The sequence below is a fragment of the Nansenia antarctica genome (assembly GCF_963989245.1).
Source record: "Nansenia antarctica genome assembly, chromosome: 11".
In the NCBI taxonomy this organism is placed as follows: domain Eukaryota; kingdom Metazoa; phylum Chordata; class Actinopteri; order Argentiniformes; family Microstomatidae; genus Nansenia; species Nansenia antarctica.
Genome location: NC_137681.1, coordinates 23540639 through 23611752, shown reverse-complemented (window position 1 = coordinate 23611752; position 71114 = coordinate 23540639). Strand labels below are relative to the sequence as shown.

Below are 71114 nucleotides of genomic sequence, written 5' to 3'. Positions count from 1 at the left end.
TACAACAATTCTGTCTTCTCCACAAACCTCGATCGACTATGTGTTTAATAACTCAGGCTTCTTTGATACATTCTCCTGTTCTTTCATTCACTTCCTGTCTTTGATTGACAGGACTCGCTGGGCGGGAACAGCCGCACTGTGATGATCGCCCACATTAGCCCCGCCTCCCTGGCGTTTGAGGAGTCTCGGAACACGTTGTCCTACGCAGACCGTGCCAAAAGCATTCGCACACGGGTGAGGACGCAAGTTACCTCAGGTTCTACGATAGAGAACATGATTCAATACAGAGTGTTCCTGGATGCTTCATGACCAATGTTATTAGAATCATGCATTGCAATACGACATTATCTGGAGAGAACAAGAACTGATAGATAAATAAATAGACTGACTGGCTCTCTTTCTTCTCTCTCTCTCTCTTCTCTCTCTCTCTCTCTCTCTCTCTCTCTTTTTTCTCTCTCTCTTCTCTCTCTCTCTTCCTTCTCTCTCTCTCTTCTCTCTCTCTCTCTCTCCCTCTCTCTCTTCTCTCTCTCTCTCTTTCTCTCTCTCTCTCTTTCTCTCTCTCTTCTCTCTCTCTCTCTCTCTTCTCCCTCCAGGTGAAGAGGAACCTCCTGAACGTGTCCTACCACATCGCCCAGTACACCAACATCATCTCTGACCTGCGCAGCGAGATCCAGCGACTCAAGAAGAAGATCGCCGACCAGGCCAGCCGGCAGCTCAACTCTGACCGGGCGGACATACGCCACGTTCAGGGTAATGCCCTCTGACCTCTGATCACCTGACCTCTGGTCTCTGACCACCTCACGTTGTTTATTGTTAGAGTCTAATACAGTACAGAACAAGTTTCACGTTTCAAGTTTATTGTTACGTCACATTACACAAGTGTAAGAGAGTGAAATTCTTAGGCTTCGGTTCCTGACAATGCAGCACAACACATTAAGGCAATAGGCAAAATACAAGATTAAAAAAGTGACAAATAAGACAGGATACAATTAGCAGTATCCAGGCAATGTGTAGACAGTAAGGCACTAGGCATAATTCAATCAAAAAGTGTCAATAGTACAGGACATAAGTGACAGTAGTAAAGTGACTGTGAGCTTACGGTTTAGGTAATCGTACAGTAGTGTCTGTATGTGTCGTAGAATGCATCTGTGTCCATCCAGTATTTGACCTTTGACCCCTCCCCCTCCACAGCGGAGGTCCAGGCCCACTCCAGCCGGGCTGAGATGGACCTCCTGAGGGAGCAGCTCCTGGACGCCTTCCGCCAGCAGATGGAGATCAGGAAGAGCCTGATGGAGCTGGACAACAACAACATGGAGATCCAGATGGACACGTCCAAACACCAGCTCACCATCGCAGAGTCAGTATCCTCCAGGGAGCCTCTGTGTCTCACAACACCCCTCCAACACCCTCCTACACCCCTCCTACACCCCTCCAACACCCCTCCTACACCCCTCCAACACCCCTCCTATACCCCTCCTACACCCCTCCAACACCCCTCCTACACCCTCCTACACCCCTCCTACACCCCTCCTACACCCCTCCTACACCCCTCCTACACCCCTCCTACACCCCTCCAACACCCTCCTACACCCCTCCTACACCCCTCCAACACCCCTCCTACACCCCTCCTACACCCCTCCTACACCCCTCCAACACCCCTCCTACACCCCTCCAACACCCCTCCTACACCCCTCCTACACCCCTCCTACACACCTCCAACACCCCTCCAACACCCCTCCAACACCCCTCCTACACCCCTCCAACACCCCTCCTACACCCCTCCTACACCCCTCCTACACCCCTCCTACACCCCTCCTACACCCTCCTACACCCCTCCTACACCCCTCCTACACCCCTCCTACACCCCTCCTACACCCCTCCTACACCCCTCCTACACCCTCCAACACCCCTCCTACACCCCTCCTACACCCCTCCTACACCCCTCCTACACCCCTCTAACACCCTCCAACACCCTCCTACACCCTCCTACACCCCTCCAACACCCCTCCAACACCCTCCTACACCCCTCCTACACCCCTCCTACACCCCTCCTACACACCTCCTACACCCTCCTACACCCCTCCAACACCCCTCCAACACCCTCCTACACCCTCCTACACCCCTCCTACACCCTCCAACACCCCTCCTACACCCCTCCTACACCCCTCCAACACCCCTCCTACACCCTCCTACACCCCTCCTACACCCCTCCTACACCCTCCTACACCCTCCTACACCCCTCCTACACCCCTCCTACACCCCTCCTACACCCCTCCAACACCCCTCCTACACACCTCCTACACCCTCCTACACACCTCCTACACCCCTCCAACACCCCTCCTACACCCCTCCAACACCCCTCCTACACCCCTCCTACACCCCTCCAACACCCCTCCTACACACCTCCTACACACCTCCAACACCCCTCCTACACCCCTCCTACACCCTCCTACACCCTCCTACACCCCTCCTACACACCTCCAACACCCCTCCTACACACCTCCTACACCCCTCCTACACCCCTCCTACACCCTCCTACACCCCTCCTACACCCCTCCTACAGCCCTCCTACACCCTCCTACACCCCTCCTACACCCCTCCTACACCCCTCCTACACCCCTCCTACACCCCTCCTACACCCTCCTACACCCCTCCTACACACCTCCTACACACCTCCAACACCCTCCTACACCCCTCCTACACCCTCCTACACCCTCCTACACCCCTCCTACACCCCTCCTACACCCCTCCAACACCCCTCCAACACCCCTCCTACACCCCTCCTACACACCTCCAACACCCCTCCTACACACCTCCAACACCCCTCCTACACCCCTCCTACACCCTCCTACACCCTCCTACACCCTCCTACACCCCTCCTACACACCTCCTACACACCTCCAACACCCCTCCTACACCCCTCCTACACCCTCCTACACCCCTCCTACACCCCTCCTACACCCCTCCTACACCCTCTAACACCCCTCCTACACCCCTCCTACACCCCTCCTACACCCCTCCTACACCCCTCCTACACCCCTCCAACACCCCTCCTACACCCCTCCTACACCCCTCCTACACCCCTCCTACACCCCTCCTACACCCCTCCTACACCCCTCCAACACACCTCCTACACCCCTCCAACACCCTCCTACACCCTCCTACACCCCTCCTACACCCCTCCTACACCCCTCCTACACCCCTCCAACACCCCTCCTACACACCTCCTACACACCTCCAACACCCCTCCTACACCCCTCCTACACCCTCCTACACCCTCCTACACCCCTCCTACACACCTCCAACACCCCTCCTACACACCTCCTACACCCCTCCTACACCCCTCCTACACCCTCCTACACCCTCCTACACCCCTCCTACACCCCTCCTACAGCCCTCCTACACCCTCCTACACCTCCTACACCCTCCTACACCCCTCCTACAGCCCTCCTACACCCTCCTACACCCTCCAACACCCCTCCAACACCCCTCCTACACCCTCCTACACCCCTCCTACACCCCTCCTACACCCCTCCAACACCCCTCCTACACCCCTCCAACACCCTCCAACACCCCTCCAACACCCTCCTACACCCCTACACCCTCCTACACCCCTCCTACACCCTCCTACACCCTACCCCTCTACACCCCTCCTACACCCCTCCTACACCCCTCCTACACCCCTCCTACACCCCTCCTACACCCCTCCTACACACCTCCTACACCCCTCCTACACCCCTCCTACACCCCTCCTACACACCTCCTACACCCCTCCTACACCCCTCCTACACCCCTCCTACACCCCTCCCACACCCCTCCTACACCCCTCCACACCCCTCCTACACCCTCCCACACCCCTCCTACACCCCTCCCACACCCCTCCTACACCCCTCCTACACCCCTCCTACACCCTCACCCTCCTACACCCCTCCTACACCCCTCTACACCCTCCAACACCCCTCCTACACCCCTCCTACACCCCTCCTACACCCCTCCTACACCCCTCCTACACCCCTCCTACACCCCTCCTACACCCCTCCAACACCCCTCCTACACCCCTCCTACACCCCTCCTACACCCCTCCACACCCCTCCTACACCCTCCTACACCCTCCTACACCCCTCCTACACCCCTCCAACACCCTCCTACACCCTCCTACACACCTCCAACACCCCTCCTACACCCCTCCTACACCCTCCAACACCCCTCCAACACCCCTCCTACACACCTCCTACACCCTCCTACACCCCTCCTACACCCCTCCAACACCCTCCAACACCCCTCCTACACACCTCCTACACCCTCCTACACCCCTCCAACACCCCTCCTACACCCCTCCAACACCCCTCCTACACCCTCCAACACCCCTCCTACACCCCTCCTACACCCCTCCTACACCCTCCAACACCCTCCTACACCCCTCCTACACCCCTCCTACACCCCTCCTACACCCCTCCTACACCCCTCCACACCCCTCCTACACCCCTCCAACACCCCTCCTACACCCCTCCTACACCCCTCCTACACCCCTCCTACACCCCTCCTACACCCCTCCTACACCCCTCCTACACCCTCCAACACCCTCCTACACCCCTCCTACACCCCTCCTACACCCCTCCTACACCCCTCCTACACCCCTCCTACACCCTCCTACACACCTCCTACACCCCCTCCTACACCCCTCCTACACCCCTCCTACACCCCTCCAACACCCCTCCTACACCCCTCCTACACCCCTCCTACACCCCTCCAACACCCCTCCTACACCCCTCCTACACACCTCCACCCCTCCTACACCCTCCTACACACCTCCTACACCCCTCCTACACCCCTCCAACACCCCTCCAACACCCCTCCTACACACCTCCTACACCCCTCCTACACCCCTCCTACACCCCTCCAACACCCCTCCTACACCCCTCCAACACCCCTCCTACACCCTCCTACACACCTCCTACACCCCTCCTACACCCCTCCTACACCCCTCCTACACCCCTCCAACACCCCTCCTACACCCCTCCTACACCCCTCCTACACCCCTCCTACACCCCTCCTACACCCCTCCTACACCCCTCCAACACCCCTCCTACACCCCTCCTACACCCCTCCTACACCCTCCAACACCCCTCCTACACCCCTCCTACACCCTCCTACACCCTCCAACACCCTCCTACACCCCTCCAACACCCTCCAACACCCCTCCTACACCCCTCCTACACCCCTCCTACACCCCTCCTACACCCTCCTACACCCCTCCAACACCCCTCCTACACCCCTCCTACACACCTCCTACACCCCTCCAACACCCCTCCTTCACCCCTCCTACACCCCTCCTACACTGGACTGTGTTAGTGGGGTTGAGCTGAAACTACTCCATGGAATATGTGGATGTCTGATAATGTCTAGAAAATTAAATAATAAATAATAATGATAATAATGATCTGTTAAAAATAACTCCAAAACAGGCAGCAAAACCAGCATAATGAGCACAGTCCTCCACACTAGCTAATATGCTATTACGTGTAATGTATGTACAACATATTAGTCATAGGGGCAGTCGTAAACATCCCAGTTAAGCTTCCATATCATTGTCATCATTCAGATGACTGACAGAAAGACTCACTGTTGATTCGTTTGTGTCATTCTTTTACGCGGACACATATACCAGCTCAGTGGATTTGCGGTTAGAGTGTCCGCCCTGAGATTGTGAGTTCGATCCCTGGCCGAGTCGTACCAAAGACTATAAAAATGGTACCCGATGCCTCCCTGCTTGGCACTCAGCATTAAGGGGTTGGATTGGGGGTAAGACCCTGGGACATACCAGCGTCATGTCCAGGGGGTGTACTTGTACATCAAGCCGCCTCACGCTACGGAAACAGGAGATAGGCTCCTGCCGCCTAAGGGCCATTCAAGGCTACTTACTTTTATGCGGACACAATGACCACGATGTCATGTGACGATGTCACGTGATGATGTCATGATGATGTCGTTGTGTTTCCTGTAGCTGGGAGCAGGAGCGTAGCCGGCGGAGGAGGAAGTGGCGTGCGGAGCGCAGGAAGGAGAGCTTCAACAAGGAGGAGAGCGAGAAGGACTCTGACTCCCCGGAGTCGCCGCCGGACGGCACGGAGACCCAGGAGGTGGCGCTGGCCCGGGGGAACCTGCTCACCCTCATGGCCGAGCAGAAGAAGATCCGCAAACAGAAGGTAGGGTACCTCTGTGGCCTGTAGGGGGAGCTGTAGAGACACACACACGCGCGCACACACACGTGCGCGCACGCACAGTACATACATACACACAAACACACACACAAACACACACACACACACGCACACACACACACACACACATACAGTACATACAGTCAGAAATAAATTTTACTGTTCGCACTCACTCATTACGCCACTACTTTGTCATTTGAAGTATTTTTTTTTCATAAAAAATAGTATTTTCACTCCAAAAATTACAAGCATCATAGAGAGAATTCACACATTCACGCTGCTGCTGCTGTTCCTCCTCCTGGCCGCCAGGGGTCGCTGGAGCGCCGGTTCCTGGAGCTGCGGGAGCGGGCGCGGCGCCTGGAGGAGCTGCTCCCCCGGCGGGTGAGCTCCGAGGAGCAGCGGGAGGTGCTGGGCCTCCTCTGCAAGGTCCACGAGCTGGAGATCGAGAACGCCGAGATGCAGTCGCACGCGCTGCTCAAGGACAACGTGATCCGGCAGAAGAACTTTGTGGTGCAGCGCTTCGAGCAGCACCGGCACCTGTGCGACGAGATCATCCAGCAGCAGAGGCAGTTCATCGACGGTGCGTCCTCCGCTCACGGTCAACGACCTGCGCTACTTTCACTCTCTTAATACACACAAATGCTGCATCCGGTCTTAACGGGTTAACGAGAAGAGGAGGTTGTCTCGTGTGTCTGTTTTGGTTTCTGTTGTTTTGTCAGGGTTAGGGTTAGGGTTAGACACTTACACACACACACACACACACACACACACACACACACACACATACCCCCCCTCCTCCCCTTTCAATGTCAGGCCACAACATCAAATCTGAGACAGATTAGCATCAAAACAATCATTATCCGTATCCAACCACAGTGAGATGACTTCAGCGTGTCATGATTTGAGTGTGAGGAAACTCCTTGTGTGTGTGTGGTGTGGTGATGGAGGCCTGTTCTAACCAGGGTTTAGGAGTCTCTGTGTGTGTGTGTGGTGTGTGTGTGTGTGTGTGTGTGTGTGTGTGTGTGTGTGTGTGTGTGTGTGTGCGTGTGCGTGTGTGTGTGTGTGTGTGTGTACGTGTGTACGTGCGTCTGTGTCTGTGTCTGTGTCTGTGTGTGTGTGTGTGTGTGTGTGTGTGTGTGTATGCGTCTGTGTGAGTGTGTGCGTCTGTCTGTGTGTGTGCATGTGTGAGGCTCTAACCAGGGTGGTGTAGAGGTGCAGGCTCTAACCAGGGTGGTGTAGAGATGTAGAGGCTCTAACCAGGGTGGTGTAGAGGTGCAGTCTCTAACCAGGGTGGTGTAAAGGTAGAGGTGCAGGCTTTAACCAGGGTGGTGTTGTCCCCTGCAGACCACAGCCTCCTGGTGCCGCCCCACCTGCAGGAGCTGTACGAGGCGTACGTGAGGGAGCAGGACCAGAGGAACCTGGACCGGGCCGTGGCGCTGGACAAGGTCACCGGACGCACGCTCAAGGTCACTAGCACACACACATACATACACTATATGCTCACACATACACACAAACATACATACATTATATACACACATACATACATACACTATATACGCACACGCACACACACACATACATACACTATATGCTCACAGACACACACACACACACACACACACACGTTGTACAACACACACGCCAGCTCCTCCCCCTCCCTGTGTCCCGTCCCTCAGGAGGGTTCTCTGCCCAAGATCACCCTGCCCAGCCGGGGTCGTGACCCCCTGCACGATGTGGACTCAGACCAGGAGAGCGTGCGTACCCTGGGCTCGGAGACCAGGCACGGCCAGGCCAAGGCCCGCAGGCACACCCTGCCCCCCATCCTGCCTGAGCCTGAGGGGTGAGAGAGGGGGCTGGGTCCTGGGGGTGTCGAGAGTTAGTCATAATATAATAATATACACGCCATTTAGCTGACGCTTTTATCCAAAGCGACTTACATTGCAGTGAGTGCATACATTTTTCAGTATACAGTGGGGGAATTACGTATTGTATTTTTCCTGTTTTATTCCACTTTATTCCACATAACTTTATTTACATACACTTTAATGTCTGGATTGTTTGAGTTAATACCAAAGTCTGGTGCAAATTTCACTTGAATAGGCTCATTGGAAATACATTTACTAGACAACATGTTGATGTGTTCAATACTTATTTCCCCCTGCTGTATATGGTTCCAGTGGGAATCGAACCCACAACCTAAGCATTGTTAGCACCTTTCTCTACCTCGTACGTCATGGGAGACCTGGGGGTTTGAGAAACAGGAGATGGAGATTGTTTTTGGATCAGTGTCGTGTTTAGAGATTTAGGATTGTAATAAAGTTGTCATCCAAAGAACGGTGGTAGGTAGACAGTCGTAGGCCATCTTCTCTGTGGTGAGCGACATCAGTTTGAATGTCCCTCTCTCTCCCTCTCTCTCTCCCTCTCCCTCTCTCTCTCCCTCTCCTTCTCCCTCTCTCTCTCCCTCTCTCTCTATCTCTCTCTCTCCCTCTCTCTCTTTCACTCTCTCTCTCCCTCTCTCTCTCCCTCTCCTTCTCCCTCTCTCTCTCTCTCTCTCTCTCTCTCTCTCTCTCTCTCACTCTCTCTCTCTCTCCCTCTCTCTCTCTCTCAGAGACAACAACCGTGTGTTTAAGAACACTCCTCACGGCAGGCAGATGAAACACTCTGTGGTGATGACTCCGCCTCCCATCCACATCAACGGACAGGGCAACAGAGAGGTGGGGCCTGTTGTTGTTGTTGTTGTCATGATAAATCCATCCAAAATGTGTATCGGATCCCAGATATAGCACATAGAAACGTCACCAAAAAACACTTGTATTTGCAAACCGGCTGACGGTAATGATTGTAATAACAGCCAACAGAGAGGTGAGGGCTGTTGTTGTTGTTGTTGTTGTTGTTGTGGTGGTCATGTGACCATGTCATGTGACCCTGTCCCTCCCCAGCTGCAGCCGTCCGCCCCAGACAGCACCCTGAGCTTCCACCAGCTCAGCCACAGCGTCAGCAGCCACCTGGACTCCTCCCCCGAGAGCAGCGAGACCGGCGCCGACGTCCCCCTCACACGCAAGGGTACGAGCTGTCCCTCCCCCCCCCTCTCTCCATCCATCCCTCTGTCCCTCCATCCCTCTGTTCCTCCCTCCTTCCCTCCCTCCCTACGTCCATCCATCCCTCTCTCTGTTCCTCCCTCCTTCCCTCCCTCCCACCATCCCACCATCCCCAGGAGAGTAGCACTAGCGAGGGAGAGTGAAGGAAACTGTTGGGAAATGTGTGAGACGTGACGGGATAACGTTTCTTACGGTCGATTCATACGTCTGCGTTTATATCAGTTTAACTGACGTGAACGTACACAAAGACGAGCTCTTAGTCGAGTCTCTTCATCTCCTGGAGATCTAACGCCCCCCCCCCCCGACTCCACAGAGAGGCAGCAGATCCTGAGGGGGGTCCAGAGCATCGCTGTGAAGGCCGCCCGCCGCCGCTCCAAAGCCCTGGAGGTGGACGCCCTGCGGCTGCCCCCCCCCCCCTCCCCCCTGGACCCCAAGAAGCACAAGAGCAGCCTGTCGCTCAGCGAGGCGCCCCCCCGGGGCCCGGGGGCCCTGCGACGCGCCAGACAGCCCAGCCCCGAGCTGAGGCACGCCACCTCCGACGACAACCTGTCCAGCAGCACGGGGGAGGGGCCCGGCGGCCCCCAGGGCACCTGGACACGCCCCCGCCACCGCCAGCCCGCCCCCAAGAACCCCACGCCACGGGAGCCGGACTTCGAGGCCCGTCGACGGAAGAGGCGCTCCCGTTCGTTTGAGGTCACCGGTCAAGCGGTGAGTATTAAGTGTGTGTGGGTGTGGGTGTGTGTGTGTGTTTGTGTGTGTGTGTGTCACTGGGTGTATGTGTGTGTGTGTGTGTGTGTGTGTGTGTGTGTGTGTGTGCGTGCGCGTGTGTCACTGTGTGTGGGTGTGTGTGTTTGTGTGTGTGTGTGTGTGTCACTGTGTGTGTGTGTGTGTGTGTGTGTGTCACTGTGTGTATGTGTTCAGTCATGTAACAAGCTGTAACATGTATCCCCCCCCTCAGCTGTCTCAGTCCAAGACCACCGCCGCCCAGCGCTTCCGCCCTCTGGACAGCACCTCAGACCCCCACCTCCACATCAACGGCCAGCCCCAGGCCCCCCTGCTCCGCCCCCATCACAGGGGGGTCCCCCCCCTCACCAAAGTGGTCCGGCTACCCCACAACAACCACACAACAGGTCCGACCCCCCCCCCCCCCCCTCCCCCTCTGCCTTCATCTCCACCTGAACTGTTCAGGGCCGGGGGTCACAGACAAAGCTTAAGCCTAAATCAAAAGCTAAAGCTAAATCACACTTTCAATGTAAAACCTCCATTGATAAGTTAATCTCATTAACATTTGAATGTATGGATGACCAGTTGTTTGTTCCACTATGTATTGTTGTATTTTTCTTTTTCTTTTTACGTGACTATAATAGTATACCAACGTATAAAAGTATACCAAACTAAAATAATCTCCATTGAAGATTTAGTCTAGGATTGGGCTTCTTTGTCATTTTTGCTTGCTTATATTTCAATAGTTCAAACGTGTTATCCATTAAAACAGCATCCCCAGTGGTTCGTACAACGTGCAGTGCTGTTCCTCTTTACTATCAAACGTGTCTCTACTCTTCTCTCCACAGGAGCCACCACAGATTCGTCCACAGCCAACCTGAGCAGCCTGAAGCAGCGTGGGTCCCAGCTGAGGCAGCCCCAGCCACTGCTCTACGCCGCCCCCGGGGCGCAGCGCACGACGCGCAGGCACTGAGGGCTTCTCCTCTTCCCCCATGGTCACTCCCCACCTCCCCTCCTCCAACACCAGCACTATACCCTGACCAGCCGACCCTGAGCCTGGAGCCTCACCCCCCCCCCCCCCCCCCCCCCTCCCCCTCCACCCTCGTAACCCAGCCCCAGAGCCAGGAGGCTCATTGTGGGGAGAGAGACCAGATGTCCTCAGCATCTGGTCAGAGTCCTCAGCTAGGAGGCAGAACTGTTGGCTGTACCGAAATAAACACTTCCACTGACACTATGCTGGCTTTGCCTTTGAGCTGATCACATAGAGATACACCAATGTCATGATCACGGAGAGACACCAATGTCATGATCACAGAGACACACACACCAATGTCATGATCACAGAGACACACACACCAATGTCATGATCACAGAGAGACACACACCAATGTCATGATCACAGAGACACACACACCAATGTCATGATCACAAAGAGACACACACCAATGTCATGATCACAGAGAGACACACACCAATGTCATGATCACAAAGACACACCAATGTCATGACCACAGAGACTCTAGAACCACATCATAAGACCCCCAAAGATCATTCTGCCTGTTTGTCTAACTGTACCCTTCTACTGTTGCTTGTACTGTATCCCGACTCAAGTGCTTATGGGACGGGACCGATCGGTGGTGGCTGCCACGCTAAGCTTCTGCGACTGTGTACCGCAGTACTGACTGTGTACCGCAGTACTGATTAGGACTAGGTAGATCCTGCTGTTTGATAACATTCAACGCTTGTCATGAAGTGTGACGCATCATTGCTACGTCATTAAGCTACTGAGTGGATTTGTAGACATGTTTAACTAACGTAGTTTGATTTATATAGACGCTACCGCTTTTGAGTCAATCCTACTAACCAGGACAGAGGCCCTAACCTACCCTTAGTTTTAAACTTGGGGGGGTAAATATTGGCCAGGCCTTGTTTTTAATGAATCAGTCAATTGATCAATTAATCAATCACGTTATTGATTCCCCACCTTGGAAATTTCTGCATCCAAAAAGTACAAAAATATAAATACAAAATATACAAATGTCCATACATTTATACATACGCCAACACAATACAAATCACAGACACATTGACAAAAAGTTGAACTGTACATCTTTACAAGACGTACCCATCTACTGTACAGCACTGTGCAAATGAAGCATATTTTGTATTATTATTATTATTTTATTATTATTAAGGATCAAGAAACGCCTAGGACAGTTAAATCTCCTAAAGACAACAGGGGAACTAGATCCTCTGAGTGATTAGATGCTCTAGATGCTTCTATACGCAGCTTGACGTCGACACACAGTCACATTGAAACAGCCCCGGTTCGATGCCTTTCTCTCACCCAAACATCCATTTATGTGTCACGTGTCCCACTTCTGCATTTCCCTTACGACTGAGCATATAGCACTTCAAAAGACGCTTTCCGAACTGTGGATGTTTTTTGTTGTTTTTTACTTTGTACTGCTGCCTTCTCTTTGATGTTATCACATTTACTGTCTTTGACATTGTTTTCATAATTACATACACTTTTTTCTATGCTTTGTTTTGTACATGTTTTTTTTTTTTATCTGTACCCAAATAGATTCCAATGAAACCTAAAGATAAATGTGATGTTCTTCATGGTTGAAGTCTCTCTGGCTTAGGGTCTTTCTCTCTCTCACACACACACACACACACTACTGTAGGCCTATGGTAAACATATCTAGATAAAACCCAAACTGCATGAATACATAGGTTGGTGAATACAACAAGGCCTCTAGGCCTTAATGGGTTAATAATACGGGGGTATTCCATCAACGTCGATAAAGGAAAATCCAGGCTTACTCTGATGAGTCTCGCAAAATTAATTTTTAAGATCCAGGCTTATTTTGGTCAATCTTGCGAGTTATCAAAAATAAGCCTGGATTTTCCTTTAGCAACGTTGATGGAATACCCCCCAGGACACTTCCGGGGAGACAAGGGACGACAACAGAGATTAAAGATTACACCGTAGAACTTTATATTCCTTATGACAGCCATGTTTGTATGGTGCTCAAAAACACATGACGTGTAATACAAAACAATGTGTCGTTAACATCAAATGTATTCTCCTTGTTTTTCACAGGTACTCTATACAACTAGGATCTTGATATGTGATTTGTTTTTAAACACTTACTGCGATGGCCATTATGATGTTGTCAACGTTTGACCAAATTAATATTACATTACTAGATCCTGCCTCACTCATATCCTATGAGAATACATGTGTTCTTACATTCAAAAAGTAAATTAGTTTTCCTTAAGTGAATACACATCAGGGGAGGACTTCAACGTGACATCTATAGTTATTTTTATGACAAAGACTGCAGGAATAGGTATGAAATAATACATTTGTTAAAAATTGTATCAAAAAGGATAAAGTAAGGACAGTCAATGCTTGGTAGAAGTACACATGCTCAATAAAATGTTTAATTAAACTCAAACATTTTAAGATGTTTCAAAATTAAACAATGAAAAGAGTAATGTATGTTATGCAGAGTAATACTTTACAAACAAAGATAAACAACATACTCTTTCTCTACAAAATAACAAGGTGTTGTCTTTTGGCTAAATCTGCCCTTTTTAGCAGGACAGCATAAACTGTTTTTTAAACTGACTGTTTTTGAACTGACAGCAGAAATGTTTACAGCATAAACTCGTGGATTTGTGAGGAAGTAATAATGAAGAAATATTTTTTACACAACAATAAAAGTGCAATGTTTTCTTCAGCCTTCATAAGTGCAGACTTCTCTCCCACATCTCAAAAGAAAATGTTTAGACCACTGGAATAAATAAGACAAGATCCACAATAGACTTCCCACAGACATCGGTGCTTGTCCCTGCATTGCTAGACGTCCCAGTGCACATGGTCCAACTGAAACAGGTCCTTCACTTCACCGAGGAACACCTGGAGTCCAAAAGACAATGTTGATTAGATAACACTTATCTATGAAGAGATGACATCATCATGCATTGCATTCTACAAAGAGGCAATAGCCGTATAAGTCATAACATAATCATGCTGGGGAACAATCATATTGCATTAACACATTAGAGTCTGGAGGTGAGACAGATACAGAGACAGACAGGTGGGTCTGCAGGTAATAATAATAATAATAGTTTTATTGCCATGCAATCAGCTTGTCAGTCAATTGTCGGCCTAGATCTGAAGGTTGATGAAGGGTGCGAACCGAGCACCAGTTCCCCAGGAGCACCAGTGCCCTCTCTAACGGTGGGTCCACGTCAATCTCGACGTTCCGTTTCCGCAGAGGATCCAGGCTGGACTCGGTCACGTTGCGACAGTGGTTGATCTTCAGCGACTGCAGCTTGGGGCAGTACTCTCCAACGGTCCTGCCAACACACAGCAGGTGTGTTACACTGTACCCTTTACTACAGGTGTGTTACACTGTACCCTTTACTACCCACCCTGGGAACGAACACCCCTCGGGCAGGCGGTTCAGGACCATGTCCGCAAGGACAAATAGACTGAAGCTCAGCTTCTACCCCAGGGCCATTCAGGCCCTGAACACAGCAAAGACCTAGGTTCTAGGCCCTGGTCAATCTAGACAATTTGATGGCAGCTACTAGATTGTAATCAAGTGCAATACTGAAACACAACTGTGAACATTTCAAACCCGCAAACTGCGACACTTTAAATGAATGTGCAATATGACAACCCTCGGGTACATAAGGTTCAGAGATAGGAAATGTTAGGATATGTATAGCATAGCATAGAGTACAGCACAGTGTTTTATTTGTATAGTATAGTATAGTGGATAGTGTACATAGCCTTTATTTATGTAAACCAGCTCTTTTCCCTTCTTGTTTTTAGTTTTTTTTTCCTAGCACCAGGGGAGCCCCCCCTCCTAAATTTCGTTGTATGGTACCTGTACTGTATTAATGACAATAAAGACCATTCATTCATACAGGTGTACCATAAAACCAGCATAAAATCAAATGTGTAGGATGCTAGAAATGAGATCTGGAACTTGTGTTGATCTCAGGTCTCTCCTGAACCCCCCACACACACACACACTGTTTTCTCACCTTTAGACAGTATGCTGCTCTTGCTGTATTTTTTTATGCTATATGTAAAGCACTTTGAATTGCCCCTGTTGTATGAAATGTGCTATACAAATAAACATGCCTTGCCTAATATCTAGTTGTTGTTGTTTTCTTTTGGTTTTTTTATGATGTTTAGACTTATGTAGGCCTACCTAATGGACTGGTTATGTAGGCCTACCTAATGGACTGGTTATGGAGGCCTACCTAATGGACTGGTTATAGAGGCCTACCTAATGGACTGGTTATGTAGGCCTACCTAATGGACTGGTTATGTAGGCCTACCTAATGGACTGGTTATGTAGGCCTACCTAATGGACTGGTTATGGAGGCCTACCTAATGGACTGGTTATGGAGGCCTACCTAATGGACTGGTTATGGAGGCCTACCTAATGGACTGGTTATAGAGGCCTACCTAATGGACTGGTTATGTAGGCCTACCTAATGGACTGGTTATGTAGGCCTACCTAATGGACTGGTTATGTAGGCCTACCTAATGGACTGGTTATGGAGGCCTACCTAATGGACTGGTTATGGAGGCCTACCTAATGGACTGGTTATGTAGGCCTACCTAATGGACTGGTTATAGAGGCCTACCTAATGGACTGGTTATGTAGGCCTACCTAATGGGCTGGTTATGGAGGCCTACCTAATGGACTGGTTATGTAGGCCTACCTAATGGACTGGTTATAGAGACCTACCTAATGGACTGGTTATAGAGACCTACCTAATGGACTGGTTATGTAGGCCTACCTAATGGACTGGTTATGTAGGCCTACCTAATGGACTGGTTATGTAGGCCTACCTAATGGACTGGTTATGGAGGCCTACCTAATGGACTGGTTATGGAGGCCTACCTAATGGACTGGTTATGTAGGCCTACCTAATGGACTGGTTATGTAGGCCTACCTAATGGACTGGTTATGTAGGCCTACCTAATGGACTGGTTATAGAGGCCTACCTAATGGACTGGTTATGTAGGCCTACCTAATGGACTGGTTATGTAGGCCTACCTAATGGACTGGTTATGTAGGCCTACCTAATGGACTGGTTATGGAGGCCTACCTAATGGACTGGTTATAGAGGCCTACCTAATGGACTGGTTATAGAGGCCTACCTAATGGACTGGTTATGTAGGCCTACCTAATGGACTGGTTATGTAGACCTACCTAATGGACTGGTTATGGAGGCCTACCTAATGGACTGGTTATGTAGGCCTACCTAATGGACTGGTTATGTAGGCCTACCTAATGGACTGGTTCCTAACCCACAGGCAGCCCGTCAGGTCCAGCTGCTCCAGCTCCCTGCAGTGCTTGGCTACCTCCTCCACAGACTCGTCTGTGATGTTATTGTTGACCGCCACGGACAGCGACCTCAGTTGGAGGCACTTCTTGGCCAGGTAGCAGATGTCCTCGTCCTTAAGCTGGCGGCAAGCGGTGAGGTCGATGGACCGCAGCCCGGCGCAGTGGTCCGACAGGCTGCGCAGTGACAGGCTGTCCACCCACTTGCAGTGGGCCAGGCCCAGGTGCTGGAGGTGCATGCAGCTCAACGACAACGCCACCAGGGAGTGGCGGGTCAGCCAGACGCACCCCCGCATGTCGACTCGCTGCAGGTGCTGGTTCTGACCAATCACGGGCAGCAGCTCCTGGTCAGTCACCCAATTGGAGGAGGTCTGGAGCCCCAGGTTGCGGAGGACTCTGTTGTCCCGTAGCATAGTGCAAAAGGCCTCCTTGGGAATGTAAGGCCCTAGCTGTGGAAGTCGGATGGTTAGGAAACATCATGTCAACGAACATGTCAACATATGTATGTGTTCTTGGACAGACTGTTTATTAAATATTAGTGTATGAGTGTTTCTTCACCAGACAAAGTGTGCATGTTGTACTGTCTAGTCCCCCCCCCCCCACCCGACATCAGGATCAAAGAGGTTACCTGTGTGAGGTCAAAGGTGCGACAGTTGGCCAGGTACACCTGGATGAGGGCATGAAACTGCTTGCTCACTCTCTGTAGCTGGACTAGGTGACGTAAAGGCAGGTAGCAGAAAATATGTGTAACCAGTACATCCTCCCAGGGCAAGTCCAAAAGGTGACATCTGTCAAGAAAGGTTACAAATAGCCATAATAATAATAATAGCAATAATAATAGTAATAATCATAATAATCATCATAATAGCAACGACTCAGCAACCTCAGGGTCCTCCCCTCTCTGGAAGAGCTGTACAACACACGCTGTCTCAGGAAGGCCTCCAAGATCTCCAGGGACCCGACCCACCCTGGGTACGAACACTTTACCAGGCTGCCCTCGAAAAGGCGGTTCAGGACCCTTATGTAAACCAGCTCCTTCCCTTCTTGTGATTTTTTTCTAAAAGTGTTTTTTTTCCCCCTTTCCTAAACACCAGGGGAGCCACCCCTCCTAAATTTCGTTGTTTGGTACCTGTACTGTAGCAATGACAACAAAGTCCATTCATTCATTCATAAGAAACGAAAATGCAGCATCATTTTGAATTTAAGGTTATTCTCTTCCACTGAAGAATATTTTTCTATATCTTTACTGTAGTTTCTATTTCCAATGAAAAGTTATAAAAACATTTCTTTCACTTGTCTTTCTTGTTCAGTTTCTGATTGGTCAATGTCCCCCATGTGAAAGGGGTGGTGGTGGAGCTCAGACAGTGGATAAAAGTTAGTTAGGGTGACTTCCGGGATAAACCACAGCCACTTCAGGTCTTCTATCTGAATACAGATACAGATCATTTTGTAAGTTGAACAGATACAGATAATTGTGTAGGTTGAACAGATACAGATACAGATGATGACATCTCTGTAACACCCCTACTATACAGTGCATTCGGAAAGTATTCACTTTTTCCACATATTGTTGTGTTAAAGACTCTATTTAAAATTGATTACATTTTAGAATTTGCCATAAATCCACACACAATACCCCAGAATGACAGAAAGTGAAAACATGTTACATCAGTACATACGTATTCAGACCCTTTGCTAAGACACTCTTAAAATGTGGTAAAATGCTCAAATGTCATCAACAAATGACTCAATAAGTTGAATTGAGTCCATCAATTACACACTGTGAGTCTTTGTTTTGGGAATTTTTACGCTGCTGTACCAACTAGATAAAATACTACCGCTCATCCGTGATCAGACTTTGGTGAGGTGCTGGAACTGAGGAGTATCAATAGAGTGCAAAATAACAGCATAGACCATGCCTGCCGGTTTTTTTTGCACAGTGTTTGAGTGTGCGGATGCTGTTATTTTGTACCCTGCTGTACTGAAAACATACCAAACCGTGACTTCATAACCGCGGTACGTACCGAACCGAAATTGTTGTGTACCGTTCCACCCCTAATCCCTAACCATCAGTGATGGTAGCAGGCATTTCACCAGGCCTTTCATCTGAGTCTGAATCACTGTCAACCTCCTGTAGCCCCTCCAAAGCTGCATTTCAGATCAGATCTCTTTCCTGTCATTGTGTATTAAACACACAGATTAGATCTCACAGCTGACTGACTGCTTATATCACCTAAATAAAAAAACCTAAGCCCTCCTCTAATTGTTCTGTCCAGGTCTTCATCAGGGTGTGATGGAGGCTGTCTCTTTAGAGGCTCCCAATGAGAACAGTATTTTTTTTTTAAATAAAAAAACTCAAAATGCACTGTTCCAAATTATTATGCACAACAGAGTTTCAAAACATTTTATAGGTTGTAAAGAACTAAAAATGGTAATTTGATGAATTTAGGGTTAGGAGGTCATATTAGGAGGTCATATTTACTGAAATCAAAAGCTATTTCAAACAAAAACATCTTAACAGGTCAAGTTACATGTAAACATAGGACCCCTTCTTTGATATCACCTTCACAATTCTTGCATCCATTGAACTTGTGAGTTTTTGGACAGTTTCTGCTTGAATTTCTTTGCAGGATGCCAGAATAGCCTCCCAGAGCTGCTGTTTTGATGTGAACTGCCTCCCACCCTCGTATATATTTTGCTTGAGGATGCTCCAAAGGTTCTCAATAGGGTTGAGGTCAGGGGAAGATGGGGGCCACACCATGAGTTTCTCTCCTTTTATGCCTATAGCAGCCAATGACACAGAGGTATTCTTTGCAGCATGACATGGTGCATTGTCATGCATGAAGATGGAGGAGATGATTTTGCTACGGAAGGCACGGTTCTTCTTTTTGTACCACGGAAGAAAGTGGTCAGTCAGAAACTCTACATACTTTGCCGAGGTCATTTTCACACCTTCAGGGACCTTAAAAGGACCTACCAGCTCTCTCCCCATGATTCCGGCCCAAAACATGACTCCGCCACCTCCTTGCTGACGTCGCAGCCTTGTTGGGACATGGTGGCCATCCACCAACCATCCACTACTCCATCCATCTGGACCATCCAGGGTTGCACGGCACTCATCAGTAAACAAGACTGTTTGGAAATTAGTCTTCATGTATTTCTGAGCCCACTGTCATGCTGCAAAGAATACCTCTGTAAAAGGAGAGAAAATCATGGTGTGGCCCCCATCTTCCCCTGACCTCAACCCTATTGAGAACCTTTGGAGCATCCTCAAGCAAAATATATATGAGGGTGGGAGGCAGTTCACATCAAAACAGCAGCTCTGGGAGGCTATTCTGGCATCCTGCAAAGAAATTCAAGCAGAAACTGTCCAAAAACTCACAAGTTCAATGGATGCAAGAATTGTGAAGGTGATATCAAAGAAGGGGTCCTATGTTTACATGTAATTTGACCTGTTAAGATGTTTTTGTTTGAAATAGCTTTTGATTTCAGTAAATATGACCTCCTAATATGACCTCCTAACCCTAAATTCATCAAATTACCATTTTTAGTTCTTTACAACCTATAAAATGTTTTGAAACTCTGTTGTGCATAATAATTTGGAACAGTGCATTTTGAGTTTTTTATAATAAAAAAAAATACTGCTATCATTGGGAGGTTTGTTCAATAAAATTTGAATTATACTCTAACGGTTGATGACTTGAAAATTATACTGATTGTCATTTGCATCGACTATTTAGGAAAATCTGAGAAAAATATAATTTGCATAATAATTTGGAACGAGGTGTAGGTAAGCCATTCATAACCGTGAGGTCAGTTTCGATTTGAGGGTAAATCGAGGGTGAAGCGCAAACAACAGGTGCTAATCGCGCCTCGCTAGACGTGACTTGGAGATCTAGGCAGAGCTGGAGCTCGTGTGCAGCCGTGTCCCGTTCCCTACCTGCTGCCTCTCCCCATCACCTCCTCCGGGGCTCCGTCTCCCCCCGGGCCGCTGGTGACACTGACCGGGGCTGTCTGGGGCTGCAGCTCTGCCCCCCCGAAATCTCCAGTCACCCCCCGTCCTTCACCCAAAAACAACAGCAGAGAACACCACAGGGGGATTCAGCACACGTCTCATCCGTTCTAGAGCTTGGGAACATTGGTAATCACAGCAAGCAGCCGTACCGTTGAGTCTTTACACATTTAACTCACATTTATGCTCACAACCACAGACACAAGGGAATTGACTGGTTACTGAAGATGACTCTGTACATCAATAATAGACTTTAGGACTAGGGCTGGGACGACGCGTCGGCGTTTTCCTGCATAGAGAATTATGAGGCGGCCGCCTCCGTCATATTTCTAGCCGCCTCCAGCTCTCGACAAACTGACGGTCGTATTTTCTACAAGCGTTGAACTCTGTGGATTTCTGTAAAACTGCAATTGCGGCACTGCGCCGACGTGGTGGCGGGGGCGCTGTTTCGCAAATAAGTTAGCTTTCGTTTTTGCTAGCGAAATAGCTGATAGTATGTTGACTGCTCAAGGAGAATACATATGTCTGCTGACGATGTAATAAGACACCTCTCGGAAAACAGAAATACGTGAAATCAGCATTCAAACTATTTCTGACATAAAACTCAGATTTTCTGGTTTTTAGCTAACATTCAACTTTAAGATGTGAAGTACCCACTCGTTATTTTTCCGAACAGTTTTACGTTCATTAAATAAGTGTAATCTAGCAACAAAATAGGCTTGTTTGTCATGAAAATACAATGCTTTCACTTGGGTGTGATTGGCTGTTGAGCTCTAGGGGGAGGGACAAAGGAAGCCGTGTTTGTTTTGAGAATGTGTCAGTGTTTCCTCTATATGCATTTATTGGTGGCGGGCCGCCACGAATGAATTTGCTCCGCCACCAAATGATTCAGACAGTCCACTTTGATTCAGGCTGCGCAGAAAGGCAGCGAGTTATTATGACCGGAGAACTGAAAAAAAGCATGTGTCCCTGAACGCTCCGCCAATCACTGTGAGTAAACTGACTCTGAGAATGTCCTCACGTCACATTTTACCGTAATACCCTATATGTTGGTTGAAGTGCAACATCTCAGCTTTCAGGGACAGTTAGATTTTTTTCGATAGCACAAACCGTTTAGAAATTACGGTAATTACAATGTCGGGTGCGGATTTGTGCCGGTGGCGGTACATTCGGCGCAGAAGTGGTATCTATACCAGATAAATAATAACCATTTGCTTACGTAATTTTCTGTTTGTTTACATAGTCTGAAACTACAGATGGTAAGCTTTCAAATGATGCGTCATACATTGAAATCGAAAAAAAAATCAAGACGACGCGAGTATTTGAATGTTTGTTTGTATCATGTTTTGCTCAAGAATGGTGACTGCTAAACGCTGCTAGCCTAACGTTTCGTTCTAAAACGAAAGTATTGTAACGTCCCCACTTGGACAGTGGTTGAAATAATGACAGATAGCTTCTCTCATGTAATCTGTGCGTTTAATTGTAAACTATCTCATACACAACTTTCTTAGTTCACCCGAGCTCTCTCTCCCAACGGTCTCAATAACACACACAGCATCACAGGGGTGCATTGGCACACAACACAGTAACAGTGCGAACATGAGCATGAACTCAAGCATTAATGAACATTAATGAACAGGGTTGTTCTATCTAATTTATTATGTTTGTGTTATGCTAATAAATGTAGATCCACACAGGTATGTAAACGGATCTCAGTTTGTATACCTGTCAAGTGCCATTCATTCTGACAACACACACACACAGTCGTAAAGCTCTAACAGAACGTGACGTCGTAAAGTGCAACAAAGTGCTGCAATGACATACTGTCGTACATAACAATATTGGTATTCGATCACCTTCTATATAAAATCACCTGCTCGGCTTTAATGACTTAACCGCTATTTAAGAAATTCTATTTGTTTTCGCGTGCACGCGTTTTATGCACGCGAAAAAAAAATCGGGCAAAATCCTGGAGGAAACACTGTGTGTTCTGCTTAGAATGAACACTGCTTAGAATGAACACTGCTTAGAATGAACACTGTTTAGAATGAACACTGCTTAGAATGAACACTGCTTAGCTCATCAATTGTTCAGTAATGACTGAAGGCACAAAGAAAGTCCCCAAGAAATGAAACTTTACTAGGACAACATACGGATTTCACGGGATCAACATACCACAAGTAAGTACTAAGTAGCCTACAGTCCTTTGTTTGTGTTGGGCTAGCCGCGTTAGCTAGCGAACATTAGCTAGTACGTTCTGTGTCGTCGTATTGCCTTTTAAAGACTTTCTAAAACAATCACATAGTTAGTAGCACATTATGCTGTTCTTATAAGTTGTGTTGTTGCTACTGTGTACAGTTAGTTAACTGTTTTCTTTTGTTACTTGGGTTGGGCTAGCCGTGTTAGCTAGCTAGCATTAGCTAGTAAGTTATGTGTGGTATTGCGTAATACTTTCTAAAACAATCGCATAGCACATGTTCTTATAAGTTGTGTTGTTGATACCGTGTACAGCTAGCTAACTGTGTTTATTTTTGTCTGTTTCAGCTTTGATGTCAAGCCCCCCGGATCTGGCCAGACAGAAGTATCTTTTTGATCAGAGAATTCTGTTCAGATGAGGCAAAAGACACCACATGCCCACCAGACTCCACAGCACCTTTACTTTAATTCATTACTTACTTTACTTATTTACTTGTGATTATTGTGATGATGGTATTGTTGTGATTATGTACCTTGCTGCAAAGCTAATGTTGAAAACCACAGTCAAAGATATGTATTATTGTGTACTGTGAAATAAATTCTGATTCTGATTCAAGACTTTTTTGTATCATTAAAAGAATAATAGTTACAACAACCATAAAGCCTCCATAATGATAAGCTGGCTAATTAGCTTAGGTAATACCTTGCTAGGTAATAATGTTAGCTATACTGTAGCTATCTGACCCAGTGAGTAACACTGACAGATATTGACAGCTGAGTGGTTGGGGGTGGGGTTAACCAGACATTGTTACCGCCCATTACCTGGCTGTGAAGGTGAGAAAAAACATTATCTTTGAAGGGGATTTTCTGTGCTTAGTGATTTCAGGTGTAGCAACTTTCAAATACTCATGTGTCGTCTTCAATTTGTTTCCAATTTCAATGTATGATGCATCATTTGAAAGCTTACAATCTGTAGTTTAAGCACATGTAAAAAACAGAAAAATGATTTCGCCTACAGGTAGCCCTTTTCATTGTCAGTTGTCACATATTTGAAAGTACAGAATGCCCGAGAGCCTTATATTGCATTATATTTTGAATGGTCATCTGGTGCCTGAATATTGTGTTTTCCTTTACATAAATAATGACATTTCCACCATAAATTGATGCAGAAAGGGCACAAATTGGTGCATATCAATTCATCAGAATGCAAGAAATTACGTGTTTGATGTTTAAGGACCCCCAGACAGCCCTGCTTCATGGGTCCCCCCCCGATGTCAAACACCACTGGTACCACCTCCGCCTCATTTTGAGGCAGGAAAAACCCTGTTAAACAGAGAGAGACAATACAGCCATTCTTTTGGGGAAAATTAAGTGATACATTAACCACTTAACAGTAAAAAAAATAATCGTTAGACAAATCGTTAAATTAGTCGTTAGAGTAATCGAAAAAATAATCGCTAGATTAATCGTTAGAAAAATAGTCGTTTGGGACAGCCCTATTTAGGACTGCACTGTTCGGCCTCCCCCCATCTGAGAATATGCCCATTACTATGTGCCGTGTCATTGCCTTCACTACTCTACTAGCTAGACGTTCTATTCTCTTCAAATGGAAGCAAGCTTCCCCACCAACACACGATCAATGGATACGGGATGTCTTACAATGCCTTCAAATGGAGGCATTGTAAGACAAAAAAGAGATCCTTTTCATTAAAAGGATCTCTGAAATCCTTCCACACTACCTGGGATCCCCTATTAGACCATATCAAAGAACTTAGTATCACTCCTCTTTATTAAAAAAATTATAAAAAATAAAAATGTAAACAAAGACTGCTATTACTTCTTGTCACGTGCTAATGATTGTTTGCAATAATAAGATTTGTAAAAAATTATAATAGACAAAACAAAAAAACTACGCACAAAAACAAAATGTATATAAATACAATTAATTCAAAAAACACTTCATTCTAATCTTTAATATACTCACCCACTGCCGGTGTTCCCCGGGCCCACGAGGCCTGCGAGGGCTCTATGCCCATTCCTCTGAACATGGACACCAGAGACGATCGCAGGTCGAGGAGATGCCCACGCATCTTGAATGAATGAATGAATGAATGAATGAATGAATGAATGAATGAATGGTCTGTCAATTCCACACAATTAGAATACTACGGGGAATAATCAGTAGACCACCAATCAGACGACCGGCCCGACGTTAAACATCACCAACCTGCTGGCTCAATACTGCTTCCTCTTCTGTCTGCAGCCCTGGCATCTCTTCAGGTAAATCGTGTGTGATGGTCTGACCGGGAGGGGGTTGCCTTGGAGGAGGCGCCAGGCCAAGTAGGGGAGCTCCTCTTGCAACCCCTACCGTTGGCTCAGCTGTGGAGAGGGGCAGCTCTCTGGCACGACCAAGTCCATCATTTCTGGATGGCTGGGGGAGGCCCCTGGCAAAGCCGACAGGAGGCTCACACACAGGGAAAGGCACACCTCTCCCATAAGGCACACCTCTTCCTATGGCGGACTCATCTGACAGGCGTCCACGCCCCCTCGTCTGCTGCTGCCAAGTACTGGGGTGGCCTGGGAACTGAGGCTTCTTTGGATCCATTCCAGATGGCTCTCACATGCAATGTCTGTTAAGTTAAAATTGAAAAGAAAATGGTTAATGTTACTTACTGGGGAAAATCCAAACAAAAAGGCATCCGACGTCAATTAAATTTCACGAAAAAACTAAAATGTTTTTCTGTTATATCCTGTGCATTTATTTTGAATAGGTGAATGGGCTTCCACAATTGTCAAGCTAGTGTTAGGGGCGGCAGTGGCTCAGCAGGTAGAGCCGGCGGTTAATGATCGCGAGGTCGGCGGTTCGAACCCCGGTCAGTCACGTGTCTTTGAGCAAGGCACCAAACCCCTAATTCCTCCAGGGTCGCCGTCTATGGCCGACCCCTTGCCTAGATAGTTGATTTCATCGATATGATGAATGATATATGAAATATATATCTATTTACAGTACAGGCCAAAAGTTTGGACACACCTTCTCATTCAATGCGTTTCCTTTATTTTCATGACTATTTGGTACATTGTAGATTCTCACTGAAGGCATCAAAACTATGAATGAACACATAGGAATTATGTATTTAACAATAAAGTGCGAAATAACTCTAAATATGTCTTATATTTTAGATTCCTCAAAGTAGCCACCCTTTGCTTTTTTGTTGTTAATAAAATATATAATAATAATATTAAATATAATATGTGTTAATAATAATATGTTATTATATATATATATAATATTATTATTATATATTTTATTAACAAAACATTTTTATTTTATTAACAACAAAAAAGCAAAGGGTGGCTACTTTGAGGAATCTAAAATATAAGACATATTTAGAGTTATTTCACACTTTTTTGTTAAGTACATCATTCCACATGTGTTCATTCATAGTTTTGATGCCTTCAGTGAGAATCTACATTGTAAATAGTCATGAAAATAAAGGAAACGCATTGAATGAGAAGGTGTGTCCAAACGTTTGGCCTGTACTGTATATTCTAGAAAGGTCATCGTCGAGGCTAGCTAGCTTCATTGCGTAGGCGACGAGCTGTATTTCAAACTGCATTAATCACGTTTACACCCCCCAACATTAATAGCTGAACATGTCTGTGGCTATGTTCATGTTATCTGAATGGATATCTAGGTCACTTAGCCTAGCTACGAACATAGCCAACCGCAGTGACCCAGGTCGTGTTATCTAGCAGCACATGGCCTCGACGGAGGAACGGGAGAGTCGAGACCAACACAGTTTGCTCATGGTTACACTCTAATTTCGTTGCATAACATCATACTCCTTTACACATGAAACAGAACACCAAACCTCTTTGTTTTGTTTTGAAAACTTTCACTGCTTTTTCACAGGGTCGTTTTGGAGGTTTTTCTTCACTTAAGAAATGTACGGTACTCTGATGCTGCTGCCTTCTGCTGGATGAATCACTATCACTACCCCAACTACCCGTGCTGTGATGGCGAGGAAACCCCGTTGACAAGGCGCTGCTATTAACAGTCATTCACCTGAGCTGGGGGCTGATTGGCTCCGATAGCTGTCAATCAATCTGGACGCAATAAGAATCATTCATTATTAATGCATGTATCAAATACAATTGGACCTAATGCACAACCCCGGTAGCCTATACCAAAAACCACCAAAAGACAAAATGTGTCGAATATCATGGGAACCTTGCTGCAAACATGAAGCTAAGAATCTAGGTGTGTTGATTATACTTATACTAGATTCTGATTTAAGCTTTTGAGCCTCACTTCAAATCTATCACTAGAAATGCTTTTTTTTATCATCTTCGGAAAACATGACAAGCTTCCTACAGAAAATAAAAAAACAAAGTGCCAGGGAAAGTGAAGACAAATCTGTCTGAGAGTGAATTGCAGAAGTGGGGTTTACAAGGTTCGTGGCTGAACTATTATGACTGAACTGAAATGAAAATGATTCCAGATTTCAGAATATAATGTTGCCATATTATGTTGCCCTACGAAACATGCGAAAATACATAATCATGCAAGCAAACTATACCGAAATAACATGAATGAACTACTGTTACCTGTTAAGAATCTGTCAAGTAAATGACGACATGATCTCCTGATTATACAGAATTTGCACGTCATGATCGTGGCAATGAATGACGGCTGCAAGTGGAACAGCCAAAACGTGCAGCCAACCCAACTACTACTAGCATAATTCATTTGCTTTTATTTATACTTGTCTTGTGCTCAACATTGGTGTGTCTCCTTAGGGATACGGTTGAGACCCTACCAGTTGGACGGAGGGGTACAGTGGCTGACTCAATGTCTCAAGAATCAGGAGGGGTGTATCTTGGGAGATGAGATGGGCTTGGGCAAGACATGTCAGGTATGCTACAGTTACCTTTGTTCCCCCCTGTCCATCTCTTTACATAGGTGGAACGATGTGCATGTATCGTTTGCTTAGTTCTGTCATTCAACATTCAACAAGATGTTGGTTGCTACTATATGTTTGTATGTTTGTGTATATATGTGTATGTTTTTCAAGACGCAGGGCTCTCAAGTCTCACGCATTGGGCCACACCTTGTCTCATGCCCAATGCGTGAGACTTGAGAGCCCTGAAGATGTGTTTGTCTGTGTTTGCTGCCTTCAGACCATCTCTCTGCTGCTGTACACGAGAGGGGCCTTAGGAGACGAGGGACCGTTCCTAGTGCTGAGTCCACTCTCTGTCATGGAGAACTGGAGGCAGGAGATGGAACGGTGAGAAGATCAAAACACTTCATGTCTCAGTCCCAGACAATCATTCACTTAACATAGCTCCTACCAGCCACTGGGTGGGAGCCTTGTCCACATTGAGAATACAAGTCATGCTCCTCCTGAGACATCTACTGCCCCCCAGCACTGCGTCTCCTGAAGACACCCGCTTTCCCTTCTACTGTGTCCCTAAAAACTTCTATTGACCCCCTTGTACTGTTTCTCTGTTTCTCCAGTGTCTATATATATTTAAAAAAAACAAAAAAACAGGTTGAGAAGAAGGTTTTCCTTCTATCAATGGCCCCGGGCCTGAGCTGGATTACTCTTCCTGCTACGACTGGTGGATTGATGATTCACTTGCTTAGTCAAATGTATTGATTGTAAGTCGCTTTAGAATAAGGCGTCTGCTAAATGCCAAACATGTAAAAAATGTTTACAGGTTGACTCAGGCATTTAGTATTCATGTGTTGTTATGTGAACCAAGCATGAATGTCCTAGTGCTGGGTTTGCGCAGTAAGAGCTTGGTCTCCTGGCCTGTCGTATGAATGTGCTCTGACAGACTGTTGCCCCCCCAGCTTCTCCCCGGGTCTGACTGTGCTGTGTTACACTGGGAGCAAAGAGAAGAGGGCGGAGCTGCAGAGAGAGATGGACAACCTGCACTTCAATGTTCTGCTCACCACGTACGAGGTGATCCTGTGTGGCAATGTGGCAACTGTCTATATATCGTGACGTTAGAATTATAAGGTTCTATCTCCATTTTTGGTCAAAATTTAGTTTTTTTTACATAATCTGATCCATTAGGTGTTTATTAATGCCTGTGTGGTGTTATTTAAAAATGTTGACATTTTTTAGTTAGTAATTAATAAAATACAAAGGTTCCATCTCACAAAACATAATGGAATGTAAAAACTTTGACGCTCAATATCTCTGAACTACCCTAAACGGAGATAGAACCTTATCATTCTAAGCTCACGAACTGTCTATATACGACCTTCAACTGTCTATATATTCACCTTTGACCTTCATATTAATTTCTCCATTAATTCAACTCAGTCTTATCTGGATTTTTGATGTGTCCAATTTGACTCTCACTCAAAACGCTCTCTCACTCTCTTTCTCTCTCTCTCTCTCTCTTTCTCCTCAGCTCTGTCTCAACGACGCTTCGTTCCTGAGAAGGAGGTGCGCTTGACACTTCTTCATAGCTAACACCCAGAATGCTTAGCAAATTCAAAAATCCAACACTATACACCACAGGCCGTATACAACAACATGATCTTGTCTACAGGTGGAAGTGGAAGGTTCTAGTGGTGGACGAGGCTCACAGGCTGAAGAACCAGAACTCCTTGTTGCACAAAGCCCTGACAGAGGTAAGTTACCTGCTGACCAGGAGAGGCTGGTGGAGGTTGACATCATGTGTTTGAGACCATCCCTCATTCCATTCCATGCCAATCTCTCCCTCCACCAGCCCCCCGCTGCTATTCGGTTGTTAAGTCGTGACGTGTTTCCGGGTCCAACGTTGGCTGAGGCGCTCTCTTCGAAATGCCGCAGTAACGCTAATAATTCATTATATTTGTATAGCGCTTTTCCGAGGCTCAAAGACGCTGACAATATGGGAAAAACGGGAAAGTGCTGTGTCCCTTGTTGTATGAATAGATCCGAGCCTAAAAAACGATTGAACTGTCATTCTACCACTTTAGTACACTGGTACTCTGGTGCTTTAGTACACTGGTACTCTGGTGCTTTAGTACACTGGTACTCTGGTGCTTTAGTACACTGGTACTCTGGTGCTTTAGTACACTGGTGCTTTAGTACACTGGTACTCTGGTGCTTTAGTACACTGGTACTCTGGTGCTTTAGTACACTGGTACACTGGTGTGGGGAGTTTTTTATTTGGACCCGGAAATTGCTAAACGTCACAAAGAAGTGACGTCAGACTTAACAACCGAATTGAGTCTAACCCTCTTTCTCAGCATTTGCCATGGTCTGCCTTGCCGTGACAATCCTCCCTCACCTTGCAGTTCTCAGTGGGGTTCAGAGTGCTGCTCACTGGGACCCCCATCCAGAACAACCTGCAGGAGGTCTACTCCCTCCTGACCTTCATCCAGCCCAGCCTCTTTCCACCAGAAGAAGTAGACGACTTCGTCAGCACTTACTCACATGTGCAGAACCAACCTGCTCTGGGTACGGCACTACCTAGGAATCAACCTGCTCTGTATTTGCAATACCCCCAAATGTGTCTTTATATACAATACTTACAGTATATATGACACAATATTTTGTTGTATCTGTTGAGCATCTTCATTTGGCTGTGATATACAATGTGTACGATATGGAATTAGGAATTAATAAGTACACATATCGGATTCTGTGTCACTTCGTGAGCTTAGAATGATAAGGTTCTATCTCCGTTTAGGGCAGTTCAGAGATATTGAGCGTCAAAGTTTTTACATTCCATTATGTTTTGTGAGATGGAACCTTTGTATTTTATTAATTACTAGCTAAAAAATGTCAACTTTTTTAAAATAACACCACACAAGCATTAATAAACACCTAATGGATCAGATTATGTAAAAAACTCAATTTTGACCAAAAACTGAGATAGAACCTTATAATTCTAACGTCAGGACTTCCTGTCTGTTCCAACGCCCTCAGCCTCAGAGCTCCAGTGTGTCCTCCAGCCCTTCCTGCTCCGGAGGGTCAAAGCAGAAGTGGCGGCCGACCTGCCGAAGAAAACCGAGTTGGTGATGTACCACGGGATGTCAGCCCTGCAGAAGAGATACTACAAGGCCATCCTGATGAAGGACCTGGGTGAGACTGCTGCAGTGGACTTTATGTACTGATGATGCTGAGTTCAGGGTTCCCACGGGTCCTTGAAATCCTTGAAAGTTTGTGAATTTGAGAAAAAAATAATCAAGGTCTTAAAAGTTTTTGAAAATAGACATGGGTCATTGAAAGTGCTTGAATTCCCCCCCCCCCTCTTTCTAAAAAAAGTATAATATATATGTTCAACTTTTTTTTACTTAGCTCGTCAACTAGTAAATACGTTTCTGTATTGCTTAACTTTACACATATTTCACAATATATTGTTTTGCTGTGCTGTGGTAGAGATGACAAGAGACCATCTAGTATTCACACATTCAAGCCTCTCTTTTTAATTGTTGTCTGTGAGCGGATAGTTCCTATTATATAAATTCTCATCTAGATCTGTCTCAAACTATGCCAAACTATGTGTTGGGTCCTTGAATTTGAGGGAATTGAGTCTTGAAAGTCCTTGAAAGGTGCTTGAATTTGATGTTTCAGAAGGTGTGGGAACCCTGTGAGTTATACTTATTTGAGACTTAATTATGAACAATTTAGTCTCAACCTATTTGGTTGTTTCCATTGCTGCTTTATGTTGAAACCTTTTTAGGTTATGTCAGAAAATACCATTGTTCACTCAAGGAAACCCTTTTCACTCACAAGGAATGCAACTGTAGCAAACTGGCCTCTGTGTTGCTTTCAGACGCCTTTGAGAATGAACAAGGCAACAAGACCAGGCTGCTGAACATACTGATGCAGCTGAGGAAGTGTGTCGACCACCCCTACCTGTTTCATGGTGAGTCCTTATGTGCAGTCAGCACTGCAAGGTTGGCAGATCAGCGGTTCGAGCCCCGGCTGGCCACATGTCGAAGTGTGTTTGGGCAAGACACTGTTACGCTTGCCTGGCTCTTGACAAAGTGACAAAAAGGGAGACGACACACATGGATAACAATAATAGGAGATTTATTAACGTAAATAATGTAGAATAGAAATAATGATAAAGAAACTAGCAACGACAACCAAAACCGGCTGCTGGTCGACAAAGGAAGAGAGAGAGAACATGAATCTAAACCCACTCTTTAATTAAGGTTCCTGGGATAATTAGCATGATCAACCACACCTGAGCCCATCTGGAAGGTCGACAGGACAACAGGTGTAATAGCGCCCACTATAGGACCAAGTGTGGATCGTCACAACACTGAACCCCAAAATTGCTCCCAGTGAGCGGGCCAGCGCCTTGCATGGCAGCTTGCCGCCATTGGTGTGTGAATGTGTGTGTGAATGGGTGAATGAGAGGCCGTTGTAAAGCACTTTGGAGCAGCAAAAAAGGCGCTATATAAGTGCAGTCCATTTGAACCATTTACCATTTACTGTGGGACGATACAAATGACTGCTGGGCTTTGTTTAGTATCTGTGTGGTATGCAAACATGAACCACCACTCCTGCTCAGGAGTGGAACCAGAGCCGTTTGAAATGGGGGAGCATCTCATCAAGACCAGTGGAAAGCTGTGTCTTCTGGACAGCATGTTGAAATACATGCATGAAGGGTTAGTCCCTCTGCCTTCACTGACCAAACTGTACAGCCACAAAGCAACCAAGATACCCCCCACATCATTTTGCCATTTAGCAGACGCTTTTAATCCAAAGCGATTTACAAATACGAATTACAGGGACATTCCCCCTGGAGTAACTGAGGGCTAAGTGCCGTACTCAAGGGCACACTAGTAGTGGTGTGGTTTTCAGGCGGGATTTGAACTCACAACCTTCCGATCACAAGTCCAACTCACTATCCACTAGACTAGACCACCATTACACCTTACATCTCTGTGTGTCTTGCTCTCCATGTTTGTGTGAAGGGGCCATCGGATTTTGCTGTTCTCACAGATGACCAGAGTGCTGGACATCCTACAGGATTACATGGAGTACAGAGGTAGACTACAGTACAGTGTTAATTTTGTCAGGCTTTTGACAAACTGTAGTATTCCCCCAAACCACTACAAAGACGACTACATACAGTAAGCAATGGTACCAGTGCAAGTAGACCAGTGTACTCAGTGATCAGATTCCAGAGAGAATTTACGAACGCAGCCTTGTTGTTCTAGATTTTTTTTTTCATTATCAACCTATCATTGCGCTTTAGAGTAAAACAAAACACGCAACTGTCGCGTCTATCTTTTCATGGCAACTCTACATTGTGATTTACAAGGGATATTAACTAATATTAAGTAATATTATTACTTGGTTACATTTTGCAATTGATCCGCGGTACACATGCGTGCCGAACCGTGGGGGGCGATCCGTTACACCCCTACACAGCTACCTATATTTTCCTTACCGGGTCAACGGTTACAGGCTGACTCGGCCCCGCTTCTTCTGTATCCTCTCTATCCTCTGTATCTGTACCCTGCTCCCGCTCCTCCCTGCCAGCCTCCTCTTCAACCTGTTGCTGTTGCTGCTGTGGTAAACTTGAGGGTGCAGCAAACATGTCCCTAATATTTACACATTTGGCAGCATCTGCCTCGAGTTTCTTTTTGTTTTTCTCCCTAAGTTTTTCCCAGCCTCCCTTCCGTTTTAGTGTGCTTTTGCGCTCCATCTCTCTTAGTATCTATCTAGTAACTATCCAGGCTAACTACATTTATTTTGCCGGCAGGCTCGGCCCGAAACTACCGCGAAACGGAGACGGAGGTCTGGTGCTGCGTGCGTGCGTGACCCCTGACCCCCCCCCCCCCCCCCCTTCTCTCTGTTGATTGGGCCAGCCCAGTGTCTGTATAGAAAATTGACCAATGGGCCGCTGTCCCTGATTTATGGGCCGTTCAATGGTAGCTTTCGATTTATGGGCCGTTCGATGGTAGCTTTCGGCCGGCCGGCTGGTAAAAAAAATAAAAATAATAATAATAACTTTGTTTTTATTTTTTTATTTTGCCGGTCGGCTCGGCCCAAAACTACCGCGGCCCACCGGGCAAATGCCTGGTATGCCAGATGGCCAGTCCAGCCCTGTGCTAGACTATATGAATCTCGTCTGGGACGTAATTCTGACAGTTTAGAGGGGTTTAATAACGGTTTTCATGCATTTAAGATAAGTCGAAAATATAGCTGTAATATAGCTGGTTTATATGATGGCCAAGCGTAGACGCGAGGTTGAAAAGACGTCTATTGCTCAGAGGGGAGCAAATACCGTTCCAGACAGCAGTCTGAGGATGACATGATGCTCTGCCTGACCACCTCCATCTCCCCCAGAATAGACAAGTTGTGTACCACCAACCAGGGCCAGTCATCTCACTGAGGTAGGCATACCTGGCTTCCTGAAGCTAAAAGTTTCATTGTTGAAAAATAATAATAATAGAAAATATAAGCCTCATCAACAACAACAACAACAACAATAATAATAACCAATCATAATTATGCATGAACGTTTTATCAATCATAAACACATATAGGCTAATAACCCAGTATATAAATGTAAATGTAAAATATAAATAGGTTAATACAGTGAAAGAAAAGGTGAATGAAGTAAATATAAAAGTTATTATAGGCTTTAAAATGTGAGACATTTAAAAATATATATTACATGTGGGGGTCCCTGTTCTGTTTGTCTCTCGTCCAAGGGGTCCTTGGGTTGAAAAAGGTTGAACGACTCTCTACTCCTCTCCCCGTCTGTGATGATAACTGCGTCGCTGCTTTCACACGTCATGCGCGGTATCAACCAATGAAAATGCGTAGGGGCGTGGACAACATGCAAGATACGCCCCCAGATATTTGCATACAGATCTGATAAAGTGAAAAAGAAAGAATAAATGTTGAAAAGAAAGAATGAATGTGGAAAAGAAAGAATGAAAGAATGAATGTGGAAAACAAAGAATGAATGTGGAAAAGAAAGAATGAATGTGGAAAACAAAGAATGTATGTGGAAAACAATGTGGAAAACAAAGAATGAAAGTTGAAAACAAAGAATGAATGCGTAAAAGAATAAATAAATATATAAATGTATTTCGTTATACTGTGTGTATTCATTCATTAATTTGTTCATACATTCATTTATGTATCTATATATTTATTGTTAATTTTGACAGACTTGGTCCTCCATATTCATACACAGGAGTTTACTTACGGAAAGCACGCACTTTCAGCATAGTCATTGCGTGCGTTCGTAAATACGCTCTAGAAATCTGATCAGCACCGCTGAACCCAGTGGGCGCTCCGGCGCTCTCAGAGCGACTTTACGAACGCAGTCATTGTAGATCTGTCTGATACCTGTGGATGGAGGCATAGTTACAATAAAATAAACTTGATCAACTTGTGATGTGGGGAAAAAACGTAATAATTGTTACAACAAAAATCATACTATTTGTATTAAACAACTTATAGATAAAATGCATATAGTTAAATATTAAATTAAACATATATAAAATCTGAAGTTTATTAATTGGCCACATATCAAATCAGTCAAATCTTACACACAGGCCTACATCGAATTTCCAGACGAGTAACCAAAATAACCTTACTCATTATAAAAACAGATGGCGGGCAACGATAAACAAATAATAATTGTATTTGTTTACCATAGGCATACCTGTCAATTGAAAATGAGAGGACACCAACGACTAGTAGGATCTGCATAGCCATGCAAACGTTGGACAAATAACCCTCCTGTCAATTCACCTCGTAGCGGAGACACAATGGACTCAGTCATGCTGAACAATTGCTGACCCTCTTTCAGTTCCACTGAATGAGATGTGCCTACGTGCTGGCTGAGTGAATCCCCACTTCTGACCGACTACTCTGGATATAGCCTACATAGCCTATAGGCTAAAATATAATCTCCAATGGAAGATATATCAATCTATGATTTCAATGCGGAGACTCTGGACGGTGAGACCGTCCCGCTCAGCAACTACAAGGGCAAGGTGCTCCTCATCGTGAACCTGGCCAGCTTCTGAGGGTCAACGATAGAGGAGGTAATGGTGCTGGTCAGCTAGCATAACTGTATTGATAACCCCCAACATACAAGCTATTTTTGAAGTAAGTTGTTTATGTAGGAAAGGGATGGTGTAGTGGTGGCCAATTTGGATAGTGAGTTGGACTGGTGATCAGAAGGTCATGAGTTCAAAGTCCCACCTGGGAACACCACCACTAGGGTGCCCTTAAGTGTCCCCCAATCTCTAATTGTAAATTGCTTTGGATAATGGTAAAAATGTAAATGTAATCGGTGTCTCATTCTATTGTTCATCCCAAAGTATCACAGAATGAATGCACTCATGGAAATGTATGGTGACCACAACTTCACTGTCCTTGGATTCTCCTGTAATCAGTTTGGCCTTCAGGCACCCGGTGAGAGCTTTGATTTGTCATTCTTTGATTTTCATGTGATGAAATGTCTTTTTTTCAAGGTAATACTCAATGCTAGAATATCGTTCTCTATTGAGTAATCTGTTTGCAAAACAATAAAGTTATGGTATATACAGTACAGTATGTAGGCTCGAGAACCATCGGTTCTCAAGGCTACTTACTTATATACAGTACAGTGAAGTTTGTCATAGCTCTCAGGTTGTATGGTTGGTTCCCTCTGAACTAAATCTCTACATTTTTGTCATTATGCTTTTATCATCTGTTTTATTTATTGTTGATTTTTGTACATTTTTGTATATTTCAGAGGGAAATCATGAAACCCTCAATATTCTGAAGTATGTCAGACCAGGTGGGGGCTTTGTCCCGAAATTCCCTGTGTTTGCCAAGATTGAGGTCAATGGATTAACCGAAGAGCCTCTTTTCACCTATCTCAAGGTAGTGTATTTTACAGTGTTGCCGTGCGCCCTGAAAAATATAATTGAAACATGATAGTTATATTAATAAGTATATAAGTACTGTCATGTTTTGCATTTGTTTGAGGAAAACTATTTCAGAAGTTTTATCAGAAATTTGACCCAGTTTCTGAAATGATGCCACACACACACACACACACACACACACACACACACACACACGCGCACACACACACACACACACACGCACGCACGCACACACACACACACACACACACACACACACACACACACACACAAATAGAGTGTGACGTCACTGACAACCTCTGGTCTTTGGACTTGTCGCTTTACAACAGGAGTCCTTGCCTTTTGTGAACCCTGTCATTGGAGATATAAAGAAATTCTACTGGTCACCAATAAAAGTCAACGACATTCGCTGGAACTTTGAGAAATTCCTTATCAAAGCAGATGGGGAACCCTTTAAACGGTAAGTCATAAAACCAAATAAAATGCAACATTTCATACATGGGATGTATGGAGATACAGCTCTAATGGTTAACGGTTTCTCCTTTTATGGTTAACAGTTATGAACTCCATGATCCTATTGAAGAGGTAGAATGCGACATTGGAAACCTTCTATAAGTGACTGTTAAGGAGCAGTTGTTTCATCGGCAGAGGCAGAGTGAAGATCCCTCAGTAAATGCAGACTTGCACCTGAGTTGGATCTGATGGAGTACAGGGAACAGGAACAAGAGTTTTAGTGCATTCACTTGAAATTCCTGGTCTCTCTTCAGCCTCTGGTGGTGTTCATCTCAGCTGCTTTCAATGCAACTCCCTTGTTTTATAAAACAAAGAATGTGAATAAATGTGTGGTTAAAGCCTCAAGACGTGTCTTGTATGTCATTGATTCAATGTGTATGATGTGTGACAAAAATGTAATTAGACAGACAAAATGTTATAAACCCACCTCTAAGTCAAAATCCACCATCACTTTCAAATAATTGGCCAGTACTTGGGTGGATTAGTGTAAACCTCTACACATCTTTGAAAATAGAAATAAAAGAGAACATGAATCATTATTGATATTGTATGTGATGCAATACGTGACCTATGATTTGATATGTTATTATAAAAGTGGAGTTCATCATTTGGATTTTTAAGAAGAAATACATGGTTGAACCAAATCATACTAGACGTGTATGTCTGGCAGCTTGTTGTTTGTTTGTTAGTTAGTTAGTTAGTCAGTTTGTATGTTTGTCTTGTGTATAAAACTGAAAAACTGAAAAGAAAATATTTACACATATTAAATAAAACGCGAAAGGAGCCTTACTGCATCCCGTAGTTTTCACTATGCGCATGCGTATTTCACTCGTCAATGTCACAGACAGCGACCAGTAGTAAACATGGCGGGTCTGCGACGCTGGGCTACAGCCCTCTCCAAGGGGACAGGGCCAGGCTTCTCCAAGCTCCTCTCTGGGGCTAGAGCAGGTTTGTCAGTCCTTCTGTGAAGTGTGTGGATGTCATTGGGAAAACACAATATTAGCGACATCAAAGACACAGGAGGAGGTTGCGACCGGCCAGGAGCTAACCTTGACTGGCTAACATGCTAAGCTAGCAGCTCAAAGGTGGCACAGTGGTGCACATAGTGATATAAGAGCAGGATCTAAATAGAAGAAGAATGATAGTGATGGTAACTGTGGAATATACAGACGTGTGCAGAGGTAGTGTTGTAAACATCAGTATAGTAGAGGTATATACAGTTATGATCTATGTAGGTTATGTACAGAATCTAATGTGCAGAACAGAAGTATTAAGAAGCTATGTCAGGAGACATGTGCAATGTGCAATATACAGTATGTTACACAGCTAGTAATGTAAACATCAGTAGTGTAAAGGTTATAGAGTGATCACATTAACATCAGTAGTGTAAAGGTTATAGAGTGATCACATTAACATCAGTAGTGTAAAGGTTATAGAGTGATCACATTAACATCAGTAGTGTAAAGGTTATAGAGTGATCACATTAACATCAGTAGTGTAAAGGTTATAGGGTGATCACATTAACATCAGTAGTGTAAAGGTTATAGAGTGATCACATTAACCAGGGATGAGCAGCCATCAGAGTATTGTCATGCAGGCATAGTTGTTGTTATTAACGCAGCTTCACTGCGTTCTGTCTGATTGGATCAGCAGGACCCAACGTGTGAGTGGTCGCAAACGTTAGATGCTTGAAAGACAAAAAACTGTCTTGTTATTGGTGTTATTACTCTGTTATGATAACGACGACCTCAGATAATGCCCTCATCCGACTTCACTGGACTTCATCACGTTATTTTATGGATCTGTGCCATCTGTCGTCTTCTTTTTACATGTGTCCCAGCCTCTGGAGTTAACAAGGGTATGCTTCCTGGTCCATACCCCAACACCCCGGAGGAGAGAGCAGCCGCGGCCAAGAAATACGGCATGACGCTTGCGGACTATGAACCGATGCCCGATAATGGCGAAGGGTAAAGGATGATAAGTTGACCTACTGTCTCATCACCTTATGTTATGTTATGTTAATTTTATTTATAATGCGCCCCCCATCCAACTTTTACACCGGCCCGCGGCCCGGGTAAAGGAACAGATAAAGACAAGGACAAGGACAAGGAACACAGAAAGCAAACAGACACAGGCGACTTAAACGAACATCTCAAGGGATACAATTCACAACAAATAGGGAGTAGACTTAGGGAACATCATTGACGAAGAGGTGGGATTTTAACTTGGCTCTAAAGGAGTCCAGAGTGGGGGCAGACTTGATGGCGTAAGGGAGCGCGTTCCACACCTTATATTAACAGCAGTATGTTCCCTTTGCTGTGTAGCTTTCAAATGTATTTGTAAAAGTTGTCTTTGCCGACTTCAATGAATGCATGGTCCAGTGTTGAGTCGTACAGCTGTCTACAAACTTACATGGAACAGTAAACAGCATTATCAGAGGATATTGAACTTACAAACGTACTAATGCTTTCCTTATTGTGGTTTTAGATTTGGAGACTACCCAAAGTTGCCTGATCGGTCCCAACATGAGAGAGATCCCTGGTACAAATGGGATCACCCTGACATAAGGAGGAACTGGGGAGAGCCGGTAAGATAGACATCCTTTATATGTAAGGTGAATTTGGGTAATGTGGGACACCACAGTGTGCAGTTCCAGTGTGTTTATTTCTATTCTAACAAAATCTTGTCATGATTTCAGCCGCATGAAATCCATGCTAAACCTATAATAAAAAGTCCTGTTGACTAACAGGAAATACACACAGGAATAACTAACAGAAATACACACCTTACCCAATGTCCCAGATTACCTGAATTCACCCTATATTTTTGTTTTCGTTTTAAGAAGAGATAACAAAAATAAGTAGAGAAAAGAAAATACTGATCTTGCCGATATCCTCATGCAGGCTGTTCTAGTCTGGGGGCAATATTAATTCCATGTTTTTGTATTTATTTTTTTATTTATTTTTCTGATTTTATCCCTTTTTCACCCAATTTGGTATCCAATTGCACCCAACCTAGCATCCAATTATCCCCTGCCTATTGCGTAGGATCCGCCGCACGACCCCGTGGCCGGCAGCCCCAGAGGAGATCGCCAGGCACACTAGCTGTCTGGCTCCTCGAGCCCGACACCGTTACTCCAGCACCAGACGGGGGCGGTGTTGCGCGACGGATCCTTGTCCGGAAATAGTCCTATACCCCCCTTGGGAACGGCCGCTCAATATGCCGCTCCCTGTGAGCCCCGGCCATATCCGGGTCTGGCGAGACCGGGATTCGATCCCAGTCCCCGGTGGGCAGCTTGCACTAGAGGCTAATGCTTAGACCGCTGCGCCACCGCGGGGCACAATTCCATGTTGTTTAATTGTATTATGTGTATTTGAATTCATGAATGGTTTACCATACAAACTTTCTTTATTTTTTACTTTCCACAATCTCTCAACTGCAATGTTTCCCCTCTGTAGATGCACTGGGACATTGACATGTACACCAGGAACCGGGTGGACACCTCTCCCACCACTGTAGACTGGAGAACTATGTGCACACACTTCTTCGGTTTCTGTGGGTTCATGCTGCTCATGTTCTACCTTGGCGAGAAATACCCATCTTACCAGCCTGTGGTATGTACTGGGAACACTGCTGCGTCATAATGGTTATTCTCAGCCTCAGGAAGTCAGGAAAGGGAGGTTACAGTAGTGCAATGCTTCTTATGATCTGATGTCTGTCTGGACTCAATTTGATGTCTACAATCATGTCACAGCCATGACAACCATGTCATAACACATGGCCTCTCATCTGAATCTGATGTTTGTTGTTACATCCCATTATACAAGTATAAAAGAGTAGAATGTGTAGGCTTCGGTTCCTCAACATTGTAGCAGCAAGAGAAAAATGGTAATGTATTATTGCTTAAGTATACCAACCCTCTCGGTAGCTCGGCCCTCAAGAAGTTGTGTCCCCCCCCCAAATTAAATTAACACAATAGCAAATTATCATCATCATCATAATTGGTGTGGGCCACAGTGACCGCTGTCGAGACAAGACGAGTGGTTCCCGACATGTCCTGCTGCATAAAGAGATGACTCGAGGGGGGAGAATTACATTTGACACCCAAAAGTGTGCGTCCTTTCCCTCCTTTCCCATCTACTGACTGAACTTACCAACATTACTACTGATTACCAACGTTATAAAATGATTCATAAACAATGTGGCTGTTTTTGCTGTGGCTTAATTTTTGGTAATTTAATAAGATTTAAGATTAAGTACCTTGCATACTCGCACAGTTCTGATGGACCCAAACAAGCATGTTTTCGATGGGGTGGTTCATTTCGGAAAGATCCTGGCATGGGAACTTTTCTCTGACACACACAGACAGACTCTAGACCTGTAATCATTTAATGGGTTTTGGAATTCAGATGCATCTTCCCAGAATCATGTTGTCTTTAGTTGAATAGTTTATTTGTCTGATGTGGCAAGGCAAGGCAAGGCAAGTTTATTTGTATAGCACATTTCATACAACAGGGGCAATTCAAAGTGCTTTACATGCATTATATAAAAATACAGCAAGAGGAGCATAAGAAAATAACAATTACAATGAATAAAATCAAATATAAGAAGTAAATAGATAAAACATTTAAAAAGACAATAGTTAATGGGAAAAAGACATTGATAGAAGTGTTTGTGTTTAATCATATCCCTCCACATCCTTCTACATCCCTCTACATCCCTCTACATCCCTCCACATCCCTCTACATCCCTCTACATCCCTCTACATCCCTCCACATCCCTCTACATCCCTCTACAACCCTCTACATCCCTCTACATCCCTCCACATCCCTCCACATCCCTCTACAACCCTCTACATCCCTCCACATCCCTCCACATTCCTCTACATCCCTCTACATCCCTCTACACCCCTCTACATCCCTCCACATTCCTCTACAATCCTCTACATCCCTCTACATCCCTCCACATCCCTCTACATCCCTCTACATCCCTCTACATCCCTCCACATCCCTCTACATCCCTCTACATCCCTCCACATCCCTCTACATCCCTCTACATCCCTCTACACCACTCCATATCCCTCCATATCCCTCCATCCCTCCACAAGAGGAGCATAAGAAAATAAAAATTACAATGAATAAAAGCAAATATAAGAAGTAAATAGATAAAACATTTAAAAAGACAATAGTTAATGGAAAAAAGACATTGATAGAAGTGTTTGTGTTTAATCATAACTGGTGCAAAACATGAAGGTTTTTAGCTTGGATTTAAATATTTTAAGGGTTTGGGCCTGTTTGATTTCTTCAGGGAGTTTGTTCCAGGAGCATGCAGCAGCGTGACTGAAAGCTGCTGCACCGTGTTTTGTTTTTACTCTTGGAATTATTAGCTGATTTGTCTCAGCTGACCTTAGGGACCTTGCGGGAATATAGGGTGGGAGGAGATCTGATATGTATTTTGGTCCAAGACCATTTTGTGATTTGTATGTAATTAGGAGGATTTTGAATTCAATTCTCTGAGAGACTGGTAGCCAGTGCAGGGATCTCAGGATTGGTGTAATGTGTTCAAATTTCTTTGTTTTTGTTAGGACCCTAGCAGCGGCGTTTTGGATGAGCTGCAATTTACGAACAGCTCCTTTAGATAGGCCTGTTAGTAGACCATTACAATAATCAAGTCTACTCGAAACAAATGCATGGATGAGTTTTTCAAGGTCTTGCTTGGACATGAAACCTCTCATTCTTGTTATGTTTTTCAGGTGATAGTAGGCTGATTTAGTTATTGAGTTTATGTGGCTGTTGAAGTTTAGATCGGAGTCTAGAATTACACCAAGATTTCTGACCTGTTTTTTACTGTGAAGAGAGAGAGAATCAAGTTTTGCACTGACTTTCGATCTTTTGTCAGGTGCACCGAATACAATTATCTCTGTTTTCTCCTTGTTTAGTTGGAGGAAGTTTTGTGTCATCCAGGCGTTTATTTGCTCAATGCAATTACAGAGATTGTCAATGGGACTATAGTCGTTCGGTGAGAGGGCTATGTAGATTTGAGTGTCATCCGCATAGTTGTGGTAGGCAATTTTGTTCTTTTTTATGATGTGTCCCAATGGAAGCATGTAGAGATTGAATAGAAGGGGGCCAAGGATTGACCCTTGGGGAACCCCACATGTCATTTTAATTTGGTCAGATACAAAGTTGCCAATGGAGACATAGTAGCTTCTGTCCTGTAGGTAGGATCTAAACCAGTTTAGGGCAGTGCCCGAAAGTCCTACCCAGGTTTTTAGTCTATCTATTAGAATGTCATGGTCTACAGTGTCAAAGGCAGCACTAAGATCTAGTAGTACCAAAACTGAGATTTTTCCGGAGTCTGTGTTTACGCGAATGTCATTAAGGACCTTAATAAGGGCCGTTTCAGTGCTATGTAGGGGGCGAAAGCCTGATTGAAAGTCATCAAAGAGATCATTTAGGGTCAAATAATTGCTAAGTTGTTCGTGGGCAACCATTTCAATAATTTTTCCTGTACAGGGAAGGTTTGATATGGGTCTGTAGTTGTTTAGTACAAAGGGGTCTAGGCCGTTCTTTTTTAGTAGAGGCTTAATAACTGCAGTTTTCAGGGCTTCAGGGAAGATTCCTGATGAAAGGGAGGTGTTAATTATTTGTATTAGTTCGCCTGCCATGCAGCTAAATATGTTTTTTAAAAAGCTTGTTGGCAGGACATCAAGGGCACAGGTGGATGGTTTAAGACGTGACATGATTTTATCTAGGGTCTTGTAATCAATGGTGTTAAATTGTGACATGGTTGTTATGTCCGCCCTATTTGGGGTTGTTAATGGGGACATGTTTTTCATGCCTGACACAGAAGACCTAATGCCTTGTCTAATGGTTTCTATTTTATTGTTAAAAAAGGATGCAAGCTCATTGCATTTACTAGTTGAGTGAAATTCCTGAGCAATGGGTGTTGGGGGATTTGTTAGTCTGTCAACAGTTCTGAAAAGGATGCGGGCATTATTTATGTTATTGTTTATGATCTTAGAGAAAAATGATTGCCTGGCACTTCTTATTTCTAAGTTATAGTTCTGAAGATTCTCTTTATAGATATCATAGTGGACTTGAAGGTTTGTTTTTCTCCATCTGCGCTCTGCTTTACGACATTCTCTTTTTTGGGTCTTTACGGATGGGGCAGTTCTCCAGGGAGCTTTTTGCTTACCAGAGATGCATTTGGATCTAATGGGTGCAATATCATCAATGGTTTTTGTGATTTTTAAGTTGAAATCGTGTAGAAGGTCATTTACTGAGGTTGGAATAGAAGTTTGGGGTGGGGGGGCTAGGGAAAAGGCCTGTGTGAACAGTGCACTGGTCTTTTCATTGATATATCGTTTGGAAATAGTTTTAGACATAGTTTGAATAACAGGAAAGATAGATACGTCAAAGAATATGCAACAGTGGTCAGACAGGGCAATGTCAGTTACAACAACATTTGAAATATCTAGGCCTTTGGTGATGATAAGGTCCAGAGTGTGACCTCGATTATGAGTAGGGAGGTTCACATGTTGTTGAAGTTCAAAAACATCTAACAGAACAGAGAGTTCTTTGGCTTTGTTGTCCTCTGAGTTATCTACATGAATATTGAAATCACCAGCAATGATCAGACCATTAAATTCAGTAGTAATGATGGAGAGAAGCTCTGTAAGTTCATTAAAGAAGCTAGTAGAGTATTGGGGTGGTCTGTATAAAATTATAAAAATAATTCGAGTGGAACATTTAAAAACAACTGAAAGATATTCAAATGATAAAAATTCCCCGAAGGATTTCTGTTTGCAGTTAAAACTGTCTCGGAAGAAAGAGGCGATTCCACCACCTTTTTTGTGGGATCTAACGACATCTAAGGTTCTAAAATTGGGGGGTGCTGACTCAATAAGAATTGGTGTCTTGTTATCTTTATCTAACCAGGTCTCAGTGATAAATAAGAAATCTAGTTCATAGGAGCTAATCAAGTCGTTGATTAAGAGAGACTTATTAGCTAAGGATCTGGCATTGAAAAGTGCTAGCTTGAGTGGTTTTGTGTTTGGTCTCTGTGTGGGCTGTGTGTGGCAGGGTACAGAAATTAAATTTGAGGGGTGTATAAAGCATTCAGACTTGCAATTAACTGTTCTGTTACTGATATGAACAGGGATAGCAAGAGTTGAGAGTCCCAGCTTTATATCAGGAATGTCAATGGTATCAACTCTATGGAAGCAGGGACTGTTAGAGCATCAACTGATTCTGGGTGTCATCCGGGGGATGGGGATGGGTGTTGTAGATAGCATCCTGTGGCGGGGTAGGGCGATGGGTATTGTTGATGAGGCTGGCATTGTTGATGAGGCTGGCGTCACAGGGAGTGTGGGGCCAGGTGTTGTAGAATGGAGAGTTGCCTGAGATGGAGCAGCTTTCGGGGTGAGCTCTACTCCTGTCTTCACCATTTTCTCTAACCTAGCTGAGAAAGGCAGGAACGGCGTGAGTTGGAGGAAGGAGAGCTCAGTGGACTCAGTGGATGAGTGTCTCTGGGAGTTGGGGGTAGAGTGGTTTGGGGGGTCGGGGGCAGAGTGGTTTGGGGGGTCGGGGGCAGGGAGGGAGGGTGGGGGGAGAGAAAAGGGGCTGGACCGTCGCCTTAGTGGGGGTTCAGCCAGCTGTGATGAGTTTGGAGGGCCCTTTACTGTAGGCTGTAATGAGTCGCAGGACTGTGGGGAGAGTTTATCCACTGTGAGCAGTTCAGCTGCCTGTGCTGAGTCTGAAGAATCCTGCACTGTAGGCCTTTCAGTTGGTTCAAGAGCGAGGGAAGGGGGAGCAGAGTTTATGAGGTTGAAGAGTATGTTGTTCATCAAATGGTATTCTCCCGATCTGTTTAAGTGGAGGCCATCTCTTTTGAATAGGTCTCTCTGCCTCCAGAATATGTTCCAGTGGTCAATGAATTTCAGCCTTTTAAGTTGGCACGCAGCAGAGAGCCACGTATTAAGGCTTAGGAGCCGGCTGAATTCCAGGTTACCTCTGTCAACAGTGGGTAGCGGTCCACAGATGAATGTCTCAATCTTAAGCTTGTCAAGTCTATTGAAAAGTTCCATGAAATCACGTCTCAAGTCTACTGAGCCCATTTTACGTGAATCGGTTTGTCCCACATGTAATACAAGACGCTTTGTGTCTGGGTTTTTAGACAGTGTTTCTTCCAAATCTTTTGTTATTTCTGAGACTATTTCTGATGTGCTCCTTTTCATGTGAATATTATTTTCTGCTTTCAGGCACCAAAACAATATCCTTACAATAACCTGCATCTGGAGAGGGGTGGTGATCCAGATAAAACACCGGAGGAAGTTAAACATTATGAGATTTAATGTTTAAATTGTATCTTGTGTGCAACTTGTGTATATTTCTGTCTCTAATAAAAACCTATGCTTAATATTATCGATTTTTATTATCCTAGTTATGTTTGATGATATGAACATTTTATTTAATAACGTCAGGACAGCTGAGTCACTACCTATCTTCGGCCGTAGACTAATGATGACCCAGTTCTGTAGGTTTCACCTGGGCCCCACCTCCTCAGGCCTCTACACCCATAACATCCTACATTAACTGAAGTTGGAAACAAATCAAAACAAAATGTATTTTTCTCTAGCACTTTGACTTCCGATGGCACTCGTTCTTTGAAGGTTTCCTTATTTCCCTAGGAAGTAATCCTTCTAGCATTGTGACTGCTAATGGCCTCTGGTCCTAGCATAAACATGTTTTCTCCTCCTGATGCCTGATCGATATAGATCATGATTAACTTACTTTAGACATAAGTACTTGTAAGTCGCTTTGGTTAAAGGCGTCTGCTAGATGTCGAAAAATGTAAATGTAAATGTCTTACGATGACTGCTGTGTAGTTGAGTCACTTAAACTTAAACTTATTGTAAGTCGCTTTGGATAAAAGTGTCTGCTAAATGACTTAAATGCAACAAAAACAAGTATGTTTCATGCATTCATAAAGGTAGTAGGTAACACAACTTCACAAGTAAGTAAGTAAGTAAAACTTTTTTTATATAGCGCCTTTCGTACATGAAATGCAACTCAAAGCACTTTACACAAGATCAAGTGAAACATTCAGTAACATAGATAGATCATAATCACAGCTCAGTATATATGCAGTCAGTGTAGCTGAGTTCACAATAAGCCAATAGGTCAAATCAGGATACTGCTGTCAGTGACACCTCGTCGGCCACCGTAGAAGGTGAACACGTCAAAGATACTGTTGGGAGTGCCGGTAGATGATATATGTTTTCGCGTTTTGTATCTAACAGGACTGCTAAACATCAAAACATCAATTTCAACGTAAGTATTGTCTTGGCTATATATCCAGGCATGGACGCACGGTCATTCTAGAGCCGGTTGCGATACAATTCGAGCTATATCTGCAATCTTAATGCGTGAATCATAGAGTTAGCTTGTGGCTAACAGTTAGCAGCCAGGGGGTTCGACTAATCCCTGGAATAAAAACGGCCCATCGAACAGTTCCATGTCGCGGTCGTTTAAAGGCCATGAAGGAGTCAGTGAGAGTGTTACGAATGTCTTACTGATCAGCAGCAGCAGCAGCTTACGTTAGTTAAGGGAAAAACACTTCATTAACACATAATATACACTTGGATTCGTTGAAAGATGTGTAGCCATGTTGAAAAGACAAGTCATTCCATTACCAGAAATTAGACCGACTCCTGCCTAGCAACAACTTAAGCCAGCTTAGAGACAGACAGAGAGAGAGACACACACACTAGCTGGTTGAACATTGTAGCCTTGTGTATACTTGTATGTCACAAACCAAGGTGCATCTTCTACTAACATCAACTGTTATATTAATATAGTCCAGATAAACTAGCTTTCTACTATGGCTGCGTTCGTAAACTCGCTCTGAGAGCGCCGGAGCGCACACTGGCTTCAACGCCATAAAGGGACCAAGTCATTTGATTGGACGAGAGGCGTTCCGCGAGTGCTGATCAGATTCCAGAGCGAGTTGACGAACGCAGGTCTGTGTTTACTGTGCTGCAGTGTGAGGCCAGGTAGGCTTGCTGCCACGTCTAGCAGCTCGTCACCCAACACATGTTTATGTTTCATCATCATACATGTTGTGGAGCTTGATCAGTGAAGAGTACTGCCTTCAGCTCTGCTTCCATAGCTATTGCACAACATCCACAAGTATCACACACTCCCCCCCTCCTCTCTCTCTCTCTCTCTCTCTCTCTCTCTCTCTCTCTCTCTCTCTCTCTCTCTCTCTCTCTGTCTCTGTCTCTGTCTCTGTCTCTGTCTCCCTTCTTTATGACATGTCTCTCTCTCTCCCCTCTTTCTCTCTCTATTCTAGCTTTATTCTGTTTGATGTCGCAACACTAAAAAAATAGGCCTTAACCACAATTTCACAACACTGAGTTTATGTCCTGCATTGTTCAGGTTTTCTGATATCGGTACCTGGACCAGTACAGAAAGATGAGGCTGAAGGAGATCCAGAGGACCGCTCACCAGGCGTGGAGTCCTGCCTCTCACCATCCCATCTGCCTGGCCCTAGGTAGGTGGTTTAACTCTTAAGGCTTGTCTAAGGCAGGGTGATGGCATAATTTAACAGGCTTTTACAAATGATGTTACTTTGAGGTCTCTTCAGATATTGAACAGACTGTGACTGAGACTCCTTGTTTTCATTTGGTTGATCAACAGGCACATCAGCACATCAGCTGGATGCCTCATTCAACACCACTGCCGCCCTTGAAATATTCGAGTGTGACTTTGCGGACCCCGCCCTGGACATGAAACTCAAGGGGTCGCTGCCCATCTCAAACAGGTGAGCCGCTACCCAAGTCATTTAGAACTACTAGCTGTGTATGATGAAATTAACCTGAATTGATTCTATTTCTCTGTGCAGATAACCAACATTTTTATATTTCGTGTAATGGATATTTTATCCTTGTAAAAAAAAAAAGCACTTTGAATAAAGAATCGTTTGATTCACTGGTATTGAAATGACTGTGTCTTCCTGGTCAGCCAAAGAGGTGTAAATGTTTCAGACTAATGTCAACTCATCTGTCCCCTAGGTTGCACTGTATAGTCTGGGTGGATTTTGGAATGGGAGAGGACGGCACAGGTGGGAGAGTGATCGGAGGCAGTGAAAATGGCACTTTAACAGTTTATAGTCCGGAAGCCATCGTAACGTCTGGCACGGACGCCATAGTCGGACAGTCTGACAAGCACACGGGCCCCGTCAGAGCACTGGACTTCAACCCCTTTCAGGTTTTAGTCTCATATTTGTATTTTCTTACATTTTCTTTAAAGCTCTTCCATCAATTCAGTGTTGTGTGAAGTTTCTGCTCACTTCAATGCGCTCTCTTTCAGAGCAACCTTCTGGCATCCGGAGCGAATGATTCTGAGATCTATATCTGGGATATGAATAACTTTAGCAATCCGATGACACCAGGGGCGAAGTCACAGGTAGGTGTAACGCATGTGTTATATACTGTATAGTTTGTCCCATTTAGGCTACATTGGGGTTCTCCTAAGGTTTATTTTTGTCCTGTAATCATACTGTCATTCGCGTGTGTCAATACTGCGAAAAAGAGAATGAAATCCCTGATGTTTGTAGTGGTCTCACATTGATTTTGAACAGTGTTCTTCTCCCTTTCTGTTTGTTTGTTGTTTTTTTTAACGTTTGTAGCTATGCGAGGTAAGAGTGAAAGGTACAGCTCATGTGTAGTGTGGTTTGGTCTGTCGTGCCTTGAACCCGTGTGGACTCATGGGAATGGTGAATAACCTGACACCTGGACACTTTTTTTTTTTTTTATCTCTGTCAAATGGCCATGTTTCAAACAACATGTAATGTTACACTATATTTCTTCAGCACTATTTCCTCAAGTTCAGATCGGAACAGATCACTAATCATAAAAGCCTATTGTCATAAAAATCTGTATCTATGAATAGTGATTAGATTACAGTTAAGGTTGCAAAAAAATAACACCCCCCCCCAAAAAAAGGAAATTATCGGAAAGTTTCCCAAACTTTTTTGCAACCCTAATTACAGTGTTGTTTGTTATATGTGTTGGGACTGTTGCTTGGTTCTTTGGTGTGAAGTACTGTTTTGCTAACCTCTAAAATGTGTGACGTACGGTTGTATGATGTTTCCCCTAATCAATAGAATGACTTAAGACCACAACATTTAAGAGTTATCTTGTGCAATATGCCATATGCATATGAAAACATCTACATTGACTGCTTACCTGGAGATGTTCAAACATACTAACTGAAATGCCTCATGTACACTATGGTGTATAAAATAATATGAAGATGCTTGAATTCCTTTTTGAAGGTGTTTGCGAAATTGTCCATAAGTAAAAAGACATTCAACAGTCATTGGGTTGCTTCCACCGTCATTGAATTGCTTCAACAGTAATTGAATTGTCTAACCAAGGCTCCCTCTCCCCAGCCTGCTGAGGATGTCAGCGTGGTGTCCTGGAACAGGCAGGTGCAGCACATCCTGGCCTCCGCCAACCCCAGCGGGAAGGCCGTGGTCTGGGACCTGAGGAAGAACGAGCCCATCATCAAGATCAGCGACCACAGCAACAGGGTAAGATGGCCGCCGTTGGATTTGGCTCCTGATTTCCATTGATTATTTCCGTGATTATCTTACATGTAAGCTGAGCTCTCAGGCAGGCCGAGTACATACAGGCAGGTCTAGTTAGTATGCTATAGGAGTTGTCCAGCTTTTAAAGGAAATTATGAAATTTACACTCCTCAAATGATACACTCTCCCTCTAAAAAAAACAATGATACCCACTGTGGAATATCAACAATATTAATCTGGAGGTTTGCTTTTCTTGCATTCAATGTCAATTGGGAAGCACTTTGTTCCTAGTCCTCGTCTGGACCCATCACCTGGCCCCAGTATTTCAAAACATTTGATCTAGATCAGAATGATGCAGATTCTTTTTTACTATCCAGGAGGACCAGATCTATCATATTTTGAGTAGTATTTGAGTAGTATAGGCGAAATCAGACCGCTTCTGATCCTGGACAGCAAAAAAGAATCTGGATAATTCTTATTCAGATTAAATATTTTGAAATACTGGGCCCTGATGAAATCTGTATCTACAGTTGGAGTGTGTCTTGATGTGGTGGTCTGTGTGTGTGTGTGTGTCTGTGTCTGTGTCTGTGTCTGTGTCTGTCTGTGTGTCTGTGTGTCTGTGTCTGTGTCTGTGTCTGTGTCTGTGTCTGTATCTGTGTCTGTGTCTGTGTGTGTGTGTGTGTCTGTGTGTCTGTATCTGTGTGTCTGTGTCTGTGTCTGTGTCTGTGTCTGTGTCTGTGTCTGTGTGTGTGTGTGTGTGTGTGTGTGTGTGTGTGTGTGTGTGTGGTTGTAGATGCACTGTTCCGGGATGCTCTGGCACCCTGAGGTGGCCACCCAGCTGGTCCTGGCCTCTGAAGACGACCGCCTGCCTGTCATCCAGATCTGGGACCTGCGCTTCGCCACGTCCCCTCTCAAAGTCCTGGAGAACCACACAAGGTGAGGGGTCTGGTCACATGTTCGACGTACAGCAGCTGCATTGAAGTGGAGCTTTTATGACCAGTGTGTGTGGCAGTTATTGGGGCTGATTTCATGGAAGCAGGTTAAGACTAAATAATCCTAAACAAAAAAAAAAAAGCATCCTCAATGGAGATTTTCCATTGCAAGTGTGATTTAATCCTGGACTCCACCGATTCAAAAGCATAGTATCGGTGTAAAATCCCATGCTAACACCAATCCGATGCCTTTTCCATCCTTGTAGTGGAGAACACAAAGGCACACTTCTGTGGAAAGGCTGGATGCAGGCATTACGATGCAGAAACATGGCATTGCTTTGTTGAATGTTTCTCTTCTTTTTTGAATGACTTGTTTCTGCTCAGGGGACTTCTCTCTATATCATGGAGCCAGGCCGACCCAGAGCTGCTGCTCAGCAGCGCTAAAGATAACCGTATTCTCTGCTGGAACCCAAACACAGGGGAAGTAAGTTGGTTCTGCATTTCTATTCTAGAATTCTATTCTTTTAAATAAGTCCCTGTATGACGTAGTCCTCTGTGGCTCAGTTTGGTAGAGCATGGCGCCAACAACGCTTACGTTGTGGGTTCGATTCCCACCAGGACCATATATATACTGAAACATTTATGCACTCACTGCAATGTAAGTTGTTTTGGATTACAAGCCTCAGCTAAATGGCATACATTACATCAGTGTGATCTGACTGCCTCGCTTTATCTTCTTCTTCTTCTTCTTCTTCTTCTTCTTCTTCTTCTAGGTAATTTATGAGCTGCCGACAACCAACCAGTGGTGCTTTGACGTCCAGTGGTGCCCCAGGAACCCGGCGCTCCTGTCAGCGGCCTCGTTCGACGGCCGGATTAGCGTGTATTCTGTGATGGGAGGAAGCCTGGAGGCTCAGCAGCAAAGTAGTGTTGACAAGGTTAGAGGGGCTTACCGCGCCGTCTTTCACTCTGCTGAACGCCCCCACCCCTACACGGCCATATGTGACACGTTGTAGTCTTTTGGTCCGCATATCGGCAACCAATCAAAATGTTAGGACTTTTCTTTTGAAACACAGAACTACGTTTCAACGTTGTTGAGAATCATAATACAAACTCGCTTGTCAAGCCAAAATACTGCAACACAATGGATTCGGTGAGTAGTCCCCACTGCTACCTAGTTAACTATAACACTACTTTACATCGTTAGCAGGCTCACAAAACAAGCTGTGTTAGTTGACTAGCGATTTTCAACAACGCGGATTTTTTTTTTTTTTTTTTTACATTAGATCCCGATATGCGGACCAAAGCATTAGAACATAATATGGGCTTTTATTATGGGCTTTTTTCCTCTTAGAAACCATCCTGCAGAAGCCTGTGTTTTGCATCAGGGACGTGTACAAATTACTATGTTGGTTGTCTAAAAATCTTTGGTTGTCTAAAAATGTTCACATGGTCAGGATTTTAACCTATTTAGTGCCGACTCGGGTGGTTAAAGTCAAGTGCAACATTCCAGAGTGCCGAGGTTGACTTTATTCACCAAAAATGCATCAATTAATTACGATGCTTCATTTTCTAGCCAATCAAAGTGTTGTTGCTAGATAAACACTTGATTTGCTGGCAACTACAACCGAAGTTCCCTTCATGGGAATAATAAAGTTATTCTATTCTGTTCTGTTCTTCACAGATCTCCTCCTCCTTTGACAGTATGGACCCGTTTGGGACCGGTCAGGTTCTGCCCCCCCTGCAGGTGCCACAGCCCCCCGCCCAGACCACTGTCATCGCCCCCCTGAAGAAGCCACCCAAGTGGATCCGCAGACCTGTAGGGGCGTCATTTGCTGTGAGTGAAACACACACACACACACACACACCACACCACTCACACACACACACACATAAGTACGCCCTCCTCCTTCAAACGATCCCTCAAAACCCATTTTTTAAAACTATTTTTATTGCTCTTTTTACTGACTGTGGCCTTTTGTTTCACTAATTTAATGTCGAGTACTGAAAACACGCTATACAAAATAAATGCATTATTATTATTAATTATTATTATTTTGTGAAAAACCTCTGATAATGTGGACATTCCCTAATACCTGGATGAATAAGGCACAGTGCATTTTCTGTGTTTGTGTAGTTTGGTGGGAAGCTGATCACCTTCGAGAGCCCTAAGCCCGCCCCCGCGCAGAGCCCTCAGCCCCTCCCCAGGCAGGTGTTTGTGAGCCAGGTTACCACGGAAACAGAATTCCTCCAGCGTTCCAGGGAGCTGCAGGCAGCGCTCCAGTCCGGAACCTTCTCCAGCTACTGCCAGGCCAAGATCCAGGGAGCCCCGACTGACTCCGAGCAGGACATATGGAGGTTCCTCATGGTAGGGCAGCAGGACTCACACACACATACACAGGCATACACACACACGCACGCACACACGCACACACACACACACACACACACACACACACACACACACAGATAAGGACACATGTGCATGAACTGATATGATGAGTTGACTGATAGTACACTCATAGACATACACCCTGAAGGTACACAATGCTGAGAATGTGGTTTGCAGTTCAACCAATGAACATTTGAACAATTTGAACAACATTTGAACAATTTGAACAATGAACAATTGAGCAATGTCGTGTTTTTGTAAGATTTGACAGTCCTTGAATAATTGCAGGTGAACTTTGAAGATGACGCCCGGGTCAAATTCCTAAGACTATTGGGTTTCAGCAAAGATGAACTGGAGAGAAAGGTATTTGGGTTTGGTTCCTTGTTCTTCTTAAGCATACAAGGATTATAGATAATATTATAATTGTAGTTATTAACTCGTTTATTTTGATGGCTTTTGCAATATGCACTATTGCACTGGATTTGGCTACATGCCGTATGCGTTTCGTTGTCTTTGTACTTGTCTTTGTATCTGATTTAGTGCCAAGGGTGACTTTATTCACCCAAAATGCATAAATAATGACGCTTCATTTTGTAGCCAATCAAAGTATTGTTGCTAGGTAAACACCACATCCAACACTTGGCACACTAGGTGGTGTCTAAGGCTGCGTTCGTAAATTCGCCGGAGTGCACACTGGCTTCAACGTCATAAAGAGACCAAGTAATTTGATTGGACAAGAGGCATTCCATGAGTGCTGATCAGATTTCCAGAGCGTATTTATTATGAACATGTGTTATCTAAGTGTGGAATTCTTTGGCAGTTAATGAGGTTTTAAATGGGACGGTGATTAAGATATCAACATGTCCTGTCCCCCCAGATATCCACATGTCTGGGGAAGAGGTTGCAGCACAACGGCCATGGAGTGGACGCCATCGACCTGGCGGAGAAGATGCAGCGTCTTTCCGACCAGGTTAGCCTCGAGGAGTTCTAGAGCCAGTCACAGATCTGTTTTCAGTCACATGATCTGCGAAAGTTGCTCTGTCAGAGTGCCAGAAAGACGGGACTGGTTTCCTGTACACAGATTAAAGCCCTAATCCTAGACTTAAAAAACATCTTCAATGGAGATTTGTTTCCTTTGAGAGTGTTGTTTTAGTCAAAGACTAGGCTTCATCTGTTTTCTGGGAAACTGGCTCCGTTAGTGTTCACACAGATCACCCATGCTGAACTTTGACCGGAATCTAAATGTTGTTGTTTATTAAGTAACTTTTTCTGAGTGGGGCAGTCCCACCCATATAGAGAGAGAAGGGGTGACATGCAGGATATGTCCTTGGCCGTAATCGAACCGGGAACCCTGCGGTTACGTGCGTTACGCCACCAAGCGCCCCGGGAATCTAAACTTTAACCGCCATCTTGTTTTCTCTCAACTTTGACCGCCATCTTGTTTTCTCCCAGAGGTCGGATGAGGCCTCCACAGCCGGAGACTCCAGAAGCCCTGACTCCGCCTCCCCGTCCGACTTCTTTAGCCAGCTCCCAACGAAAAAAGTTCAAAACTTCCAAATCCCAATCTCAGCAGGTAACCTTTTTTTTTCTCTCTCTCTCTCTAAGATACAGTGTACAATGACAGTTTTTAAGAGGCTTTCAGCCTTTTTAGAGATTTACATTTATGCAATTTTAAACTGGTTTGTTTTACATTTGAAAGTGAGTAAAACTGCTTGTAGCAGCTCACCCGCAATGCTGCGATTTCTTCTGGTTTATATACATTCAAGGTGCGTGCGTGCGTGCGAGAGATGAAACAAACAAAAAAACGTAATTATTTAGTCGATACATCCACAATAACTAACCAACTAACGAGCCACTACAAAATAGTGTGCTGGTCAGTTGGTTATTCACCATGGTGACAGCCTTGATCCATCTCCTTTTCTTTTTTAAATGTAACCTTTATTTAACCAGGTGACCTCATTGAGATAAGGAATCTATTTTCCAAGGGGGGACCTGGCCAAGAGGGGCAGCACAAGGACACAGTCATACATTCAATACACAGATAATAAGATACCTCCTACCTGTGTTCCTGCTCCTGTCCAGACACAGACGGGCTGATCAGCCAATCTCTGCTGGTGGGCAACTTCGAGGGGGCGGTGGACCTCTGCATCAACGACGGGCGCTACGCAGAGGCCATCCTACTGGCCGTCAGCGGGGGGGCGGAGCTGCTGAAGAAGACCCAGCAGAGATACCTGGACAGGCAGAGGAACAACATCTCAATGGCAAGACCAGTTTGAAGTGCCTCCCTTTTGTTTTCGGACAACAATATCCCCTTCCTTCCATTCCCTTCCAGGACTTTATTCTATATAACAGAAACCTAATTCTTTTATCGTATTATTTTCGCGAGGAGGTGCAATGGCTCATGGGAATGTGCCAATGTTTCAAGCTTTTAACAATCTGTGTACAACTGTACAATTACAACTCTTATCCACATCGATGCATGTGTTTATAAAGCGGAATATTCCACCCCCCCCTCCCCTCCCCTCCCCTCTCAGCTCATATCATCAGTGGTCACCCAGAACTGGCGGGACATCGTCCAGAGCTGTGAGTTGGACAACTGGAAGGAAGCCCTGGCAGCGCTCCTGACCTACACCCATCCGGAGGAGTTTGCCGTCCTCTGTGGTGAGACATCCAGGACTGGGTCATGTGACTCCTGCCCAGACATGCTTTTTACCCTGAGGTCAGCACTTGATGCTGCCAGTGAGTTGAAAGACCACACCCTGACATTTCTCTCTCTCTCTCTCTCTCTCTCTCTCTCTCTCTCTCTCTCTCTCTCTCTCTCTCTCTCTCTCTCTCTCTCTCTCTCTCTCTCTCTCTCTCATTCTCTGTGCGCCTTGCTCTCTCTACTGTCTCTCTGTCTCTCTCTCCCCCCCACTCTTCTCTCTCTTTCTCCCACACTCTTCTCTCTCTCTCTCTCTCTCTCTTCCACACTCTTCTCCCTCTCTCCCCCACTCCTCTCTCTCTCTCTCTCTCTCCCCTACTCCTCTCTCTCTATCCCTCTCTCTCTCTTTCTCCCCCCCCCCACTTCTCTCCCCCCCCTCCCCCCTCCTGGTAGACACCCTGGGTGGTCGTTTGGAGGCTGATGGCTCAGAGAAGCGGTGTCTGCAGGCCTGCCTGTGTTACATCTGCTCTGGGAACGTGGACAGGCTGGTGGCCTGCTGGGCCCTGCAGAGGGACTGCTCAGCTCCGCTGGTTCTGGAGGTAAACAACCATGTTCTTTATAAACAACCATGTTCTTTATTGGGTTAGAGACAGTAGAGATTGACATGAACGATGGATGAGAGAGAGTACCAGTAGTTTGACATTGTGTGTGTGCGTGTGCGTGCGTGTGCGTGTGTGTGTGTGTTCGTGTGTGCGTGTGTGCGTGTGTGCGTGTGCGATTGATTGTGACTGTGACTGACAGGACCTGGTGGAGAAGGTGATGGTTCTGCGTAAGTCCATCGAGCGCCTGCGTCACACCGAGGTGGCGGCGCCGAGCCCGGTCCTGGCCGACAAGCTGACCCACTACGCCGGCCTGCTGGCCTCCCAGGGCAGCCTGGCCACCGCCATGACCTACCTGCCCCCCGCCTCCGACCAGGTGAGCAGCAGGGACTCCTCTCCTCTGTCCTCCCTCCCTCCCTCCTCCCTCCCTCCTCCCTCTATCCTCCCTCCCTCCTCCCTCTGTCCTCCCTCCCTCCTCCCTCTGTCCTCCCTCCCTCCTCCCTCTGTCCTCCCTCTATCCTCCCTCTGTCCTCCCTCCCTCCTCCCTCTATCCTCCCTCCCTCCTCCCTCCCTCCTCCCTCTATCCTCCCTCCCTCCTCCCTCTATCCTCCCTCCCTCCTCCCTCTATCCTCCCTCCCTCCTCCCTCTATCCTCCCTCCATCCTCCCTCTGTCCTCCCTCTATCCTCCCTCTATCCTCCCTCTATCCTCCCTCTATCCTCCCTCTATCCTCCCTCTATCCTCCATCCTCCCTCTATCCTCCCTCTATCCTCCCTCTATCCTCCCTCCATCCTCCATCCTCCCTCCTCCCTCTATCCTCCCTCTATCCTCCCTCTATCCTCCCTCTGTCCTCCCTCTATCCTCCCTCTATCCTCCCTCTGTCCTCCCTCTGTCCTCCCTCTGTCCTCCCTCTGTCCTCCCTCTATCCTCCCTCTGTCCTCCCTCTGTCCTCCCTCTGTCCTCCCTCTGTCCTCCCTCTATCCTCCCTCTATCCTCCCTCCATCCTCCCTCTATCCTCCCTCTATCCTCCCTCTATCCTCCCTCCATCCTCCCTCTATCCTCCCTCTGTCCTCCCTCTATCCTCCCTCCCTCCTCCCTCTGTCCTCCCTCTATCCTCCCTCTGTCCTCCCTCTATCCTCCCTCTGTCCTCCCTCTATCCTCCCTCTGTCCTCCCTCTATCCTCCCTCTGTCCTCCCTCTGTCCTCCCTCTATCCTCCCTCTGTCCTCCCTCTGTCCTCCCTCTGTCCTCCCTCTGTCCTCCCTCTATCCTCCCTCTATCCTTCCTCCCTCCTCCCTCCCTCCTCCCTCTGTCCTCCCTCTATCCTCCCTCCATCCTCCCTCCGTTCCTCCCTCCATCCTCCTTCCATCCTCCCTCTGTCCTCCCTCTATCCTCCCTCCATCATCCATCCTCCCTCTATCCTCCCTCCATCATCCATCCTCCCTCCATCATCAATCCTCCATCATCCATCCTCCCTCTGTCCTTCCTCTATCATCCCTCCATCATCCATCCTCTATCATCCTTCCTCCCTCCCTCTATCCTCCCTCCGTCCTTAACTTTGTCGCCCCCTGCAGGCAGGGATCATGAAGCTGAGAGACAGGCTGTTCCACGCCCAGGGGCAGGCCGCCGCAGGGGGGCAGCAGCCGCCTCCGTTCCCCTACGACAGAGTCACCGTGGGGGGGGCCAAGCCCAGCCCCCCCGCCCCTGCCCCCATGCCTGCCCCTACCCCCCCAGCACAACAACCTGCAGCACCGCAAGCACAGAAACCACCGGTAAACTTGATGTAGAATTCGTGTTTATTTGTTTACTTTTATTTTAAATAAATAATAAATATGTTCACTACGTGGTTTAGATAAAGTTGCGCGTGAATCTACTTTTTAAAAAATGTTTACCTCACAAGAGATGCTAGTGAAATAAGGCGGTTCTATTACATTTTCAAGCTGTTATATTTCTATGGAAAAATGTGTTGACACAGCTGACGTTTGTGCAAAAAAGTTACTTTTATGAAATATATTGATGATGATGAAGATGATGAAGAAGCCATGCTTGTGCACCACAGGGGCCGTACCAGCCTGCCCCCCCTGCCCAGATGCCCACCGGCGGCCAGCCCCCTATCCCAGCTGTCTTCACCCCCCAGGCTGCTCCTACCAGCCAGGCCAGGCCGCCCCCCTCCTACGGCGGGCCTCCCCCGCCCTCCCACGTCCTGCCTCCTGGGGTCCCACGCTCGGCCCTGCGGCCCGCCTACCCCCAACATCCTGCCTCGGCCCCAGGTACAAACTGTGCCTTGAAACCCACCCACCCACCCTTCCTTCCTTCCTTCCTTCCTTCCTTCCTTCCTTCCTCCTGTCGTGGAAATTCTCCACAGCAGTACTTCAGGTGAAGGTTTTGACATTCAAGAGTCAAAATAAAAAGGACAAAAAAACGTCCTTCTTCTTCTAGCACGACGACTGCCAATGGCCCCAGGCCTGAGCAGAGATTACTTTTTCCTGCTCTGACTGGTGGATAGATGACTCACTTACTTAGTCAGATGTTTTTGTTGTAAGTCGCTTTGGTAAAAGGCGTCAGAATGGCTAAATGCCAGAAATGTACTGTAACATGTAACGGTCTTGTTAAGCCACACAATACAAGTTGTTATTACACTTGCAAGCAGAGAGACACACTAGACGTAGTTCAGTGAATTCTCTTGAGAGCAGCTCAACAGCTTTTCTGCCTTCTAGGCAGGGAGGGAGGGAGGGAGGGAGGGAGGGAGGGAGGGAGGGAGGGAGGGTGGGAGGGAGGGTGGGTGGGAGGGAGGGTGGGAGGGAGGGAGGGAGGGAGGGAGGGAGGGAGGGAGGGAGCCCATGCCCGGGACAAAGGCAAAGATAGGGAGGTTGGCGGTTGGTGCATATTGTGTCAACAACAGGTGCCACGAGTACTGTTTTCTCTCACTGTCGACGGCCGTTTTGCCCTACAACAGTGTCAGCCTTTACCATTAGGGCAAAGCCTAGCATGTTCTTTTAAGCAATGCAGCAGTATTTTATTTCAAACATTTCTATCAAGGTGGGCCTGGGTGGTGTAGCTCACTAAAGCGCATGCCATGTAATCGCAGGGTCCCTGGTTCGATTCTGGCCTTCAACCTATTTTGCCATGTCATCCTCCTCTCTCTCACCCATCCTTCCTGTCAATCTCTACCGTCTCTCTACCTATCCTAATAAAAAAAAATAAAAATAAACTTTTGAAAAATCACACTCCCTTCCTTGATCGACCAATCACTGGGCTGTCATGACCTGATTGGCGAAAGCGGTGCCAGTGGAAAAAGCTTTATCCAATCACGTGAGGTCAGACCACCTCAAGGTCCCTGGTTTCTGGACAGGGCCAGTCCAGTCCAGTCCAGTCCAGTCCAGTCCAGGGAGGTGGACATGGTTTGACGTGTGTCTTTGTCTCCTCTCTCTCTCTGTCCAGGGTTCCCTCCACTCCAGCCATTCCAGCCTCAGCCCATGCTGCCAGCGGGCGGCCACCCGCCCTTCCCCCCCGGGCCCCAGCGCCCCGCCGCCAGCATGTCAGGACCCACCCTCCCCCTGTCCTCGTCCGCCCCCGGGGGTCTCCCCACCATGGCCAGCCCAGGGATGCCCCCTCCCGCCGGGTTCATCACCCCCACCTCGCTCCCCTCAGGCCCCATGCCCCCGACATCGCAGCCCGGAGCCCCGGTGCCCATGTATCCCGGTGGCCCCCCCCACCTCAACCAGGGGCCCCCGCCCCAACCCCCCATGGTCCCTGGCCCCTACCCGCCCGTGGGTCCAGGGTACCCCCAGGGAGGGCCCGGGGCCCCCGCTGTGAAGGCCTTCTCCGCCCCACCTGTTGCTCCTCCTCCTACAGGTACAGGACTCCCAACACAACGCTCCACAGCATAACACTAAGGGCCGGTTTCACAGACGAGGCTTACGGCCTAATCCTAGACCAAAAAAACCCCCATCTTCAATGGAGATTTTTACATTTCGTTAGGCAATTATGCCTAAGTCATGCTTCACTTGTGGTCAGCCGAGCCATCTTTGTATGTAGTGTCAAAAATGTCAAAGAGATGGCTTGGGCAGATAGTGATTTTGGAATGTAACAAGCATTCTAATAGGCTGATGGCATCATAGGCAATAATGCACAGTGAACCAGCAGTGTTAGGAGAGTAGAGTTAGGCAGATATCTGAATTTGGCCAAAATATAACTTAGGCAATTATGCTATGAGGCTACCGGTTTGAAAGTGGGATTTAGTCCAGGACTAGGCCTTAAGCCTGGTCTGTGAAACCTGGACCCCTTAGGCTTTCTAACACGGCTCCTCACAGACCGTCACCATCATTCCATTACTAACTCATCTGTTCACGTTAGTCAGAAACATCTGTTTTACAACCCTAGCTCTTTTAACCAATGTAAACTCAGTGTTAATTACAGAGATGTTAGAATTTGCAGCGTGTTGTTCATGTTAGTGGGTTCATTCTTTTCTACAGCTGTACCCCCCCCTTGTCTGAATTTCAGGGTTCATTCCTTGGCTGAGTTTCCAGGTTGACGATGAAGGTGACAGGGCTAGGTTTGGATATGGCTTTAAGAGTGGACCGCAAACATGTATGAGGGAGTTTGCCTGTGTTAGCAGCCTGCCACGTGCCGTCTCAGGGAAATGTAGTGCATTCAAACATCATTAATTCAGTCATATAAAAAAATATATATATAAAAAAATAAAGCAAGAATGTTGAATCAGTGTAGCGTGTGTGGATCTCCCTCAGGGCTTTATTAATAATAGATAAGTTTGTTTAGATAGTTAGATAACTTGTCAGTGGCCTGTTGGTTGTGGATGGTGGATCTTTACACATCATCATTGGCGCTAAAACGTGTGAATGCTTGACAGTTCATAACATTTTAGTGCTCAGTGTGTGTGTCTTACATGTATGTGTCTCTTACATGTCAAGTGTTAATCATCCAACATAAACTATAACCTCACTTATATTGCTGCCTGGCAACGGTTGGTTCTGCCTTTGTGTTGTGTTGACCTATTTTGCTGCTGCTGGAATGTTGAAACCTTTTTTTCACGGTTAATAGTGGGGCTTGCTTTTAAGACTAATCTTGTTTCAAAGAGATGGGTGCGTGCGCGCGTGCGTGCGTGCGTGCGTGTGTGTGTGCGTGTGCGTGTGCGTGTGTCTGTGCGTGTGTGTGTGTGCGTGCGTGTGTGTGTGTGTGCGTGTGTGTGTGTGAATACTCATTATCCTCCGTTTAAATGCTCCGTTTAAATCCGTGGATCTGTTTTTAGACGTCGCTTCTGGTTGCTCAGGGGACTTTTTCTCAAAAAAGCCTTTTGGTAAAAAGTGTCTTGTGGGGAATGTTGACATCTCCATCTCCTGACTCCTGATGTGTTCATCCTCAGGAGGTCAGGACGGCTGGAACGACCCGCCCGCTGTACGAGGGGGTCCCAGGAAGAAAAAGGTACTTCCGGGTCCTTCCAGTTGTCAGAACCACGTACAAACCCACCCCTCCCTGTATGTTCACACAGACTGACATCAGACGCTCAGGCCAAGCATTTTCACCAGATGAAAGAGGCCAAACCTCTCCATCTTGGATAACTCAGTACTTATTCATACCTACTTACACATGCTTAAACATGTCAGAATATTGCTGTTATATAAGATTTCCTTTCTTTCTTTTTTTTAGCTTCCTGAAAACTACACTCCTCCGGCCCCCATCACCGCCCCGGTGATGGGCTTCCCCATGGAGGCCCCCGCCACGCCCCACGACCGCACCCAGGTTCCCCCTGGGGCGCCCCAGGAGCCCAGCGTGCAGGTCAGCGCCAACCAAACACTTCCGGAAGTTCCGGAAGCTTCTTAAGAACCAGTTCGAATCAAAGATTCGCAAACAAGGTGAAACCGTTTTAGAACGTTGCAGAGAAAAATCGCACAGAGTCTGAATGACCCCGTCACAGGCTGGCTGAAGCCGTTACCTGGCATCTCATCAGACCTACCATGTCAAAATCGCCGAATGCAGTTTTAGAACGTAAGAACGTAGCTATTTCTCTTCAGCCAATCAGGAAACAGCACAGACCAGTACGAAAACCAACTCCTCCAGACAACAAAATTGTTCAGGAAATATCCATCGGTTTTCCAATTCCTTAAATAAATTGGCATAGGCACCCTGTCTCTGCCTCTGCAGTAGCCAACGATGGCTCCAGATCCTGGCTTTCCAAGCTCGGTGACTCTTCGCCGTTTATTGATAACTTTGATAAGTGTTGTTACTGCAAACACTGCCAGCAAGTCACTGTCATCCATTTGTCTTCTTTTTCTTGCCAGGTAAACACAATAGCGTTGTTATGGAAACGGTCATCTGTGTCTGTGCTCGTTGCTTGGATGTGAACTGCCCAGCTTTGGGATTCTGTTGCAAAGTGGTTGCAAGTTTCAACTCGTCCCAATGCATTATAGACATTTTCTTTACAACAAGCATAACCAAAAAAAATCGATATTATGCTGCTATGAGTACACCGACCAACGCAACGCAGACCGACCAACGCAACGCAGACCGACCAACGCAGAACTATAAATTGGGAGAGCCCTTGTGTAGGCTACGGCGTAGCCGCGCGTAAATTCGACGCAGAACTATAAATTGGGAGAGCCCTTGCGTAGGCTACGGCGTAGCCGTGCGTAAATTCGACGCAGAAGTATAAATTGGGCTTAAGGATCACTGGACACTTCTCCAGAGTGTGCTTACAGGAAAGGCACAGAATGTTTATGCGTCACTTTGTCCAAATACCCAAGATTATGGTGTGGTTAAAGCTGCTATTCTTAGAGCACATAATTGGTTCCGGAGGCATACAGAGGTTCAGCACATTCAGGAAGAACAGCTCACAAAAATGTGGAATTTGCTTGTGAGAAGGAGGTATTTGACCCTTGGTGTGCGTCAGAGAAGATTGACAGTTTTAAGAAAATTCGAGAAATTTAAGGCTTATAGTTTACCTGACAGCATCGCAATGTAGGTCAATGAGCAGAGAGTAACTGAGTGTTCGGAAGTGGCAGTTCTCGCTGATCAATTTGTATTAACACATAAGATATCTTTCGAGAATCCTAGCTATCCCGTGCGTATTGGGAAGGGCAAGTCAAAAGGGTGCTTTGCTGACAAGCCCATAGTCCTTGGTGACGGTAGCAAGGGTGGAGAGAAAGGGGTGAAGAGTAGAGATGCTCCGATCAGGGTTTTTGGTGCCGATCACCGATCACTGGAATCAGTGATCTGCCGATCTGATATCACCGATCACCGATCACAGCGTCGAAAATGGCAATTGAAGCATTCTATTTATTGTGTAGCATTATTTATGTTTTTAATTATTCTTAACACCATTGACATTGTATATTAAGTATTTAAATGAAATTAGGAGATGAGAAAGTATCATGAATTGACGACCATCTGTTTTATTGAATTCACAACCACCTGTAGCTTACTTCAGGAAAAACAAATAAAATGTGAAAATAAAAATCATAATAAATCAAATGTACACTGTCACATCAAATGTGCAACATTCCACTCGAATGAGAGGAACTAGGGGCTCTTAGAGAACTTGGAGCTTATACAGTATACTGTAGCTTTCCTGAGGAACAATAAACATACCCAAACTAAACTGCAACATAAACAGGCTATAGCCAAATATAAAATACTGTTTCAAGTCAGTCAGTTTCAAGTCATAATTATTTAGGAGGAGATAAGACAGCAAGTCAGCAATAATCAATAAAACAAACAAAAAAAAACATTGCACCTAAGGAGATTTCAGACTCAAACCTTACTTCTGATTAAGCAGCATCACTGGCAGATTAGCCTTGAGAAATACAAGCATCTCAGCGTTTTTGGCACTCAGCCTGTTCCTCTTATCATCTAAAATATGTCCTGCTGCTGAGAAGTCGCTCGCTATCTACACTTGTGCAAGGTGCACAGAGGAAGACCTAAAACTCACGCGCTAATAGTTGTTGCTATGGGCCAAGTGACTTCCTGCTCGCGGGGTCACATGACGTCGCTGCACACTACCTACACTACGCTCGTGAAGTCGCGCTGGAACTCTGACCAGCACTCGTGGAACGCCTCTCGTCCAATCAAAGCACTCGGTCCCTTTATGACGTCGAGCCCAGTGTGCGCTTCGGCGCTCTCTGAGCGAATCGACGAACGCAGCAAATGCCGTATGATATTCGTGGTATTGAAAGACCTTGCGTGCGTTCCTCCCCGAGGTATTTATTTTGAGCAGACATTACAAACGGCATATTTGTTGTCTCTTTCCGACACTGTGTAATATTTCCAGACTGGCGACGCCATTTTGTAAACTGATCGGTCGTGTTTGATCGGCAGTTTTGAGAACTCCGATCAAAACCGATCAAGGCCATATCGGCCGATACCGATCGGCGCCGATCAGATCGGAGCATCACTAGTGAAGAGAGAACTTCGCGAGTGTTTCCACTGTGGACAGAAAGGTCATCTGAAGGATAACTGTTATGCTCTTCACAAGGATAGGCATCCTGAGAAACAGATATCATTGGTGATGTCGCCCACTTCTTTAACTGAGAGTGTTGCGAATCTTCGATCTGAACTGGCCTTTACATTTTATTCACCCTTGGCACTACACGAGTTAAGACAGAGATGGTGACCGAGCACTCACCCCCCCCCCCCCCCCCCCCTCCTGTATGCTGCTTCCTCTAGCTTCTCCAGCAGATGCCGGCTGAGCGGGTAGAGCAGAGGGAGATCCCCGCGGAGCACATGGTCCTCAAAAGCACCTTTGACAGCCTGGTGCAGCGCTGCCAGCTCGCTGCTGCAGACCCAGTAAGTCCCCCCCCCCACACACACACACACACACACAATCAGGACAGCAGGATCAGTCACTGTGACTCATTGAAGTCATAGCATCAAGAGTTTGTAATATTCAAAGACGGCACCAAAGGTAGAGTGTAGTTTGACATTTTGATTTTGTGATATTTCCTCTGTCTTTTTTCTTTTTTTAGCAAACAAAAAGAAAACTCGAGGATGCATCGAAGCGCCTTGGGTACCTGTATGACAAGCTGAGAGAGCAGACGGTAAGGACAGGCTACCGAGGAGCTGCCCTTGGAACACTACATTTGGTGTTCTGTTTTGTTTTGTTTTGTTTGTTAAGGCCAATGCACACGGCGTGCGATTTTGTCGCACGACAACATTCGATTCTCAATTCACACCACCGAAGTGTGTGGGTGTGAATGGAGAATCGAATGTTGTCGTGAGACAAAATCGCATCGCACGCCGTGTGCATTGTCTCATTCAAAACAATGGAATCTAATTCGGCGGTGCGACAAAATCGCCGCCGTGTGCATTGGCCTTAAGATTTGCACTTGGTGTCAGTTCTGTCTGTCAGGATCCAGAACTCTCTTCTAAATAATATAAATAAACCAATATGGGGCGAGTGTTGCTCACTAAGGCGCATGCCACGTAATCGCAGGGTCCTTGGTTCGACTTTTAAACCCCCCTGACCCTAACCTTTAACCCCCCCCTCACCCTAACCTTTAACCCCCCTCACCCTAACCTTTAACTCCCCCTAACCTTTAACCCTCCCTAACCTTTAATCCTCCCTAACCCTGACCTTTAACCCTCCCTAACCCTAACCTTTGCGTTGTGCCTTCCTGCAGCTCTCTCACAGCATCCTGGGGGGGCTACATGAGATCAGCCGCTGCGTGGCGGGTCAGGACTACCAGCGGGGGCTGGAGGTCCACACCCAGGTGGTCTCCAGCAGCAACTTCAGTGAGATCTCTGCCTTCATGCCCATCCTCAAGGTGGTCATGACCATCGCCAACAAGCTGGGTGTCTGACCGCCGGCCACAAACACCAAGCCAGGATTCAGTGTTACGGATCATAATGTTAAATATAAATATATTTATTTCTTTTTTTGAGCTATTAAAAAAAAAAAAGATGTGCTTTTGATCTGATGATAGCGTTATTGCGGATTTGTGGTAATCACACTCGAGTACACCCGTTAGCCTCCTCCAGTTCAGGTTTGTGACTTGGGTAAGAGGAAGGCTAGGTCTTTGACGAGACAGGGTCGTTGTAACTGTGGTGATCAACGGAAAACTCTGGGTATTTTTGGGGAAAGTTATGTGATTCCTTTTCATTTGGAGGGAAGACGCCTGTGTATAATATTTAAGTGATGTGGTGTGCTGACGCAATTTTCCCGAAAGATGATTTATGAGTTGCGTAAGATGGTAGTTCAGTAAGGAGGGACATTGAAGGGTGAGAAAGACGCATGGTGTCCTCAAACAATGTGGATCTCAGTAAATATGGCGGTGTCACATATATCCACTCACTGAGCACTTTATTAGGAACCCTATACTAATACTGGGTAGGGCCTCCCATTTGCTCACAAAACAGCCTCAATTCTTTGTGGCATTGATTCCACAAGATATTGGAAACATTGCTTTGAGATTCTGGTCCATGATGACATGATTGCGTCACGCAATCCCTGCAGATTTTTCAGGTGCACTTTCAAGCTGTGAATCTCCCGTTCTGCCACATCCCAAAGGTGTTCTATTGGATTCAGATCCGGAGACTGGGAATGTCACGTTCACGAAACAAGATGACTTTTGCTTTGTGTGACGGTGTATTATCATGCTGGAAGTAGCCATTAGAAGATGGGTACATTGTGGCCATGAAGGGATGCACATGGTCAGCAACAATACTCCAATAGGCTGTGGCATTCAAACGATGATTGATTGATATTAACGGTCCCAAAGTGTGCCAAGAAAACGTACCCCATACCATTAAGATAATTGCATGAATTAGAATGTGTACAGGTGTTCGTAATAAAGTGCTTGGTCAGTGTATATCGAGAGAGGGATAGGGAGATGGAGTGAGGGAGAGAGAAGGGGGAAGGGATGGAGAGGGGGGGGGGGGTGATGGAGAGGGAGATCGAGGGGGAGACAGGTAGCGGTAGTGTGTTCCACCAACATGTACCTCAAGCTCTACTTACCTTACAACATGCAGCTGATTCAAAATGGTTAGATGACTGAATGGATGAATAAATCAAACCTTATGTAACACATACTGTAACACAGCGACGATGGGGGGTACGCTTCACACACACCCCAGTATGTTGAACTAATCGTGCCATCTCTTAACCGTTGGTTTTCGGGCCAAAGCACTGCAATGGAATGTAAATTCAGTGAATGTTGTGAAGTTGATGGATTTCTTTTTATATTTAGTCAGTCTTACGAACATGAAGCTGCCCAACAGCTTGTGTGATTGTATGAGTTCTGTTCTCTGTTGGCTTTGCACCCTCTTCAGTGTACATCATGCATTGTGTGTTCCCAAACTGCATACTGTTGTTGGCAGCACTGATGCAGTTACACTTGACTCGTCATGCTTAAGAACATTATTACGTTATTAAATAACATGATTCATGACAAAAGAAATCCATTCTAAACAATCTCTTTGTATGCATCTTTAAGTCTTGCAATTCACATTTTGCTAACATTAAGAAGTCAACATTCTCCACTTTCTTTTCTCTTCACAGTTAAATTATCATCTTTATTGACCTCTCTTCAGCAGAATCTTTTTTTCTTGAGCTCATTAGTAAAGGACTTGTTTGGAAAGTGTAGAAATGACTTGCCCATATTGTTTTCTCTCCATTTGCTCTGTCTGTCTGTGGGAGAGTCCCCCATCCTACAATCTCTTGATACAAGTCAAATCAAATGTTTTCAAGTGTCGAGAATAGATAATGAACTATGAGGAAAAAAATGTGATTTTTGCATATTGCTTGTGAGTACATTTCTCCTTGATTTTTGCCAGCTATGGGATGGAGACCAGTTAGATTACTCTCAGCAGGTTACTCTCATTGACCAGGGCAAGGACACGGGTTACTGGCATTGGCCAGGGCAAGAACACGGGTTACTGTCATTGGCCAGGGCAAGAACACGGGTTACTGGCATTGGCCAGGGCAAGAACACAGGTTACTGTCATTGGCCAGGGCAAGAACACGGGTTACTGTCATTGGCCAGGGCAAGAACACGGGTTACTGTCATTGGCCACGGCAAGAACACAGGTTACTGTCATTGGCCAGGGCAAGAACACAGGTTACTGTCATTGGCCAGGGCAAGAACACAGGTTACTGTCATTGGCCAGGGCAAGAACACAGGTTACTGTCATTGGCCAGGGCAAGAACACAGGTTACTGTCATTGGCCAGGGCAAGAACACAGGTTACTGTCATTGGCCAGGGCAAGGACACGGGTTACTGTCATTGGCCAGGTTAAGGACACATCATATGGCAGCAGAAGGCATTTAAGTGCCTCGATGCTCATTTTTTGTTGAACAAATATTTATACAATCCATGTTGCTTACATTGTCATTCTTTGCTGTATATTTTTGTCAAATAAAACACTGTATTCAGTCTCCTTTCACCCGTCTTATAATAAGGTGTTACAGAGAAAGTCAGGTGAATGCCAGACTGTACAGGGTAATTAATTAATTAATTTTAATTTAATTAATTTTCCCATTTAGCAGACGCTTTTATCCAAAGCGACTTACAATTACGAATTACAGGGACATTCCCCCTGGAGTAACTGAGGGCTAAGTGCCTTACCCAAGGGCACACTAGTAGTGGTGTGGCTTCAGGCGGGATTTGAACTCACAACCTTCCGATCACAAGTCCAACTCAAGTCCAACTCACTATCCAACTCACTATCCACTAGACCACCACTACCCCCTAGGTAATGTTAGGTTAGGTAGGGTAGGTAATGTTATTTGGGGATCTGGGGGGGGGGGGGGGGCATCAACGTTGCTGAAGGAAAATCCAGATTTATCAGGAGATTTATCAAAATAAAGCCTGGATTTTCCTTAAGCAACGTTTTTGGAATACCCCCCTTCAGAGGTGAACATAACAAGCAAGCCAATGGAAATAAGAATGAAATACAACGCATAGTTTTCTAATAATTTCATTTGATCTGAAACAGAATGTGTAGATGTCGAACATATGTATGTATGTTCAGTGTCTGTATCCAGATGCCTATGATCTGTCTGCAAGGTGCCAAACATTCAGTGTCAATTATTTTCTTTTTATAGACCTTATCCAGTAGGGGGCTCCAGCCAGCCACAAAGCGCCGAATGTAGATCAGTTATTAAAGATGACTCCAAGTCAAGGAGGCTCATGTGTCTAGACTTGCTGTGTTGTATACAGTGAGTTTAGAGACATGTCCATCTGTCTTCGGATTGGTCACGGGGAATCAGAAGTTGAGGAAGTCCTCCTGATTGGTTGTGTTGAATCAGACGGTGTGGCGGGTCGGATGATCTTTGTCGGGGAGAAGTTTCTCAGGGATGTTTATGAACTGCAGTAACCTTTCGGCGAAGGTGATGTAACGCCATTCAACATCAGGTAAATGGGAGACCAATAAGAAATGTGCACGTTGTTGCATCGCAATGACTCACGTCAGGAATGAGCCCTCGTTTACCAGATATGCAGTGCAACGAGATTACTGTCATCCTCCACTTTGAGTTTTGGGGAATGCTTCACCTGCACAATAGAGAGCTTACTGATGAAGCCGAAAGGCCTACGCTACTGGGTCACTGCATACGTCTTTATTGTATCTCATATGAGCATTCTTTTTACGTTAAAACAATTATCATCATTATTATTATGATTATTATTAATAATAATAATAACTGTTGTTTATTAAGCTACTTGTTGGATACTAAAATGAAGAATATAATTCTGAGTAGTTTAAGACTATTTATTGAAACAAAGTACAGGTACTGAGAGAGAGAGAGAGAGAGAGAGAGAGAGAGAGAGAGAGAGAGAGAGAGAGAGAGAGAGAGAGAGAGAGAGAGAGAGAGAGAGAGAGAGAGAGAGAGAGAGAGAGAGAGAGGGGGGAGAGAGAGAGAGAGAGAGGGGGGGGGGGGAGAGAGAGAAGAGAGAGGAGCTGCGTGGTCCAGAGGAGAGAGGGAAGTGAAGAGAGC

General features: G+C 45.8%; 5 protein-coding genes and 1 pseudogene across 6 annotated transcripts in view; 5 read left to right on the top strand and 1 right to left on the bottom strand.

Annotated features, from left to right (window-relative positions):
• Positions 1-11015, top strand: part of kif19 (kinesin family member 19) — a gene marked incomplete at both ends in the record, with an annotated part of 51381 nt that extends 40366 nt beyond the window's left edge. Inside the window, 12 exons of the mRNA XM_080541548.1 lie at positions 112-234; positions 594-750; positions 1192-1357; positions 6005-6203; positions 6528-6798; positions 7563-7684; positions 7898-8061; positions 8830-8935; positions 9161-9284; positions 9633-10027; positions 10278-10449; positions 10891-11015. Of these exons, the coding sequence (XP_080397674.1) occupies positions 112-234; positions 594-750; positions 1192-1357; positions 6005-6203; positions 6528-6798; positions 7563-7684; positions 7898-8061; positions 8830-8935; positions 9161-9284; positions 9633-10027; positions 10278-10449; positions 10891-11015 (2124 nt within the window). The remainder of the gene's footprint in view (positions 1-111; positions 235-593; positions 751-1191; positions 1358-6004; positions 6204-6527; positions 6799-7562; positions 7685-7897; positions 8062-8829; positions 8936-9160; positions 9285-9632; positions 10028-10277; positions 10450-10890) is intronic.
• A 3210-nt stretch (positions 11016-14225) lies between these two features.
• Positions 14226-25241, bottom strand: LOC308168029 (F-box/LRR-repeat protein 15-like; annotated as a pseudogene). Its single transcript has 7 exons — positions 25124-25241; positions 25005-25080; positions 24621-24676; positions 20369-20489; positions 17057-17216; positions 16375-16877; positions 14226-14416 (listed from the first exon to the last, which is right to left on the bottom strand). The product of its transcript is annotated as an F-box/LRR-repeat protein 15-like (transcript).
• A 1154-nt stretch (positions 25242-26395) lies between these two features.
• LOC308168028 (chromodomain-helicase-DNA-binding protein 1-like) lies at positions 26396-33761 on the top strand (the record flags this gene model as incomplete). Its single annotated transcript, XM_080542506.1, has 13 exons — positions 26396-26446; positions 27075-27090; positions 27437-27552; positions 27818-27924; positions 28494-28605; positions 29063-29097; positions 29204-29285; positions 29937-30099; positions 30571-30726; positions 31421-31513; positions 32168-32264; positions 32574-32647; positions 33757-33761. The coding sequence occupies 13 exons, from the start codon at positions 26396-26398 to the stop codon at positions 33759-33761; spliced, it is 1107 nt and encodes a 368-aa protein (XP_080398632.1).
• A 1779-nt stretch (positions 33762-35540) lies between these two features.
• Positions 35541-37353, top strand: gpx9 (glutathione peroxidase 9; the record flags this gene model as incomplete). The annotated part of the gene is made up of 5 exons (XM_080542599.1): positions 35541-35672; positions 35952-36045; positions 36368-36498; positions 36833-36963; positions 37061-37353. 5 exons carry the CDS (start codon positions 35541-35543, stop codon positions 37116-37118), a joined length of 546 nt encoding a protein of 181 aa, XP_080398725.1. The 3' UTR covers positions 37119-37353.
• A 504-nt stretch (positions 37354-37857) lies between these two features.
• ndufb8 (NADH:ubiquinone oxidoreductase subunit B8) lies at positions 37858-46435 on the top strand. Its single transcript, XM_080542194.1, has 5 exons — positions 37858-37964; positions 38857-38983; positions 39504-39603; positions 40475-40630; positions 46279-46435. The coding sequence occupies exons 1-5, from the start codon at positions 37880-37882 to the stop codon at positions 46369-46371; spliced, it is 561 nt and encodes a 186-aa protein (XP_080398320.1). The 5' UTR covers positions 37858-37879; the 3' UTR covers positions 46372-46435.
• An 811-nt stretch (positions 46436-47246) lies between these two features.
• On the top strand, positions 47247-67981 carry sec31b (SEC31 homolog B, COPII coat complex component). Its single transcript, XM_080541720.1, has 26 exons — positions 47247-47350; positions 48458-48572; positions 48719-48842; positions 49093-49288; positions 49391-49486; positions 50475-50615; positions 51406-51548; positions 51929-52028; positions 52318-52479; positions 53226-53378; positions 53679-53909; positions 54222-54296; positions 54811-54903; positions 55386-55506; positions 56016-56194; positions 56468-56594; positions 57028-57173; positions 57376-57549; positions 58744-58941; positions 59229-59439; positions 60611-61024; positions 62553-62611; positions 62837-62965; positions 65849-65968; positions 66148-66219; positions 66802-67981. The coding sequence occupies exons 2-26, from the start codon at positions 48494-48496 to the stop codon at positions 66979-66981; spliced, it is 3723 nt and encodes a 1240-aa protein (XP_080397846.1). The 5' UTR covers positions 47247-47350; positions 48458-48493; the 3' UTR covers positions 66982-67981.
• The last annotated feature ends 3133 nt before the right edge of the window (positions 67982-71114 follow it).

Coding starts and splice junctions, on each gene's coding strand:
- ndufb8 (XM_080542194.1), top strand. CDS start 37,880: ATGGCGGGTCTGCGACGCTGGGCTACAGCCCTCTCCAAGGGGACAGGG. Junction 39,604..40,474: donor GGAGGAACTGGGGAGAGCCG/GTAAGATAGACA, acceptor TCCCCTCTGTAG/ATGCACTGGGACATTGACAT. Junction 40,631..46,278: donor ACCCATCTTACCAGCCTGTG/GTATGTACTGGG, acceptor TTCTGCTTTCAG/GCACCAAAACAATATCCTTA.
- sec31b (XM_080541720.1), top strand. CDS start 48,494: ATGAGGCTGAAGGAGATCCAGAGGACCGCTCACCAGGCGTGGAGTCCT. Junction 55,507..56,015: donor CCAAATCCCAATCTCAGCAG/GTAACCTTTTTT, acceptor GCTCCTGTCCAG/ACACAGACGGGCTGATCAGC. Junction 61,025..62,552: donor TGTTGCTCCTCCTCCTACAG/GTACAGGACTCC, acceptor GTTCATCCTCAG/GAGGTCAGGACGGCTGGAAC.